At 36.4% G+C, this 62,903-nt stretch overlaps 1 protein-coding gene across 3 annotated transcripts; it reads right to left on the bottom strand.

Annotated features, from left to right (window-relative positions):
- Positions 1-2,420: 2,420 nt before the first annotated feature.
- Positions 2,421-26,729, bottom strand: Ttc19 (tetratricopeptide repeat domain 19). 3 transcript variants are annotated; one of them, XM_090414666.1, is made up of 2 exons: positions 26,556-26,729; positions 2,421-3,382 (listed from the first exon to the last, which is right to left on the bottom strand). In XM_090414666.1, exon 2 carries the CDS (start codon positions 3,373-3,375, stop codon positions 2,485-2,487), a length of 891 nt encoding a protein of 296 aa, XP_090270792.1. In that variant the 5' UTR covers positions 3,376-3,382; positions 26,556-26,729; the 3' UTR covers positions 2,421-2,484. The 3 variants fall into 3 exon arrangements, with proteins under 3 accessions (XP_090270792.1, XP_090270793.1, XP_090270791.1); XM_090414667.1 differs by lacking the exon at positions 26,556-26,729 and adding an exon at positions 26,450-26,491; XM_090414665.1 differs by lacking the exon at positions 26,556-26,729 and adding an exon at positions 26,262-26,443.
- Between the last annotated feature and the right edge of the window lie 36,174 nt (positions 26,730-62,903).

Genomic DNA, 62,903 nt, shown 5'->3' with positions numbered 1-62,903 from the left:
GGCCAAAATTTTGGAAACCTTTTGGAAACAGTGTATTTCTGAGGTTTGATGGTTCATAACACCACTTTCTTTTGGTGTAATACCATAAAATTATATATCAAAAAAAAAAATAAATAAATAAATAAAAAAAAAAAAAAATCAGCTAACGCCTTTTTATTCCCGTATACGGGGAGTAGGCGAGGCCATTTAGCCCTATCTAACTTTTGGAGACTGAGTGGGCAGTTCAATCTCCACTGGTAGCAATCAGAGATAGATGGCCCAAGGCTATCACTGATTAAGCGGTACTCAGTGAAGAGAGACGGCTCAAATGTGCCGCCATCTCGTGGTCCCTAACCCTAACACAATATATTTAATGTCTGAAATAATTTGGGTTCTACGGTCGATTTTCTTGAGTTTACAGGACGAAAAACCTGAGTTTCTGGGAGGAAAAATCTGGTTGCCCGTGCCAGAGATCGACTAACTCGGGAACCGGTCAAAAAAAGGCTTAGAAAAATTTCCTCTAGTCGCCGACTGGACTCAAAACCAAGTCTTCCTTCGTGCGGCCAAGCGCCGTGGTTGGCAAACGCCACATCCACCGAGCGTGGTGAGGTTGTCTGTAAGGATAGAAAAATCAGAACTCCATGGTGGACACATGAAGTTAAAGAGACAGTGAAAGAAAAGAAGAAAGCATATCAAAAGTGCCTGGCAAATCAATGGAACGATAATTTAATCAAGAATGTAATGCAACGAAGTTTGTTCAATTATGTGGTGAGGTTGTCTGTAAGGATAGAAAAATCAGAACTCCATGGTGGACACATGAAGTTAAAGAGGCAGTGAAAGAAAAGAAGAAAGCATATCAAAAGTGCCTGGCAAATCAATGGAACGATAATTTAATCAAGAATGTAATGCAACGAAGTTTGTTCAATTATCTGTATTCTATGAAAAGTTATAGCCAAATAACCAGAAAAAAGCACAACTTGCTTAGAGTGATATGAAGTAGCTTTCCTTCATTTAAATGTAGCCAATGAGCATGAGTGTTTAGAGAGCTTTTAGCTTAGAGAGTTTAGTTTAGATTAGAAATAATACTATTAAGTGAACAAGGCTACAGTTATGAAGAAATTAGAAGAAAAATTGGTGGAAACTTAACCAAAGGTGGCATTTCTAAATTTTTGAAGAGGTATAAGGAGACTCAGTCACTACAAAACCAGACTGTAAAAGGCAAGAAAAGGTGCACAACAGCAAGTGATGACAGAAGAATTGAAAGACTATGCCTACGTGATAGAAGAAAGGCATCTGGGTGTATACAAGATGAAATGGTGCAATACAATATGAAATTGAGTGCAAGGACTGTTTGACACAGACTACAGGAATTTGGTATAAATGCTAGAATTCCATGAAAAAAGCCATTTTTATCTCTCAAACAAAGGTTGAAAAGATTAAAATGGGCTAAAACTCATGTTAACTGGACAGCAGAACAATGGGACAGTGTTATTTGGAGTGATGAGACCAAAATCTCCGTTTGGTAGTGATGGCATAAAATACTTAAGGAGAAGAATCGGAGATTTGCATTACACCTATTGTGAAACACCCACTTAGCGTTATGATCTGGGGGTTGTATGACATCAAAAGATGTGGGCAGAATTTGCATGATTAATGGGAATATAAATGCCCCAAAATACATAAATGAAATACTTGAGCCCAAACTGAAGCCTTCCGCACGTGATCTTTTCCAAGATAATGAAGCATTTATATTTCAACAGGATTCAGCTCCATGTCATGTTGCTGCTGTGTGCAAAAAGTGGTTTCAAGATAATCATATTTCACTGCTGGAATGGCCTGGGAATAGCCCAGACCTTAACCCAATCGAAAATCTATATAGCTGACTAAAGAAACTTGTTTAGAATTTTAGAAAACAGAAGCAACCCACCAATAAAACCCAATTAATAGAAGCAATAATTCAATCTTGGTTTCACATTATAACAGCTACAGAACTAAGAAACTTGGTTCCCTCCATGGGAAGTCGTTGTAAGGCCATAATTAAAACTAAAGGTTAACCAACTAAGTTTTAACTCACATTGTGAGAATTTTTGTATCTCTCATTTTTTCTGTGTGTTTCACTTTTCTTCTTTATAACTGTTCTAATAAAAAATCCTTCATAAAAGTTACTGCATTAAATTATTACTTGATTAAATTATCTAAAATCTTCCATTGATATATAATTTTATGGTATTACTCCAAAAAAAAAAAAAAAAGTGGTGTTATGAGCCATCAAACCTCAGAAATGCACTTTTTCCAAAAGGTGTTTTTCACTAGTGGCCAAAATTTCCACAATTTTGGTCACTAGTGTAAATACAAAGATAGTGAATGAGTTTAAAATACAGTAAAATAGATGTGTTGCCAGTTAAGTGAAACTTTCTGTAATGAAGGTATTAGCTATGGAGGCCTATTGATAGTAATATTTAATAGATCATAGAAATCACAAATAAATATACACAATATACTTGATTAGTTTTTTGTTATATTTTTCAGTTCTTCTAAACATCCCTTTGCATCAGCTTCTGCATCTTTATTATTTTCTTCTTGAGCTAATTTAAGTGCTGTGCTACAAGCATCATGTGCCTCATTGAAATCACCTTTTTGAAGGTACGTAGCCCCAAGATTACAATAAAAAGCTGGAAGATCAGGTGTTTTACTTTGAATTCCTCTTTTTATTGCAGAGTGAAAAAATTGCAGAGCAACTGCAAACTCTTTCCTTAATGCTGCAACAGTACCAATGTCATTTAAAAGAACAAGTGTTTGTGAGTGACTTGGCCCATGTATCTTTTCAGAAACCGAAAGTGCTTTTTCAAAGTAATTCTGTGCAAGTTCAAATTTTCCTCTAGAGAGTAGGTACCTAGCATACCAATCGATACCCATAGCCCAGAGTGCAACTGTGTTCCTATCATCTTCACTAAGCAATGCAAAGTCATTCCACTTAACATTATTAAATTTATTCTCTTGGGTAGAAATGCAAAATTTAAACCCTTCTTCAGCTTTACTATTTTGATTCTGATGTCCATATATAGTCGCTAGCTTTAAAGAAATTTCCACAATGGCATTATCATGTTTTGGTGTGCCTGAAGCAATTAGTCTTTTTGTGACCTCAATAAACAACATTTCAGCTTTTGCATAATCACATGCTTGAAAAGCTGCATTAGCTAGCAAATCATAAATGTAAGTCTGTGCTTGTTGATCAGCTCTATCTTGTGCTAACTTCAAAGCTATATGAAGCTGCTGTTCAGCCATTTTGTAATCTTCTTTCTGAAGGGATAGTATTCCCAGCTTGATAATAGTAATCAAAGCATCTTCTTTTTCTTTTTCTTTGAATCCTAACCATCCCAAGAAACCAGCATACATGACATGCCTGAAAGAAAGACAGAAACAAAAACTGTAAAGGATATTTATAACAGATTATGTATTAATTAGAATACCAGAAGAAAAAAAAAATCTGCAAACTAATAACTTATATGTTGTTCATTATGTCAACCACCGTAATCTTAAACAACTATTCTGATTAAGACAGTACTAAAAGGTACTCCACAGTTGTTGGACTTCAGTTAAACTAGGATATATAAGAGGGGGTTCCATAATGCCAAATACCGGCCTGGCTGGCCAAGTGGTTAGTGTATCCGTTCTCCAGCCAAAAGGCTGTGGGTTTGAATCCTGCCATAGGCATGGATGTTTGTGATTGTCTGTAGGAAAACTAGTGGTGGTGATTGGCAATAGATGGCGTTGAGGTAGTTGCAGTCAGTTGGTGGATAATTAGTGAATGAGTGGTGGAGACAGTTGTAAAGCAGGTGCCCTGCCTCGATGAGTCTTTGGACTTCCTGGAGGTGTCGAATAATAATAATAAGTTCTGATTAACTTTTGGAGGTAATAGAAAGAAAACAACTGTGTCACTTTTCAACATAATCTCCGTTTACTTCAACACACTTTTCACATCTTTGAATTAATATTTCTATGCCTTAAAAAATGGTCTGTACTTTTGTCTGCAAAATGGTCTAAAACTGCATCTTTTGTTTCATTGTCATCTGCATATTTTCTTCCTCAAAGGTCTTTCTTCAGTTTTGAGAAGAGGTAGTAGTCACTGGGTGCTAAATTTGGGATGTAGGGTGGGTAGATGTTCAATCTCCTGGAAGCAACAGTCCTTCACTGCAGCCTTTGCAACAATAGCCATATGGAGTGGAGCATTGTTGTGAGGCAGGTGAACGCCATGACTCAGCATTCCTCGTCTCTTCTCCTTTAGGGTGTCGCACAGTTTGTGCAGGAGTGAAGCAAAATATTCTGCATTCATGATGGTATACCTTTCCTTGAAGGAAATCAAGAGAATTCCCTGGCAATCCTAAAAGATTGTTACCATGATTTTCTTGGTGAAATGAGTGGCCTTGGCTTTTCTCAGTAGTGCTCTGTCTGGTTTGCACCACTCCATGGATTCCCTTTTGGAAAGAGGATCATATAAAGGACCATGGTTTTTGTCCCCAGTGACAATGGATTCCAGCACTTCTCTCTGATTCCCTTGGCAAAGCTCTAAAAACTTGCAGGAACAGGTCACACAATGCTCCTCCAAAATTGAAGAGAGAAGTAGGGGCACCCACCTTGCACTGACCTGCATCATGTGAAGCTTCTCATGAATGATTCAAAAGACAGTTGTTACAGAAAGCTGCAACCTTGCTGAGATTTCTTTGAGCTTCAGCCATCTCTCATTGAGTAGTTCCTCCTCAACAAGAGAGAGAGAGAGAGACATTTACCTCAGTCATCACTTCCACAGGCTGACCATCATGATGATCATCTTCGATGCTCACTCTCTTCTTAGGTGAAATGCTTAGTCCACTCCTTCACAGTGGAATATGAAGGAGAAGCTTTGCCATAAACACCACCCAACTGATGTTTGATAGCACTTGGAGAAAGCCTTTCTTTGGTGAAAAACTTTATCACAGCGTGGTACTCAATTTTTAATATTACAGCCACTTAGAATGCTAAGTGTTAGTCAAATAAGTGCATCCAACTGAATAATGCAGGTAGAGAGTTGAAACTGGTACACTAACCCTCAATAGATGGTGCTATCTGTTATGCATGGCATTTCAAAATTGGCATGAATTTTGTGTCAAGCCAGAAACTTTTGGAACCTACCTCCTGGATGATAACTATTCACAGGCTTCACAAAAATGTTTTTTCTTTCTTGTTCAAGTTGAATAAGAAAGAAATAACAGTTGGAAATCCAACAAAAATATTAGTAAGTTAAATTTAGCATTGAAGACTGAATTATTTAATTATTCTGGTGTTGTTTACAATGCAAAGCACTGTTATGAACAGCAGCTTCCATAGTCCAGTTAAAAGAATTATGAGAACATTGCACCCTTCAAATGGAAAACATCCACATTCAATTCTCATCACAATGAGAGGAATCTTTACATGGGCATTTTCACTTTACTGTGAGTTGCCAGTCACATATCGAGGTAACCAGGATTTTTTCATCCAGAAACTCATTTTCTTCATCCCAAATAGAGACAAATCAGGTGAAAGAATGCATGCAATTTACAGTCAAAAATACTACTGGTGGAAGGTAGATGGTGGATAGTGCCATTTATATGTAGATGGAGAATTGAGTAGTGAAGACTGTGGGTTCATGTGAAGTGAAGTGCACATAAAAGTCTTTGGACTCCTTGGAGGTGTCACATAATAATAATAATATGATTCAGCGTCTACACCACATATGGGCAACTCCCAGCCCACAGGCCGGATCCGGCCCTAATCTGTTTCAGCAAAGTTTGTATGATTCATTGCAGGAGAAAACATGGTGTGTTCTACTAACTCACATGACTTGCACAAAACACACTATGTTTTCTCCAACCAAGGTCTCGTTCTCACTTTGACTAGCGGCATGTGTGAACATGTTACAACGTGTCAGTTCAGTACTTGCGTTGGCATTGTGCTTTGTTCAGTGCCTGCATTGATGTTATCTTCTGTTCAGTGCCTGCGGTGTAGAAGACAGTTTTGTTTGACAGTTCTGAATATCGCTTATAAATTTGAGACAAAGTCAGGGGTTATTGCAAAAAAAAAAAGAAAAGTAGATGCAGAGAATCGTCAATTTCAAGACAACTGGACGGAGGTTTATTATTTTATTCTGAATAAAGGTTTGCCTGTATGTTTGCTGTGCAACGAATCTGTATCCATCAACAAAGAATACAACTTGAAGCGACACTTTACTTCGAGACATGCGGATCACCCAAAAATTGATGGACAACTACGAAAAGATGAAATACAGAAGTTGAAGAACTTGGATACCCAGCAGCAAATGCTCAACAAGCAAAGAACGCAGCACCACAGCATTGTCAAAGCCAGCTTTGTGGTAAGCGAAAAAATCGCTAAGCATTCTAAGTCATTTGGTGAAGGAGAATTTATCAAAGAATGTCTGCTGAATGTTGCAAGTATAATATGTCCTGAAAAGAAAAAAGATTTCGAGAATATTCATTTGCCGAGACGTACTGTTGTCTGACAGATATAAATTATGGCTGATGATATCAAAAAAAGTTTAAAAGAGAAGACTGCTAGATTGGAAGCATTTTCAATTGCTTTGGATGACAGCACCGATGCCTCAGATACAGCACAACTAGCAATATTTATTCGAGGAATTGATGCGATTTCAACATCACAGAAGAATTATTGGCGCTTCGGTCGTTAAAAGGAACAACTACCGGTGACAGTCTTCGAGAGATCTGGGCTTAAATGGAGTTCACTATCTGGCATATGCACTGATGGAGCCCCTGCAATGATTGGTGCACTGAAGGGATTTATTGGAATAGTTCATGAAAGAGCAATAGAACTACAGATCCATCCGGAAAATTGAACAAATTTTCCGGATGGATCTGTATTATCCATCAACAAAATCTGGATGCAAAATCTATTAAATTCACAAATGTTATGGAAGTTGTGTAGCCAGTATTAACTTTATTAAGTCACATGCACTTAATCACCGCCAATTTAAGGAGTATTTGGCAGACCTATTTTCGGATTATGAAGATGTGTCTTATTATTGTGAAGTGAGGTGGTTGAGTAAAGGTAAAATGTTAAAATGTTGAAAGTTTATTTTTCACTTGGTCAGACTATAATAAATTTAGTTTAATCCTTTATCCAAGTGCGTGCAAACAAAGTTTGCACCTGAAAGTATCTTCGGGACTGGGGTAAAGTGGTACAACACCGGGCAACTCCTTGCAAAGGTGGAGCAAGCAACCAACACTCCTATCTCAGTATCTCCCATAATGCAAAACACATCTCCTTGCAGATATGTATAATATTATGCATTAAGGGAAGGGCCACTACCCCAGACTAGTTTCGACCTTTATTGAGGTCTCTTCAGTGGGAGCCAGGCCCAAGTGGAGATATCAGGCAGAAGCATTAGCAAGGTCATCTTCTCCTATAGGAGCTGCCAAACTTATATTCCAAAATTATAGTCTGACCAAGTGAAAAATAAACTTTCAACATCTTTCTCTAAATCCAGAGTAATTTAATAAAAAGGTGGCACACCGTTTGGCAACTCCTATAGGAGGAGATGACCTTGCTAATGCTTCTGCCTGGTATCTCCACTTGGGCCTGGCTCCCACTGAAGAGACCTCAATAAAGGTCGAAACTAGTCTGGGTAGTGGCCCTTCCCTTAATGCATAACATTATACATATCTGCAAGGAGATGTGTTTTGCATTATGGGAGATACTGAGATAGGAGTGTTGGTAGCTTGTTCCATCTTTGCAAGGAGTTGCCCAATGCTGTACCACTTTACCCCATTCCTGAAGATACTTTCAGGCACAAACTTTGTTTGTACACACTTGGATAAAGGATTAAAATAAATTTATTAAATGTTAAAATAATTTTATGATCTGAGACAAGATATTGCAGATTTTATGAACATAAAAGGAAACACAATTAACCAAGTAAAAGATGATGAGTGGGTGTGTGATTTAGCATTCCTTGTATGTGTCACCTAAACGAACTGAATCTTAAATTGCAAAAACAAGGACAATTGGTTCATGAACTGCATGGACATGTCAAAGCTTTTTGTAATAAACTAAGATTGTTGGAAAGTCAGATAAGAGCTAAAAATTGTTATCATTTTCCTACTCTAGCAACTCATAAAAATATCCATTATAATTGTTATGGAGATGAACTGAAGGCACTAATAGAGCAATTTGATACAAGGTTTGCCGATTTCAAAAACAAAGACTCCACATTCGCTATATTTGCTCGTCCGATGGATGCTGATGTAAATAATGTGCCAGAAAATTTACAGATGGAACTTATTGAGCTTCAGGCTGATTTAGTACTAAAATCACAAATTAACAACATTGCTTTGACAGATTTTTATAAATTTTATTTGGTGGAAGAAAAATATACAAATTTACGCCCCTTTTCAAGAAAAATCATTTGTCTTTTCGGCAGCACATATATGTGTGAACAGTTTTTTTCGAGGATGAAATACAATATATCAAAAATTCGGACAAGAATAACGGACGAAAATCTCGAAAATTCTGTGCGATTATCCTTAAGTAATATTAACGTCAATATTGATAGTCTCATAGTTGAAGTACAAGGCCAATCTTCACATTAAATTATGTCGTTCGTTATATTTTAAAATTTATGTAGAGCTTCATACCAAAGCATTATATTATAAATAAATGAAATATGAAGTAGCAACTTGTTTTAATTCATTTAATAATAATTTATTTTATTTAATAATTTGGTCTGGCCCTTGAGTTGGAGACAGAATGATAATTTGGCCCCTGAACTAGGAAAGGTCGCCCATGCTTGGTCTACACAGAGAAGATACTCTCCATAGAGCATGTCAGTTAGGTAACTGAATACTAAAATTTGTATGACAGCTCAAATAAGCTTGTGGTCCTTAAAATATGCTGGGACATTAATACTATACCCAACTGATTAAAATTCAAACATAAATTTCATTTTGCTAAAGCTAAATATACAATATGCTGGTGACTTTAATATTAATTTGGGATATCAGATCAACAGCATCTGAGTTGAGCTTGTCAAAATAAATGTCACTATCACTTAAGAATAAAGAGCTAATAAGCTTCATTTCGGCAATGAAAACATTACTTAAATTAAGGGGATATTAAATCCCGCATAGTTTTAAAACCGAATAAGAAGATCAGAATCAGAGAGTTTCTTGCCGAATATAGTAAACTATAAAGTATCGGCGACACTAGCGTTAGCCAATGCAAGTGATCCTAGTACGTAGTACAATACCGGGCAGCTCGTTGCAAAGGTGCTAAGGTCTAGCATTAGGTCTAGCTACTCACTGATGAAGCCTCAAAAAAGGCTGAAACCGGTCTGGGTAGTGACCTCCCTCCATAATGTAATAACAGCATACATTTCCTATGAAATGTGTTTTTACATTATGGAAAATACCTAAGAATAGCGATCAGAACTTTACCACCTTTGCAACGAGCTGCCCAGTATTGTACTACGTACTAGGATCACTTGCATTGGCTAACGTTAGTGTCGCCGATACTTTATAGTTTACTATATTCGGCAAGAAACTCTCTGATTCTGATCTTTGAGTTTCTTATTCGGTTTTAAAACTATGCGGGATTTAATATCCCCTTAATTTAAGTAATGTCACTATCACTTTATTACAGGAAGAATGAACTATCTGGAATACTAAATTCAGAACTATGGTTGATCCTCTACCAATGAATTCATATTGCAGAACTCTCTGGAATTTTATTTGTCTCAATGCTTAATTAATTACTTATACTGCACTATTGCTATCCTCAACACTTTCCTGCTTGTTCTCTGTAATCTCCTCACACAACTGATTATTACAATTCATCTTATGCTGCTTCCATTAATGTCTTCGTTATCCAGATTGCATGCTTAATATCGTTATTCATTCATACCACTGGAATACATGCTAGTATTGCGCTGTTAAATAATTCTGGACTAGTATTAGCATCACCACTGATTTCCTTATCAGTGTGCTGGCCTGGTGGTTGAGTGGTTAGTGTATCTAGTCAAGAGGCTGTGGGTTTGAATCCTGCCAGGGGCATAGATGTTTATGATTGTCCTGCTAACCATTTACCATATGTACTGATATATCCTCTGTCCTGATGCATTATGACCTTTGATATCTTTCAGCCATAAAAATCAAAAATAACTAACCTTATCAATACTTATAAGGAGATCTGGGCTGGTGGCATTGTTGTGTTTCATTTGATATAATATTCATTTTTATTCTGCTCAAGAGTAATGTTGACCAGTTCCTATTTCACTTCATTTGCATATTCTTGTATCTTGAAGCAGCATGAAGATATAACTATCAATAACAAATGTTCAATATCAAGATTGTTGGCCAACAAGATTTTCTTGTAGAAAGTGTTTCAAAAATCACTAGAAATTAAATTAAACTTACCAATAAACTATATTCTTGTTTAATTCTTTATCCAAGTATAAGCAAACAAAGTGGCTAATGACTTTACATGAATTGCCTCAGTAATACAAAGTAATACATAATACAAAGCACCATTGGTGCACCCAGGGAGGGGGGCCAAGGGGCCCTGTCCCCCTCCAAAAGAAAAAGGAATAACACTAGAAAAATCTTTTCCTAATTAAAATTCTTTTTTTTTTTTTTAAGTTTATGTTGTGTCATGTCTTCTATTTCTCTGCTACTTATGAATTAGCGGTCACATAAGGTAGGAATACCTTATAGCTCTTGGGAATCCTGGCCGCTGTGAACGCAAGGCGAATGAAGTAGTGCTCGGGAGCTGCTTCGTTTGCCCAAGCAGGGCCAGAGGAGATAACTGGTATTATGTATTGGCGATCAGTGCAGATGCTCAGCCATAGCTCGTATGCAATGCACAGTGCGTATTCTCAAATCGTCTACTCAACTCCCCCCCCCCCCAACATTAAATTAAATCTTGACTGATCGGCCCCCTCCAAGATTAAATCCTGAGTGTGCCACTGCAAAGCACACTTCCTTCCAGAAGTGTTTTGTGTGTGTGCGTGTTGTTCCCATGAAAGGTTATTTGCTGCAGGTTGTTTTTTTTTTTATGTTGCACCTACGAAAGAATAATTGCAAACCTATAGTTACATTTTGTACCACTGGTGGGCTAGGGATTTTTTTTTTTATTATTTTTTTTTTTTATCAATTTTATATATATATTTGCATTTTTAATTTATTTTTACATAGGTCTGGAAACCCTGGTCTAAAGACTAAACATGGAACTTTTTCAAGCCACTTCAGCCTCCAATAAGCAGGGCAGTGGTCTGACACTGGGCTATGAAATTCATTTCCCACCTAAAGACAATCACAAACATCCATGCTGCCCATGGCAAGATTTGAAACACCAGCCTGTTGGTTGGAGAGCAAGTAAGTTAACCACTTGGCCAACCAGGCCAGCAATACATAACGCACAGCAACCAGGTTACTATGCATTATGGAAAGGGACACAACCAGACTAGTTTCAACCTTTATTGAGGTGCTCTGAGTGATCTACAAGATCACTCTAAAGCTCACTGAGTGACCTAAAAGGATCACTACTAAATTCATCTGATCTAATCTGAATTAGTCCAGGGCAGGAAACTCAGCATTGGTTCTGCCTAGTAGCAGGCAAAACCTTACCACTGAGGCAAAGCCACTCTACTATTCAGGAAGCAAGCCTGCCATCAATGAAAGCAAGATCCAGAAGAAATACCGAGGTTGAATTACTGCAGAAGATTAATGCAGAGTATTATTAAAATACTCAGGATCATAGGTAATTGTAATGCTGGAAGAACGTTTTCCGACATTAAAACGCAAAAAGTTTTTTCATTTGGTTAGAAATTAAATTAAACTTATCAAGAAATTATGTTCTTGGATTTGTAATGGGAAGGTCCTGTTTTAGTAATTTACTTGCATTTTATGATAAGGTTACAAGTGTGTTAGTGAATCATATACAGCGATATTCTTAGACTTTGCAAAAGCATTTGATAGATTACCAAATGATAAGTTGGTGTACAAGCTGCAGGGGATGGGAATAGATAGTATATTGGTTAGATGGATAGAAGTTGGCTCTCTGAACAATACAAGCAAGTTGTGTATGATGGAACAAAAAAGGAGGGTAACCAGTGGCATGCCCCAGGGTTCTGTTCTTGGCCCCTGCAGTTTAACTTGATTGTAAACGATATATGTGGACTGACTATGTAGCATCAGTTATTTGCTTATGATGCAAAGTTAGGAAGAATTATAAGTAGCACTGCTGATGTTAATTCCCTTCAGTAAGATTTGAATAGGCTTTTTACTTGGACAAAAGAGTGGGATTGTAGTTTTAATATCAATAAGTGCAAGATGTTGCATTTTAGAATGAAATAAGACTGTGCACTATATCGATCGTGCCATACTGCAGGAAGTGGATGAGATTAGTGATCTGGGAGTGATGATTGACAGTAGACTGAAGTTTAGAGGGCATATTGCTAGTGTTGCAAAGGCTGCACATTGTAGTGCTGCTATGATAAGAAGTACTCAAGCATGTAAGGCAGGGGTCTTCAACATGTGGCCTGCGGAGCTCTTTGCCGTGGCCCGCCGGCTATTTTGAAAAAATAACTACTTGACATTAAAACGCAATTAAATAAAAAATAATTTCGATGAAGCCGCAGGCCACTAAGCTATATTGCGGTATTTAGAATTGTAAGATGCTGTCTAGATTCACAAGGAACGCTGTGCATTTGATACTTTGCATAAAATCCAATAAAAATAAATATTAAATAGACATGCTTCTTCACCCATCTACTAGCCAAGCGATACTTAAGCACTAGTACTAACGTCGCAGGTAGATGGCTGAAGCAGTAGTTTGTCTGAGTGTACTGTCTAGTGCCTTCCAGATCTCAAAGGTTCTCAATACTTCATTATTTTCATACGTCATTTTCACATTGATGCCAACATTGAGCTGGTCAAGGAAAACCATTGCCATGTTTCCCATTGACATTGTAAAAAACGAATGTTTTCTTCATTAAATTATCTTTTTTCAAGTACTGATTGTATTGACTTATCATGAACCTGACTCCTTCCTATGTTCTTAAAGATGAGTTTGTTTATTTTTATAGGATTTTATGTCAAGTATCAAATGAACAAATTCCTTGCGAATCTGGAAAGCATCTTACAATTCTAAATACTGCAGTATAGCTTAGTGGCCTGCAGGATTCATTGAAATTTTTAATGTGGCCCGCACTGTCTGAAAGGTTGAAGACCCCTGATGTAAGGATAAGGAAGTGGTTGTGCCAATGTAGGCACTGGTCAGACCACACTTGGATTATTGTGCTCAGATCTGGTTACCTGGTTTTCAATATGGTGTGGAGACATTAAAGAAGGTCCAGAGATGAGGGACTAAGACAATATCAGGACTTTGGAATGCTGGCTATGGAGAGAAGTTGAAGAAATGTGGATTGCATAGTTTGGTAGATAGGAGGAAGAGAGGTGATATAATAGAGATATTTAAGTTAGCAAGAGGATTTTATCAGTTTAATCTAGAGGGGATTATAAAACAAGTAGAAGGTGAGAGGGGAAGAACCAGAGGTTCTTCCCCTCTCACCTTCGAAGTTGTGTAAAAGTGTGGCGAGGAGGGGTGAGCAGATTTTTTACATGGAGAATTGTCAGTGAATGGAATGCATTACCCGAATGTGATGTTAATTCAAGAAGTGTTAAGGATTTTAAGATTCTATATGATGAGTCTGCCGACTCCATGGAGGGTGTAATAATAATAATCCAAATGTAAGCAAACAAAGTTTGCACGTTAAGTAAAAAGGTTGGACAAAATAACGGAAACACCAAGAATTTAGGAATTGAATTTGCTTGTGTGGTTACATTGAAAAATCTTGTAGTAGCAGCACTGAATGTTCTTGTTTTGTTTACATGCTGTAGTTTTCATGCAAGTGCATCATAGATTGTACTGAGTGATAATTTATGTTAAAAAAATTGAAAAATGGAAGACTTGTCTGACTTTGAAAGAGAACTAATCGTTGGTATGCATATAGCTGGAGCATTAGTGACAAAAACTGCCACGTTATTAGGTATATCGAGGTCAACAGTTTCTAAGATTATGTTGGCATTCACAGATCATGGGAAGACAATATCATCAAAGAGAAACAGTGGACAAAAATAAAAAATTAGGGCAAGAGATTGTTAGACATTGAGAAGGACTGTTTTGAAAAATCACAGAACTACTGCAGCACACACACACAGGTAACAGTAAAACTAAATATTCATCTTACAGAACTATCCACAAAAACTATCTGACATGAGCTTCATAAATCCAATATTCACGATAGAACTGCAATTACTAAATCCTTGATTACTGAAAAGAATGATCAGATGCATAAACGATGGTGTTATCCTGCTGTGTCCTACATCAGGATGAGTTTATGTTTGAAGAACAACCAAGAAGCCTACAATCCAGAATACATGGTTCCAACAGTAAAGCATGGAGGTAGTCCTGTGATGGTCTGGACAGCAATATCACGACATTCTGTTGGTCTCATTATTACTATTTATGGCAGAATTACTGCAAATGACTATTTGAACATTTTGGGCAATCAAGTCATTCAATGATTCAAACATTATGTCCAAACTCCTGTGTAGTATTCCAAGACAACAATGCCCCTTTCACACAACTTGGACTGTACAGTAGTGGTTTGAAGAGTAATGCAAAGATACTGAAGGTGAAATTCAACATCTTCCCTGGCAGCATTATCACCAGATTTGGACATTATTGAACTAGTCAGTTTTAGAGACTAGAATAAAAAAAAGATTCCTACCTCAACCTCTTTAAAAGAAGGTTGTTTTCTTGATCATAAATTAGTAAATAATAATATTTGGTTAACCGATCAAGTGTTGATCAATTTTATTAATTAACTGAACCAACTAGTTTCGCCACACTTATCTGTTGGCTTCTTCAGGGCACTTACATATAGGTTAAAACACTCTCACAATTATGCGTAACTGCAAACTGACAAGAATAAAAACTGACTAGAATAATTACAAATAAAATAGTATCGAACGTGAGTGAAACACGTATCGCATGTACAAGATCAGCTAGCTGTTGCTGAGGAACCTTCTGTAGTTTGTATTAAAGTTCATTTCTTCTGTTTTTAAGGCTCTGATTAGGGTTTTCCATATCTCTGGCAGTATTAGGCCTTGATTTCTGTTAAGGTTCACATAGAACGGGCGACTGTGGCTATGTCGAAATCAGGCAAAAGGAGCACATTGGCTATGTCAAAAACAACAGACAGGACATTTCTGGCCTATCATCTCATTTCTCCACAACTAACCATGTCATCGAGTGGGATAAAAGCTGTTCCCCTTACTTAGAGGAAGATTACCATTCAAGAATGTTCAAAGAAGCAGCCACAGTCGCCCGTTCTACTGTGAACCTTAACAGAAATCAAGGCCTAATACTGCCAGAGATATGGAAAACCCTAATCAGAGCCTTAAAAATGGAAGAAATGAACTTTAATACAAACTACAGAAGGTTCCTCAGCAACAGCTAGCTGATCTTGTACACGCGATACGTGTTTCACTCACGTTCGATACTATTTTATTTGTAATTATTCTAGTCAGCTTTTATTCTTGTCAGTTTGCAGTTACGCATAATTGTGAGAGTGTTTTAACCTATATGTAAGTGCCCTGAAGAAGCCAACAGATAAGTGTGGCAAAACTAGTTGGTTCAGTTAATTAATAAAATTGATCAACACTTGATCGGTTAACCAAATATTATTATTTACTCTTTAAAAGAACTTGAAGATGCAACAGGAAGAATGGTACAAAATTCCACCAGAAACTATTCAAAACTCATTTAAGTTCATTCCTAGAAGAATTTAGACTGTACTGAAGGCAAAAGGTGGTTGAATACCATATTAATAAAGAAATATGTATGTATAAAAAGTCTTTGCATTATTTTATCCAACCCCTGTATCTTCAACAAGTAGACTACTTTCATTTGGGATGCTTTACTATCGTTATTATTATTATTATTACATGACCCCTCCAAAGAGTCCAAAGACTCATTGAGTGAGGGCACCTACTCTACAACTCTCCGTCTCTAACACTTGCAATCCACCAATTACAGCAAACCACATCATCTACACCAATGCCATCTACTGCCCACCATCACTAGTATTTTCAGAAACAATCACAAACATCCATGAAGGCAGGATTCAAATAAGCAGCCTTTTGGCTGGAAAGTAGATTTGCTAACCACTCGTCCAACCAGGCCGGCTATTTTACATTTTAGGTACTGAAGCAATTGATGTGAAGTCTCTATATACAAGTAGCCTAGTCATGAAGATACTTCACATACAAACTTTGTTTGCTTTCACTTGGATAAAGGATTAAACAAAACAATGATTTCTTTATTATTATTATTTTCCTGACCCCAATGGAATAGAAAGACTTATTGTGGGAGGTCAACACTAGTGAACCTAAAATTTATCATATCATTCCTTAAAAATCATCTACAGTCTGCACATTTACCACCCTCTCAGGCAATGCATTCCATGCACCTACCACTCACCATGCAAAAAAACTTACTTCTTATCCTTTTAGTCACCACCACCTTTTGCAACTTCCAGGAATGGCCTCTTATCCTTTGTTATAATAACCTTTCACCAGCTTGTGGCTCAATCGTATCCCCTTTGCCTTCTATCCAAAAAACTCTGCAGTCTACATGCCCTCAGTCTATCCTCATAATCAACATTGTACAGTCCTAACATCATTTTTGTTATCCATCTCTGTACCCTCTCCAAGGTTACTTCATCCCTTTCAAATCTCAGTAACCAGATCTGAGCAATGAAATTCAGATGTGGTCTGATCAAAGCTTTATGCAATGGGACCAGCACACTTTTAACTCTCATGGTCAATGTTCTCCTCAACATTCCTGAAATTCTCTGAGATGTCTTCACAACCTTTGAAATATATCCCCAGAATTTTAAATCTCTATCCACAATCACCCCCAAGATGAGTTGCTTTCCCCACTTCTTCCAGTATAACTCGACCAAGCGAGTATGAAGTATCCCTTCTGTGAATCCCAAATTTTAAAAAACCTTGCAGAATCAAGAAATATGAATACCCTCATTAACTACTCTTGTTACATTGTTATAAAGGGAAACATGATTAGTGAAACAAGAGTGCCTCTTTATAAATCCATGCTGACTTCCATAAATTAGAAGCCTTAAGTGGTTAGAAAAAGTTCTGTTTGGTCTCCAGAGCAGGGTCCTTGAATATGTCAACCTTCACATATCCATAGCAGCATATATAAAATAAATTTATACTCTCTGAGGATGTGGTAAACACCTCATAATAATTAGTGAAATAATATTTGGTTTACAGATCAAGTATTGATAAAATTTATTAACTTTACTAACTAGTTTTGCCACACTTTAACTGTTGGCATCTTCAGGGCACTGACATATAGGCTTAAAACAATCTCACAATTATGAGTAACTGTAAAACTGACAAGAATAATTACAAATAAAATAGCATCGAACTTGAGTGAGAGAGATATGGAAAACCCTAATTAGATCTCTAAAAATACAAGAAATGAACTTTAACACAAACTACAGGAAGTTCCTTAGCAACAGCTAGCTAACCTTGTACACGTGATACGTATTTCACTCACGTTCGATGCTATTTTATTTGTAATTATTCTTGTCACTTTTAAAGTTACTCATAATTGTGAGATTGTTTTAAACCTATATGTCAGTGCCCTGAAGATGCCAACAGTTAAAGTGTGGCGAAACTAGTTGGTAGAGTTAATAAATTTTATCAATACTTGATCTGTAAACCAAATATTATTTCACTAATTCATATGATCAAGAAAATAAACCTTCATTATGAAGAATCAATGGTGACACGAAAATCAAGGTACACTGTTTTGAAATCCTAAAATGTAGAAAGGCGAGGTTACTAAATCATCTCACTTTTTTGAAACGTCACCGAGATAACTGTATAATTCCTAAGTTTTTACTTCTTAAACCTCTTTTCAATTCTAGATGAGCTAAAAATATTTATTTCAAGACATCAACGTTACTTGTTCGTGAAAGGTTACATCACACAAGATTCTTGCTTAGTCAAATTGACTCACAATGTTATGAACTGTACATGGATCTCTCCAGCTCTTTAGATGAGGAAATTTGGCAAGTCTTAGATAGAATGATTAACACCAGTTACGCCAAAGTTTTCAATAAAAGCAGACAGACCCAGATTAAGAAATTCAACTACCTTTATACAACCCACAATAAGTCTAAACCTTCTCTACCGGACAACCAAGTTATTCTTAATTTCTCAAACCACATCTTAAAGAAACCTGAAATCAATATTCTCAAGAAATGTTTCAGCTATGCAATAGCTCCTCAAAAGATACCTAAAGTGGATTTCATCTGTAGTCTAGACAAAGGAATCTCATTATTACTGCCTCACACAGCAAATGATCTAAGACTAAAAAGTTGCATAATACTTTCCCTATTCCATAAAACAAAACTTCTCCTCACTACATAGAACTATTCTTGAATTAAAAAACAACAAAGACATCATAATACTTAAAACAGATAAAGGAAACAGTACTGTAATATTGAACTCAAAGGACTATGAAGACAAAGTTAACCATCTATTATCAGACTTATCTGTTTACCGTATTTTAACGAAAGATCCAACATTAAAAAACCACCATGATACCAATGAATTACTATGCAATTTATCAAACTGGCCAACAGATCTGATTAAAGAACTAAAATCCATGCATCCTTTAACTCCAAAACTCTATGGCATCCCAAAAGTGCACAAAGATGATATTCCTTTACACCCCATCGTTGATGCAATCAACTCTGCAACCTACTTATTGTCCAAACATCTCTCGAAACTCTTAAAACAACACATCCACAACTCGGAGAGTTACATCAAGAACTCAGGACATTTTGTGGAAAAGCTAAAAAACATCAACATATCGGTTAATGACCTTCTAGCTAGCCTAGATGTTACCTCTCTCTTTACAAACGTTCCTGTAGTGGAGGTCATTGACATCTTAAGTACCTTGTTCCCACAAGACAAAACCTCATTGTTTGCTCACTGCCTAAATTCTAACTATTTTTCTTGGAAAAATAAGATCTACCAACAATTAACAGGCTTGGCGATGGGGAGCCCACTTTCACCTTCATGTGCCGACCTCTTTATGGAAGACCTCGAAAACAAAATCCTATCCCAAATTATTCCCAAACCTAAAATTTGGTACAGATATGTGGACGATATCTTCATCATTTGGAACAACAACAAAGATGACCTATATGACTTTTTCAAAAAGATCAACTCCTTCCATCATTCAATTAAATTTACTCTGGAACTTGAAAGAGACAAACAACTACCGTTTTTAGACATCTTAATCAAAAAACAAATTGATGGCAGCATAAATCTATCAGTTTACAGGAAACCCACCAATACAGGATGCTACCTACATCACGACAGACAATGAGACCCTTCAAGATGAGTTAACATTAATTTCTAACAATCTGTACTTGAATGGCTATCCAAGAAGACTAGTAAAAAAAAATCCTTTTCTCTGAACCACCACAAAGAGAACAAGAAGATATTCAATATATAACTATTGCAATTCCATATGTAAATGGCATCTCCAACAAACTCGCCAGCCTCCTCAAACCGCACAAAATAAGAGTAACATTCAAACCAAATCTCCAAAAGATAACCATCCCTTCTATAAATATGCTGGCGTTTATAATATTCCATGCTTATGTGGCTCAAGTTACATCGGACAGACTTCAAGAAGCCTAGAAACCAGGCAAAAAGAGCACATTGGCTACGTAAAAAACAACAGACCGGACATTTCTGGCCTATCGTCTCATTTCTCTACAACTATGTCATTGAGTGGAACAAAAGCTGTTCCCCTTACATAGAGGAAAACTACCATTCAAGAATTTTCAAAGAAGCAGCCACAGTCGCTCGTTCTACTGTTAACCTTAACAGAAATCAAGGTTTTATACTCCCAGAGATATGAAAAACCCTAATTAGATCTCTAAAAATACAAGAAATGAACTTTAACACAAACTACAGAAAGTTCCTTAGCAACAGCTAGCTAACCTTGTACACGCCATACGTGTTTCACTCACATTCGATGCTATTTATTTGTAATTATTCTTGTCAGTTTTACAGTTACTCATAATTGCGAGATTGTTTTAAGCCTATAAAACTTATTTGTCAGTGTCCTGAAGATGCCAACAATTAAAGTGTGGCAAAACTAGTTGGTAGAGTTAAGAAATTTTATCAATACTTGATCTGTAAACCAAATATTATTTCACTAATTCATATGATCAAGAAAATAAACCTTCATTACCTCATAATATAACCCTTATTTTATATATATGACATATTACCACATACTGTTAGTAATGTGCAAGAGAGTTAGCTATGTCTTTAACCTAGATGGTTAATGAGAGATTTGCAGTGGTAAGGATCCTATGGAGAGGGGGGGGGTGAGAGACAGGAAGAGAAAAAGAGAATTGAATAGAAAGGTCTCCAAGTATAGACCAATCTGCAACTGCAGTTAAAATAGAGTTGGTTAAAGTGCATTTGCTTAGGAACAGAATATAGAATTAGGTTGATAGTCATCAAATTCTCTGTGGTCAATATGAGTTTGTGATGCACAGGTCAAAGTATTTTATCAACTACCACATAACAGGTTGGTGTACATGCTGGGGAAGATGGTGATGAATAGAAGATTGGTTTGATGAATGGGAGATTGGATCTTTAAACAACAGTAAGTTAGGCATGTATGAAATGTATCAAAAAAGAAAGTAACCAGGTGCACTACAGGTTCTGTTCTTGGGCACTTGCTGTCTAACTTATTTGTTAATGATATTTCATGTGAATTGATTAAGGTTCTTCAGTTATTTGCTTATGATGCAAATTGAGAAAAGTTATAATGGATGTTGCTGATATAAATGCCCTTTGGGATGATTTGAATAGACTTTCAGCTTGAACAGATGAGTGTGGTTGCAGTTTTAACATTAATAAGTGCAAGACATGTTGTATACTTCGAAGTATGGAGATATTGTGTACTGTATTGGTGGCGGTGTGTTTCAGGAAGTGGATGACATTCAAGACCTGGGAGTAAAGGTTAATAGTGGTCTGAAAGTCAGCAAACACACTGCAAGTGTTGCAAACACTATGCAATGATAAGGACACTAACAAATAGGGATAAGGAATTGACTGTGCCACTATGTAAAGCACTACTCAGCCCAGTGCTTTATAGAGTAACTTAGTGACCACTTTAAACATAATATGCAATACAGTGCTCAAATTTCCACATCACAGTGAAAACTTGGTCACCAAGTTTTCACTGTGATGTGGAAATACTGGAAGGGATCCAGAGAAGAGTGACTAAGGTAATATCAGGACAAATGTTATTTTTGGAAAGAGGTGAAGGAATGTAAATTGCAGAGTTTGGTGGATAAGTAAAAAAGAAGAGATATGATAGACATATGTAAGTCAGTGAGGGGATTTCATCATCATCAATTTCCTAATATGAACCCTCAAGAGGTGTTCAGGCTACTATGACAGCACTACATGATAAGTTTACATTATTATTAATTTCCTATCAACAATTTTCCTCCAAATTAGTTTATTATTTGTTATCATTCCAATATTGTCATATGTAACATTCCATTCTTCTAAGTCACTTCTGACTGAATCAATCCGCTTAGACCCTGGTCTTCTTCCTCTTTTTCCTGCTATCTTGGGACCAAACAACTGTTTTGCTAATCTTTATTCTCCCATTCTTTGTAAGTAAACATACCACCTTATATTAACCTTGCTCACACATTCTTCAATGCAAACAATGTCAAGTTTTCCTACCTAATGCTTTTGTTTTTAATATATTATTACCTGATAAGCCTGTGTAGCTCAGTGGATGTGGCATTTGCACACCACAGCGCTTGGCCGCACAAAGGAAGACTTGGTTTCGAGTCTAGTCAGCGACTAAAGGAAATTTTTCTAAGCCTTTTTTCGACCAGTTCCCGAGTTAGTCGATCTCTGGCATGGGCAAGCGGGTTTTTCCTCCCGGAAACTCAGGTTTTTCGTCCCGTAAACTCAAGAAAATCGACCGTAGAACCCACATTATTTTCAGACATTAAATATATTGTGTTAGGGTTAGGGACCACGAGATGGCGGCACATTTTGGCCGTCTCTCTTCACTGTGTACCGCTTAATTAGTGATAGCCTTGGGCCATCTATCTCTGATTGGTACCAGTGGAGATTGAACTGCCCACTCAGTCTCCAAAAGTTAGATAGGGCTAAATGGCCTCACCTACTCCTGTATACGGGAATAAAAAGGTGTTAGCTGATTTTTTTTTTTTTTTACTTATCACTTCCAGGGAGTCCAAGGACTCATCGAGGGAGGGCCAATACACCACAATTCTCCATCACCATCACTCAACTACGTTCATCACCTACACCAATGCCATCTACCGCCGACCACCACTAGTATTTTTTACAAACATCCATGCCTACGGCAGAATTTGAACCCGCAGCCTTTTAAGGATACACTAACCACTCGGCCAGCCAGGCTGACAATTACGTATATTAAAGTTTAATATATGGGGAGGAATATAAAAGGATATGCATTACAGCTGTGTTTGTGGACTGGAGTGAATATGATAGATATGCTATAGTTCAATATGATAGATATATTGCTTGTTAAGTGCTTCTATAATCAGACTCCATGGAGAGTGCTGTAGTAATAATAATATAATAATATATATCAATTTACATGCAAGAGGTTACAAAACATGCCAATTCTGTATGTAGGCTGTTACCACTACAGAAAAAGAAACTTATCAGATTATATAAAAAAAAAAAGAAACCAAAAGCAGGAACAATAAATGGGAGAAAAATACTGGGTTCAGTGTTTTAGATGTTATACTGAGATAAGGCAAGCATTGAGTTAGAAAGATACATTTTTCTTTTCAGAACTCATATGATAAGATTTTAAAAAAGATAATGGAAGAAAAGAAACTGGAATAAATGAAATAGTATTGTATGAGGATTGAATGAAAAGAGGTATATTTAATGAGAAAGTGACGATAGCTTGTTAGTGATGCTTTAAGTTTGCAGAAGAAAGAAGTGAATGAATTAATTGTTTTGGCAGGCACAAATAGTTTGAAAGGTGAGAAATGTGCAACAAGAGAAGATATGAAAGAGTTATTAGAAGCAAAAATGAAGAATAAGAACATTACAGGTGATACTTTTCGACAACTATTTTTTAAATGCTTATATTCATGATTCTTTAAGATTCTTTAATGAGAACGTGACAATAGCTTGTTAGTAACACTTCAAGTTTGCAGAAGAAAGAAGTGAATGAATTAATTGTTTTGGCAGGCACAAATGGTTTGAAAGGTGAGAAATATGCAGCAAGAGAAGATATGAAAGAGTTATTAGAAGAAGCAAAAATGAAGAGTAAGTACATTACTGGCGATGCTTTTTGACAACTATTTTTAAAATGTTTACATTCATGATTCTTTAAGCTTACACCATTAAGGTTTCATATAAGGCCTTGATACATCCACATCTGGATTACCGTGCTCAAGTTTAGTCCCCTCGGTTTCTTGGAGATGTAGAAGTGGTGGAGAGGATTCAGAGGTGAGTGACCTGTGGAATATGCCCTATGACGATAGATTGAAGGTGTGTGGATTGAAGAAGTTGCTTGATAGAAGAAAAAGAGGGGATATGATAGAAATCTTTAAGTTGCTTAAAGGATTTTAAGCAACTTAAAATCTTTTTAAAATCCAGGGGAAATGTTTCAGCATTTGGCTAGAGGGACCAGTACAAGGGATCATCCCTGGAAGTTGAATAAAGGGGTGGCGAGTAGGGGTGTGAGGACTAGATTTTTTTGCTTGGAGAGTGGTGAATGAGTGTAATGGGTTGCCAGATTCAGTTGTAAGTGCTTTTTCAATTAATGGGTTCAAGGAGAAGTATGATAAATTGTGTGGATAGATTGGGTCTCCTGCAATAAGTCTTCGGACTCCATGGAGGTGCCTGTATAATAATAATAATAATATAATTTGCATTTTTCATGATGTTGGGATTCGAATTTTCCAGCTGTAGAAAAACTAAATTCTTTAGATGTGAATAAAGATGTCAGCACATAGGGATTACTGACTATCCTCCAAAAACCTATATTAGCCTGTTATATATGATGGATGGGGATGCGAGTTCAATGTTGCAAAATGTAAGGTTTTAAAATTTGGAAAACAAAGATGGGATGCAGAATTTATGCTTGGTAAGAATATATTGTTGGAGGTAGAGGAAATAAGAGATCTGGGGGTGATAATGGGTAAGGATCTAAAATTTAGGGGAAACATCGCCAAAATTGTGAAGACAACACAAAGACTTCTGGGAATGATGCGGAGGACACTGACGTGTAGAAGTAGGGAGATTCTTGTTCCATTGTATAAGGCTTTGATTAGGCCATACATGCACTATTGTGCCCAGATTTGGTCACCGGGTTTTCAGAAGGATGAAGAGATATTGGAAAGGGTCCAAAGGCGACTGACTAAAGTAATTTCTGACCTCTGGAATGTTGAGTATGAGGAAAGATTGAGAAGATGTAATTTGCAGAGTCTGGTGGAGAGAAGGAAGAGGGGAGATATGATAGAGACCTACAAGTTGGTAAGGGGTTGTTATAAGATAAATGGTGGAGAAGTTCTACAGAGAATAGTAGGAGATCAGAGGAGAACCAGAGGTCATCCCTGGAAACTGTATAAAGAGGGTCTAAGTAGGGGAGTGAGAGGCAGGTTTTTTTCGTGCAGAGTTGTGAATGATTGGAATGCCTTGCCTGAGAGTGTGGTGTCTGCAAGGAGTTTCAGTGTGTTTAAGACAAGGTATGATGAGATGTGCGTGATAAAAGGACCTCCCACATGAGTCTTTGACTCCATGAGGTCTTGAGAAATAATAATAATATACATTACATGGTAGGCAATGAATTTCATCACTTAGCGTACGGCCATTACCCTATTTATTGTGGCCTGAAGTGGTTTGAAAAAAAATGCATGTTTTGTCTCTAGAGGAGGATTTATGGATTATTAGAAAATAAATAAATTAATTAATTTTAAAAAATTGATAAAAAATTTGTCAGTCCATAATACTAATGCAGTATAAGTTTAGATTCAATTTGTCTTTCCAGTTATATAAACTCTCAGCACAAGTTTTACCACATTTTGACTAAGTGTGTGTGTGGGGGGGGGATGTCAATAACTAAGGCACTATCTGGATTCTGGTGTGTTGGTTATGGAGAGATGTTGAGGAAATGTAAATTGCAAAGTTTAGCGGATAATCAAAGAGTAGGTTGAAAAGTTGTGCCTGTTGTCCTATAAAATGGTAAATTCCTGGTACTCTGTGTTCTCAATACTCGGTATGATGAGATGTGTGTGATAAAAGGACCTCCCACATGAGTCTTTGACTCCATGAGGTCTTGAGAAATAATAATAATATACATTACATGGTAGGCAATGAATTTCATCACTTAGCATATGGCCATTACCCTATTTATTGTGGCCTGAAGTGGTTTGAAAAAAAATGCATGTTTTGTCTCTAGAGGAGGATTTATGGATTATTAGAAAATAAATAAATTAATTAATTTTAAAAAATTGATAAAAAATTTGTCAGTCCATAATACTAATGCAGTATCAGTTTAGATTCAATTTGTCTTTCCAGTTATATAAACTCTCAGCACAAGTTTTACCACATTTTGACTAAGTGTGTGTGGGGGGGGGGGATGTCAATAACTAAGGCACTATCTGGATTCTGGTGTGTTGGTTATGGAGAGATGTTGAGGAAATGTAAATTGCAAAGTTTAGCGGATAATCAAAAAAATAGATGATGTAAAAGGCACACGTCAACGGATTACATTTTATGGGGTTGAGTGGATGTCAAGCATGTAAAGTTTGGATGGAGAAAAGTGAACAAATTTTTGTCATGGAGCGCTGTGGGTGGAACGTGTTGGCAATGTGAATGAGTTTTAAGTTCAATAAGATAAATAATACATTGCCTGATTGAGCTTCGGCGATGAGTCTGCTGGCTTCGAAGAAGTTATTAATAATAATAATATCGATTGTTACTTGTCAAGTACCTCTTTCAAGGTAGGCGTATCATTTTCAAAGTATTGGTACGATTTACTTAACAGAAACACGTTTTATTTACTCATACCTCAAACGTTGCAAAGTCATCTTTCTTATAGTACAGTTAGCATACTGTTGTTGAACAAAATAATTAATAGAATAGTTTTTTTGAGAAGGATAAAATTTCAATTTCAGTACAACAGACCGAATAGATCTATTAACAAACAAACGACCAATAAATAACCATAACGCCATTTCCAGAATTAGAATACTAACACACAATTGTAGCTCTAATACTGATGGTTAAATAAGGAGAGAGTTTGCTTAGAGCACTTGGCGAGAGCCAATATTGGGAAAAGAATTGAGAAATACTTTCACTTACAATATTTCTTTATATACACAAGAGTAGGTTGAAAAGTCGTGCCTGTTGTCCTATAAAATGGTAAATTCCTGGTACTCGGTGTTCTCAATTTTTACCACAAAATATTTGAATTTAAAATAATAATAATGATGATAAATCCGTTAATGCCTTTTATGTGGGAAAGTGGGAGTGGGCAAGCACGTTTAGTCCTAACTATTTGGAGATGGGGGGAGGGGATAAAACATTTTATTTTATTTATTTGTTGTTGCTGTAGGTTTTTAATAATGACCAGTCGAAGTGATAGTTACATACGCCAACTGGTTGCTGTAGAATTCCTAGTTAAAGTAGTTATTATTATTATTATTATTATTATTATTATTATTATTATTATTATTATTATTATTATTATCACACCTCCAGGGAGTCAACGATTAATCACAGGAGATTCTCCGTCTTACACACACACAGCTCATCATACCGTAACATGAATGCATTTACTGTCTTCATACCAATCAGGTTTCCAGGCAATGTTCCAACAATCCACAACTCTGCGCAAAAAAAACTACTTTCCATCCCCTTGCTCACACACCTTGCTTGTACAGCTTCCAGGAATGGCCTCTTGTTTGTTCTTCCCTTTGTTGGCAGCAACAATGAAGCAAATAAAAATTTTAAAAAAATCAGATAACGCCTTTTATTCCCATATAGGGAATAGGTTAGGCTGTTTTAGCCCTATCTAACTTTTGAAACTGAGGGGAGGAGTTCAATCTACACTGGTAGCCATTCAGAGATAGCTGGCCCAAGACTATCACCAATTATACATAGCATCCAGTGAAGGGAGGGAGCTGGAAGCGCCGCCAATGTTTGAAAATAGTGTGGATTCTGCGGTCGATTTTCTTGAGTTTATCGGACGAAAACCCTCGGGAGGAAATTTGGGAGAAAAACAAGGGTGTTTTTCTCCAGTACTCAATGGTGGACAGATATGTGATTTGTACTTGGTTATTAGTTGTTTGTGGGAAAGAGTACTGCCTTGAAGGAAAGAAATCTTAATTTTTTGGATGCCGAGGAGGTAATGGGAGTAATGTGTTTATACTAAGAGAGTCTTGATGTGAAGGTAATCACACCAAGGAGAGAGATCTCATCTTGCCTAGAGATTTGGGTGTTGGCAAAGTGAAAGCTGGGATAATATCGTTTTTTTTTGTGGGAAATAAAGCATAAGTTAGTTTTTTTTTAAGACATTGAAATGGACCACGTTATCCGAGTCTATTCAAAGAAAGGTTTGGAGATCAGAATTTTGGCTTGCATAGGTTATTGCTCTGTGAGTTGTGGTGGTTTTTCTGGTGCAAGATTTGTCAAAAGAGAAGGAGGAAGGTGGTGTACTGTCATCAGCAAAATTCTGTATTGGATTAGTGGTCAACTGAAGCAAGTCATTGATGTGTAGAAAAAAAGATGGGTAAGAGGACAGAACGTTGTGGGACACCAGCATTAGCTGCATAGTTAGTAGATAGGAAAGATAGGAAAAATACATCAACCATCACATAGAATGTGCTTCCCATAAGAAAACTGGAGATAATTAGTGCAAACATTTGGAATTTGCCAAAGATTTCCATGGTTGTTATCCACAGGTGTATGAGATAGTGAGCAGATCCCTTGTTGAACAGCAATAGCTGAATTAATAATGGCAGTTGCTTATTAGTTGAGTACTTTCATGATAACATATAAGTTGGCTGTTGGTGGTTCTTTCCATTACTCTTTGGAGGGGATTGAGGTCAGAGAAACTGGATGATGCTCTGATGGCAACCATATGTCACCCTTCTTGAGAATACATTGGACATGGGCTAATTTCCAGATTGTGGGGTAGATGCATGTGGAGTAAGAGCACATAAAGAGACAACATGGAATAGGAAACACCTCTGGTGTCAAAAACTTCAGGAAAATTAGAGGAATGCCGTCAGGATCAGTGGACGTTTTGGTATCTAATTTGAACTGGATTTATTTGATCTCTTCCAAGTGAAGATCACAGAAGGCTTTGAGCATTGGCTATTTTTAATGGTTGAGGGACATTTATCAAATTCATTTATGCAGGCATTTGATGGAAAGTACGATGACAGGAGATTGACTTAATCTGCAAAAGACTCTTGTGGGTTCAAGAGCTGTGGGAGCAGTGTTGGACAAAAATTGTGGTGAATTGCTTTAAACAACGACCATAACGGAAAGCTGCCATTTGAGTTGCAGTATGATTCGTTCTTCATTTGCACAGCCATGACACAGCTTATGTAAACTTGGACTTACTTAAGGGATGGAAATTTAGCATGGAGTAGGGAATATGTGCACGGGTAAGACAAAAAACGTGACATTTCAAAAACGTTTCAAATTTCGACTTATCTTTTTATAAGTATAGAATAGAAAGAGATATATATATATTTATCAAAAATATCAGCAAACACCTTTTATTCCCGTATATGGAGTAGGCGAGGCTTTTTTCACCCTATCTAGCTTTTGGAGGCTGAGTGGTCAGTTCAATCTTCACTAGTGGCCAATCTGAAATAGCTGGCCCATAAATAATCACCAACTTTAAGCAGCCACCGATGAAGAGACTAGCAAACAAGTTCTGCCATCGCTTAGTACCTAACCCTAATAGGATATGTTACTATCTGAACTAATGTGGGTTCTACGTTCAATTTTGTTGAGTGCGCGGGACGAAAAACTCGCTTACCCGTGCAAGAGTTTGACTAACTAGGGAACCAGTGGAAGATAGGATTAAAAAAGTTCCTTCAGTCGGCGGCTTCACTTGAATCTAAGTCTAACTTCGAGCGACTTAGCGAAGAAGCTCCACTTCCACTTACCCTGTGTAGCTCAGTGGAAGTGGCGCTTGCATATATATATATATATATATTAAAGATACTAAGAAATTTTTTATACTTGGTTTTAATCTCTTCCCAAATAAGCAAAACAAAGTTTTGCACTTGAAATATATTCACATCTAAGCTACTTGTATATAGAGTAGGCTGATCATACGTACCGTTTTGGACAGGATAATACCGTTTTTTTTTTTTTTTATCATATTTTCCGGCCGTCCCGTCGTTTTAATGAAAATATCAATTTTGTCCCATTTTAATAAAAACTATAAATATACTTTAATATTGGTCAATCATAAATTATTATTCAAAACCTATAATCGTATATCAATATCATGGATACTAGTAATTTGTATTACCATTGTGCATTGTTCAATACTAAATATCGATATCTACAGTGATTCATTCAGAGAAAATAAAAAACATGGTGCGCGTCTCAGACGCGGCGTCTGTTCTGCTGTAGCGTTAGTTTTTGTTTTGCTTGTGTGCTAACCGGTGGATTTGTTATTCAATGCCGGTGGTTTAAATTTCATATTTTTTAAAACTATTAAGTCTTATTTTTTATGCAATGTCAAAGAGGGGAAATTGCAGTTTTAATGACGATCTCCAGAAAGAATTCAAAGTTATTAAACTGGACAAGCAGTGTAGTGATGGAACAAAAGTGTTATGCTAAAATTGTAATATCCATTTTTCCGTTGATCATGGAAGCAGACGCGACATCAACCAGCATTTACGTAACCAGGAACATAAGGATTGTGAAAAGTTAAAAACTCTGGCTTCAGTTAAAAACATCAGCTCGTTTATGGTGAGACGTGATGGTCATAGCGAAAGTGATAGAATTGCAGCAAGTGGAGCTCCTGTTGCTTATCATACTGTGGGTCACGGCCAAAATTTCGCACAAATTACAGCTTGTCGACATTAATCAATAAAATTTATGAACCAAAATTTTCTTCAGCACGTACCAAATCAGATGCAATAATTACCAACGTTTTATCACCATACATATTATTCACGAATAGGATACTCTTCGACGCGTAGACATTGCAACACATTCGCGTTAGCGCGGGTGTGCATTCAAAATACATACACCTTTGAAAAGATGTACAGATGGTGCAGCAGGTCATATACTTAGCGTTCCATTACTTTTAAACTGCTCCGAAGGCGAAGCAGGGTGAGCTCTGAGACAACAGTACCTACAGGCTGTGATTGGTTGTTATGTCAACCAATCCAATTGAACGTTGTAATTTGTCATGAGTGCGGTTTTTCTTTTCTGAGTTTCATCTGTTTTTCTTGCATGATGTGTGAACTGACCTGGTAGACAAGTTTTTAATATATGATTTTCAATAAATTTATAACTTTTTTGCTATTGCTAACAAGGGAAACAGTATTACAAGTGAAGGAGGTAAGATCTGTCCTCTTCCAAATTTTACACCTTTGAGTAATTCAATACCAACCAAATATAGTATTCTCTTTCATTATTGTTTTCTAATATACAGTATCTTAAAACAAACATATTGTTCCCACTCTGCGCAGATTTGGTTACAATTAATTGATGAATTAAAGTATTAAAGTTATCCTACAATTAATTGTATTACACCAATTAATATGAGCAGTAATGGGCTATACATTCTTAAAACTTCCATATATTGATAAAAATGCCGGTTGCATAAACTACGACAGCACACCCGACTGTTGGGCACGCGACGCCACAGATATATATATATATATAACGCCACTGATATATGCATATAACTGGTAATAATATGATGATTATCACCGTAAGACCTCATCACCAGAGTCAAAAGGCTCATCGAAGAGGTTCCGCTCTCATATGCCTAGCTCATCATACGAAATGCATTCTATACACCCACCACTCTCCATGCAAAAAAAGTCTGTTCCTCACCAATGCTCACACCCTCCTTATACATCTTCCAGGGATGGCCTCTTTTTTCCCCCATGTCTCCAGGCATTGTATGAAAAATGTCATCCACATTAATCTGGTAATGATCCCTTATGATGTGTCTCGATCATATCCCTTCCTTCTTCCTTCTATCGACTAGGCTTTGCAATTTGCATTCTTTCTGTCCTCATACTCTACATTCCAAAACTAGAAGCCAACTTAGTGAATCGTCTCAGAAACCTTTGAAACAATTCATCATCATCGTTTTGAAAGCTAGGAGATCAAATCTGTGCGCAGTAAACCATATGCATTCTGATTAAAGCTTTGTACAATGGAATCGTATAATTCATACTTCTATATCTCGATGTCATCCGCTTCACTGCTGTCATCCACTATGTTTTCAACACAATTTTGCCAAAGTATTCTCGAAATTCCAAATCGTATCTAATATCAGTCCCATCGCTTTCATCTTCTCTACCTTTTGTAAGAATTCCCGACCAATCTTATACTCTGCATTCTATCTTTCTTTTCCAAATTTTAAATCCTTGCACTTTACTACATTGACGTGATATTCTCACACACTTTTTCAATCACTCACTTAGTCTCTTGAAGTCCGCTCGCTTGCAGGGCTACAATATCTTCTGTACTTCTCATTGCTCTCCCCACCTTTGCATAATCTACAAATAACTATATATCACAATTTATGCGCCTTCCAATGTCTTCTTCTTCAAGTGTCATCCCCTAGAAGGAGGTTGGCAACCATGTCACGGAACATTTTTCTTTCTTTTGCTGCTCTGGAACATTTATGGTAATTCAAGCCAGTCCAGTCCTTAATGTCTTCAAACCACATTCTCCTGGGTCTACCTCTCCCTCTTTTTCCATCCAGTTTCCCTTCTAATATTAATTTCTGAATGCCTTCTTGTCTAGTTAGATGTCCAAAATATTAAGTTTTCATTCTTTAATTATTTTCATTAATGTTCTTTTCATTTTTGCTTTCTTTAAAACATCTTTGTTTTTCGTTTTCTCTGTCCATGGTATTTTCAACATTCTTCTGATGGTCCACATTTCGAAAGATTCTATTTTTTTTCCTCTTCTTCTTTATTTAGAGTCCAAGTTTCACTGTTGTAGAGGCTTGACCAGATATAGCAATTTATTAATCCTTTTTCTTGTGTCTATATTAATGTCTCTGGATGTTAGAACAGTTTGCATATCAATAAAACCTTTTCTTGTTCTCTCTATTCTTCTTTTTATTTCTTTAAGGGAATTTCCTCTGTCTGTAAACATTTGTCCCAAATATATAAAAGACTGAACCTGTTCAATTTTCTCTTTGTTAACAGTTATGTTTAGTTTCTTATTTATTAGTTCTTTGATATAATCATGCATTTTGTTTTCTTTAGGTTAATAATTAATCCCACGTGTAAGCTTCTGTTGTAAATTTCTGTAACTAAGTTTTGAAGTTCATTTTCAGATTCAGCTATAAGGAATGTGTCATCTGCATACATGAAGTTGTTGAAGTTCCTACCTCCGACGTTTACACTCTTCAGTTCTGAAATATTTTTAACAACTTGTTCACTATATGTATTGTACAGTAAGGGTGATAAGACACAATCTTGTCTTACTCCTTTTTTGATTTCAAAGTTGTCATAATTTGCATTTTTATATCTTATTGTGGCCATTTGATTCCAGTATATATATATATGTAATTATACGTAGATTTTTTTCCTTCTAACCCGTTATTCTGTAGGATGTGTATTAATTTCTTATGATCTATTGAATGCTTTGGTGTAATCAATAAAACAAAGATATATGCTTTTCTGGTTATCAAGGCTTCTTTCACATAATGTTTCCAAATTGAAATTCAATTTGTCTTTTTGAAAACCTGATTGAGAGTCTTCTATTTCTACTAACAAAATCATTAAAATATAAATTAAAGAATATTGGGCCTTAAGGAGACCTTTGGGCTGCATTAATAGTGACACTAGCGAATTTCCTCTTCTTGGATATCGCTCCCAATACGCAACCTGCTGATACCTATCAGACAGTCAATCTCCAATCCAACACACTAACATACCATTGTCATTAACATACAGACCTCTGTGCTATACCACTAGAGACTTTCCTCTTCTGGGATATCGCTCCCCCTTACACAACCTGCTGATACCTATCAGACAGGCAATCTCAAATCCAACACACTAATCCCCCCTCCAACATCATCTGTCATATTCAATTACCACCTTGAATACAACTTCAAACAAGCAGATTGGCCTATGAAGCAGAAAAAATGTTGCCCTCTTTTCACTTCTTTGAAACTTGGGCTAATCTAAGACTAATACTAAAAAGGTAGGTTAAAGATGTTAACTCCTTGTAACATTCCCTCAAGTCACGCGCCGATATATCAAGTCCCATGACCTTATTCATATTAAGTTTAGTCATTTTGTCATTGCTTCTGTCAGATAGTTCCTGATTTGGGACCAAGAAACAGAACTGATATTGAATGGGCATAGTATTTTTTAAGAAGATAGAAATTATAAAAAAAAACCTGTACGGAATGTATAAGTGATGATTGCAAATGTGTTGTGTAAATTTAAGTTTGAGGAACTACTGGATAATAGTGAAAGTGTTTGGTGTGAAATTAACGTAATTGGAGAGAGAGAGAGAGAGAGAGAGAGAGAGAGAGAGAGAGAGAGAGAGAGATTTAGTTGGAGTTTGCTACAGATCTGGAAATAATGAATGAGATGAGAAAGAAATTATTCAGGCAAATTAGTTTAGTTAGTTAAAACAGGGTTATAATAATGGGGGATTTTAATTTTAGAAATATGAACTGGAAAGAAGAAAGAGCATCTGGGAGAAAGGAGACTTTCTTGACTTCTTAATGGATCACCATCTCACACTCTTGGTGATGGTAGGAACTCGCAAGTAAAATATATGAGATGTTGTAGTACCGTCCGTGCAACTGTTAGATAGACAGAATATTAACATTACATTAAGTTGTTGGCAATGATCATATAATCTCCACCTTGCAGTGCAAAGGAATGCAGAAGTATCCAGATAAAAAAATGATACTATTTTTTGGGAAACGGACCTTGAAAGAAAATATATTAATATGGCCTGGGATATTAAGAAGTATTTGATGATGGCAATAACAGACTATGTGCCTAAATCAAAAAGGATTAACGGTATAGCTGTTTGATGGATGAATAGGGAAATTAAGCAGGAATTACAAAAGTATAAAATATTATGACGAAAAAATATAGAATCGGAAGAAGTGTTCAGTTACGTGAAATCTATAAATTGCAGACTAGAAGGGCGCCAAGTATAATAAGAAAGTGAAATTAAGTTATGAGAGGAGTCTACCGAAACAGGCTAGAAAAAATCCTAGGAGTTTTCCGTGATGCAGCTTCTCAGTTAACTCTATTGGACCAAGATGATGTAAGAGTGACTAAGAAAGAATTTTTTTATAGAATTGTTTAGCGATTATTTTAATTAAGGTTTTTCATACTGATGGTAAAGAGTCTGTTCTAGGAAAGCAGGAAATTCAGGAATCATTACCTCTGCTCAGTTCCTTGAATATTAATGAGATGGAAGTCTTTAATTGTTCAAGTCATCTTGATGACTTGAACAATTAAAGACTTCCATCTCATTACTATTGAACTTGATGGAATACTATTGATGTACTATTGAACTGGATGGATTTTTCACCACGTGTTGTGAATGTATGTGCTGAGGAATTGACATTTCCAATTTTTCTGGATTCTACAGTCGATTTTCTTGAGTTTACGGGACGAAAAATCGGGGTCGAGTTTCCGAGAGATAAAACCTCTTGCCTCGTCAGGGATCGACTAACTAGAGGATCTGTTGAAGTTGAATCATCAGCTCAATTCGAACTTAAATCAATCTTCCGGTGGCTTAGCACAGGGGATAATATTTTGGCTTCATAAAATCCATCTGGCATTATGAAAAAGTAATTCAATATCATCTGGCATCATGAAATCATAATTAAATATCTAAGATTGCTTTGCGTGAGGTAAGCATAGATTATATTCTATGCTTATCTCAATTCGAACAATCAACTCTTGGACTACACTATTGACTGGTTGTGTCTACCAAGAAGAATAGGTGGACAGGTTTAGCTATAGCAAAGTTTTCTGTTAATGCTAAAGCAGTAGGAAATAAATCTGTTTAAAAAAAGGAATAGCAAAATTACTGATATTTGCGCTGGAAAAATAAATCCTTACATGGCCAGTTTCTTCGAGATACTGAGGAAAAAACTGACATGAACAAGACGTGACAATGGCTACAGTATGAATATATTAAAAAAAGAAACATGATGTATTCTAGCCGCCCAAGAACAGACGTTACAAACTTATGGAATCGTAGCAAAAATTTTGTACGTAAGTAATAACAGCAAATTCAAATTATGTGATCAAAAAGATGGGATAGGATGCACTTAGTGCAATTTCAAAGAAGTTATCCAACTTTTTACAAGAATTAAATGTCAACGAATTGACCACATCTGATTTATAAAAAAAAACGCATTACTCGGAACAGTTCATATTTTACGACGCTACTTGACAGACTATTATTAGATTCTTACGTAGAAACTGAATTGTTCTGTATCACCAATCAAGTTGTTATTTGAATGATATCTAGTTTTAAGAGAAACTTGTGTCATTATTCTATACAATATATACACGAAAACATAAAGTAAAAGTATTATTTATTAAATATACTGCCATATATTTCAGTCTGAAATTAACAGACCATCGTCAGTGGCTTTGAAAACAGCTTTTACAAGGTAGAATGCAAACAATTGATTTATTCGATTTAACCTCTTTTTTTTTTTAATTCAGTGAAAGCATAACATTATTGGCGATTTAAAAAAAAAACGAAGCTCGATCTATTTTTAATAAATCAATTGTTTGCATTCTACCTTGTAAAAACTGTTTTTTAAGCCACTAACGGTCTGTTGATTTCAAACTAAAATATATGAGGTTTTTTTTTTTTTTTTTTTTTTTTTTTTTAATGTTGGGCCCATACACAGGAGGTTGATTGGTCAACCTATAGTACATTAGTACCATGTATGGGTGGTGGGTTGGGAAAGGAGGAATTTGTTTACATTTGATTTGAATGACTTTAAATGGTATTCGTTGGGAAACACAGCAGGTGGGAGACTGTTCCACAGTGCAGCAGTTGTAGGAATGAAGGAAGAGGAAAAGAAATTTGTTCTGTTTGTTTCTAGGTGTACTGTGAAGAGATGTTGTGCAACAGCTGCACGTGTTCCAATGAGCTTAGTACTGAGCGGGGGTTTAATTGATGTTATTTCGGATGAGCATTTCCCATGGAAATATTTGTAGAATATACTTACTGCAGAGACCAAACGTCTGTGTGAAAGTGGGGGAGAGAATTGGTAAGGGATGGATCATTGATAAGTCTAATTGCCGTCTTCTGTATTGAGTCGTGCATTTTGAGAGAGCTTTTAAGGGCCCTACCCCATATATGGGAGCAGTATTCAATAGTTGGGCGGATTTGTGACGTATAATATTAGTACCTATTCAGGGGTGAAGTAACGTCTTGAGCGGAAGAGAAATCCTAGTTTTTTTGAGGCTGAGAATGCAATGCTTGAGATATGTTTGTGCCAGGAGAGGTTTGATGTGAGGGTGATTCCGAGGAGCGAGATCTCCGGCTGTCTGGAAATTTGGGTATCGTCGAAAAGGATACTGCGAAAAGTTGTTGTTTTTTTATGGGAAATAATAGTACAGAACTGGGTTTTGTTGGCGTTGAAATTTATAACGTTATCCGATCCCCCATTGTAGGATGGCTTGGAGATCTGAGTTGAGGGTGGTGGTGGTTGATGTTCTGTAGGACGAGGTGAATTGTGTAGGGTAAGGCTTATCAAATGCAAGCGAGGAGTGTAGTGTGCTGGCATCTGCAAAACTGTATATTGGGTTGGAGGTCAATTGCAGTAGGTCGTTGATGTACAGTAGGAACAGGGTTGGTGAGAGGACAGAACCTTGTGGGACCCCAGCATTAATTGAGTGGTGCGAGGATAGGGAGCCATCCACCATCACACACAGTGTGCGTCCAGACAGAAAACTGGCAATCCGCTTACAGAAGTCCTGGGTCAGACCGAATGATGGTAGTTTGCCTAGTAGGCCTTTGTGCCAAACCCGGTCAAAGGCTTTGGAGATATCTAGTGCACCCACTTAAGATTCGCCATCTCACGTGGGTGCACTGGCGGTCATTTATTTGGTGAGTGTCTTCGAGATAGTGTAGGAGGTGGGAATCGATGATTTTTTCCATTACCTTTCACAGGACTGAGGTAAGCGAGATAGGGTGGTAATTGGATGGCAGTGACTTGTCACCCTTCTTGGGAATGGGCTGAATATAGGCTAATTTCCAGTTTGTGGAATAGATTCCAGTGGAGTAGGAGAGTATATATAGGTGACATAGGATAGGGATCAGTTCTGGAGCACAATTTTTCAGAACAATTGGGTGAATGCTATCGGGGCCAGGAGACTTTTTTGTGTCTCATTGGGACAGTATTTTTCTGATTTCATCCTGGCAAAAGGATATAGGGGCATTGTATATTGGGTGTCTAGAATGGTTGGCAGACATTTACCATCGTCAGTTATGCATGCATTTGAAGCAAAATATGAGGCCAGAAGATTAGCTTTTTCTGTGGGCGATGAGGCAGTAGAGCCATCATGGTGTGATAGGGGTAGGAATAGTGTTGGACAGAAGTCGCAGCCAATTGCTTTGGCAAGAGACCAAAAGGCTCGGCTGCCGTTTGGACAGGCTGCTAATTTCCTGCTTTTTGCTCTTTCGAACTATGTTTTGGAAGCGTTGATTGTTTTTTTGCATCTATTACGGGCCTCAATGTAAGCTGAGGGAGGATGAGGTTCTTGAGTCAGCCAGTTTTGGTATGTCTGGTGTTTCATCTCTACAGCCTTGGCACATCTTTTGGAGAACCGAACCCGGATTTCTTTAGGAAATGGCAGTTCAGAGTGTTGTGTGGAATGTACGTATTCATGCTGGTGAGGATTAGTTTGGTAATAAGCTCAGTGCATATGTTTAGACTGAAAGGCCGGAAGTGTCATAGAAGTTGTGGAAGCTGTCCCACTTGGCACTGTTATAGTGCCAAACTACTCTTGTATGGGAGTGTCTGTGTAAACGTTGTTGCATGGGGGGAGGAGATGAGTACTAGTTTGTGGTCAGAATTGCCCAGTGGGTTCACTACTTTCACTGTGTATTTGGAGGAGTCATTGGTGAGGAAGAGATCTAGAGAGGTTGGGGAGTGGTTTGGGTTATCTGGTATTCTGGTTGGCATCTGTCCAAGGTGTGTAAGGTCGTTCGCGATGGCAAATGTTTCTGCATCTCTGCCTGCAAGATCTGTACAACTGGAGGAAGAAAGCCAGCTAGTATTGTGGACGTTAAAATCTCCTAGAAGGATGATTTTGCTGTTGGGAAAGTGGGATTGGAGAAAGTCGACTTTTAGGGAGAAGAAATTAAAGAGCTCAGGGTGGTTGGCTGCGTTGGGGGAGCGATAGAGGCAACAGATGAATTGAACTGAGTGGAGAAGAGATATTTTCAACTAAAGAAGGTCAAAGTTGGGTGATTCTAGGTGAGGTGCTCTTTGGCAAGGTATGTCTGAGTGGATGTATGCGCAGACACCACCCTTGGGACGAAAGTTGTTAAAGAGTGAGTAGTTTGGGAGGATGAGATAAGTGGTGCTGGGGGGGAGATTTGGGTTTCTGCCAGGAAGAGTAGGCAGGGTTTGGTAGACTGTAGGTGGTAATGGACACTATTCAGGTTAGAGTTTAGGCCACGGATGTTGGTGAAGTGGATTTGTAGGGTTTTGTGGGACGTTTCTTGGACTGCATGGGTGTTGCACATTTCCTATGCGGTGCCTGCCTGCTGGTCTCCATGGTGGCTGCTAGTGGCATCAGCATCACTTGGTTTTTTCACCAGTTTATCTTGTCTGTAGTTGATGGTCCAACTGTTGTCACCATTTTGACGTTTTTCTTCGAGTTGTCTTCGAAGCTGGTGTCTTCGTTCTCTTTGAGCAAATGATAAGTCTGATTATGCACGTATGCGCGATTGGGGGCAGGAGTCTTTGAATTTGTTGTTGATCGCTGTTATTATTTTTTATGTGCTTGTCGGCGTGTCGCAAGTCACTTTTACTAGTATGATGGCAGTATATTTAATAAATAATATTTTTACATTGCGTTTTCGTGTGTGTGTGTGTGTGTGTGTGTGTGTGTGTGTGTGTGTGTGTGTGTGTGTGTGTGTGTGTGTGTGTGTGTGTGTGTGTGTGTGTGTGTGTGTGTGTATATATTGTTATTAGGATTGATTAGGGACGTATACATTTATAAAATTAATATTTAACTGACTAGAACTCTAGAAAGCATAACAAAAAACTTTAATTTAATAAATCACAACTTGTTTCATCGGTGTACCGACTTCTTCAGGTGAGTAAGAAATAACATAAAACTTATAAAACTAACATGGTAAAAAACATGGACTTTCCAGCTTAATAAAAAGAAGTGGTGCTGGCGGGAGGGAGGAAGAAATCGCTTTCTTTCTTATTTTGACCAGACAGATAAATCTATTTCACTACGTCTTGAGGAACATACACGTGACATCTCCTACAGTAGAACACAAGCGAGCGCCCTTTCCAGTCATGTTCTTTTCTCCGCCAACTCTAACCTCGAAGAACGTCAACACTAAGTTGATTGGGACCGCACAACCAATTTATATATATGCAAAGATGAATTTGAAAACCGAATTATAGAATCCAAAGAAATAGTTCTGGACCCTTCACACATGAACAATAATCTAAGCTACAATTTGCTTGATTCCCATAGCGCAGTAATCCATAACTGGCGCTCTAAAATTAGCTGTCACACACATTCAACTCATGCTAACAATTGCACGCGGTCACCTATTCAAATTTGACTATTACTGTTCTTCTTCTTTTTATTAAGCTGGAAAGTCCGTGTTTTGTACCTTGTTAGTTTTATAAGTTATATGTTATTTCTTACTATAAATAAAACAATATTAATGCTAATAATTTATTATTATTATTTTCGTGAGATAGTTTAAATCTGTCAACGATACACGTTTTTTAGAAGTGAATTCTTTTAAATAATTTGCTAATAAATTTTACTTATATTCTGAACTACATTTCCAGAACAGCTGCGAAATGCACACCAATAATAATAATAACAATAATAATAATAATATTTTTTTAAAAAACTGCATAATTTATTGATCTTTCAAATATTTACATATATACAATGATCATCTTGAGTTTATTTATTTATGCTTATGGCTACATGAAACTGGTAAGTGAAGAGTACAATCACAATTTCCAGCAACAAATAATGAAAATCTTAATATAGTTCATTACATAAAAGGCACAACCAGCTTTCTAATTTCTAAGTCTTTCCTTTTTTTTATTAATTTTTTTTTAATAAAGCAAAAGTAACTTGTCATAATCAAGCCAGAGCATTTATCATCCTACTGTAACAAGCATGACAAGGCTGCATGTTCCCACAACCCTTCACAACATAAATGTAGCTGTATCCTAGGTTTAATTAGAGAGCAGTTGTGTCTTGTGTGAGAAAAATTGATCCATTAGAGGGGGGGCCCATTTCACATTACATCTTCTTCTAACATGAGGAGGAGTTCTGTTGATACTATGACGAGGACTATGAGAGTGACTACGAGAATAACGTCTTCGTGGTGAGACGGGACTGCGATCTTCTGTTTCCTGAAGAGAGTTGGAAGACAGCTGAAGAGAGTTGGCCCATGGACCACAGAGGCTTTCTAGATTTGAGGCATAGACTAGGTGGGTTTATGAGGTGTGATGTAGGGGCAGGAGTGGGTTTCTCACTGCTTTATTAAATTCCTTATTCGAGGCTTGTCTTCTCCGTATGTGTAGTGAAGCAATGTTAGATGGAACAGGCAGCCAGGAGAGAGGGGTGCTTCGCACTGTCCCACTAATTGTGCACATGGTAGAGTTTAGCTGGGTGTCTATAATGTTAGTGAGTGTACTTCTTTCCCAGACAGGGACACAATATTCCGCTGAAGAGAATGCGAGGGCTAGTGCAGACGACCTTAGGACTTCTGCACCACAACCCCAGGTTGTTCCAGCAAGCCTTGAAATGATATTATTTCTGGTTTTAATTTTATTAGAGAAGTTGATGAGGTGCCTTTTTTAGGTTAAGCTTCTGTCTAGGCTCACCCCAAGGTATTTTGGGTGAGGCTCGTGTTCTAACATTTTTCTACAGAAAGAAATGTTGAGTTGTTGATTCGCCTCTGCATTGTACAGGTGGAATACTGTGGACACTATTTTCGTTGGATTTGGCTTCAAGTACCACTGCTTAAAGTACTCTTTCAGGGTGTTCAGGTCTGTATTCAAGGTTGATTCTAGGTTGGTAAAGGAGGTGGATTGATGTTAGATCGATAGGTCATTGGCATACATAACTTGCTTGATCTGGTATGAGGTAGATCATACACATGGATGTTAAAATGTATAGGGGATTACACAGAGCCCTGAGGAAGACCGTTGTGAAGGAATCTGGGGCTGCTTTTTTTTCTGCCAATATGGACCCGGATCTTTCTGTTGGAGAGAATAGAATCAAAAAGTTGGAAAGTTTTTTTACACTTTATAATATTTCCTAGTTTTAGGAGAAGGTCACTAATCCAGACAGTGTCATAAGCAGATGTTAGGTCAATGAACGTGACTCCAGATTTAAGTTTCTTCTGGAAGCCTGCTTCAATTTGAGTTGTCAGGGCCAGGACCTGGTCACAGCAACTTCTTCCTGGCCTGAAGTCAGCTTGTTCGGTCAGGAGTGCTCTTTCGATGAGTGGTGAAATTCTTTTCAGGAGAATTCTTTCAAAGAGTTTAAAGGTGGTGCAAAGCAAGGAGATAGGTCGCAGGTTTTTCACATCATTTGGATCTTTCCCTGGTTTGGGCACGGCAATTATTTTGGCTTCCCGCCACAGCTTTGGTAGTTTACCAGTAATGATGATTTCTGAGAAAAGGGCAGCCAGCCATATTTGGCCATGTTGACCAAGATGTTTTAGGAACTCAGGGAATATACCACCCACTCCTGCATCTGTGCCATTCTTGGTAAGTTTTAAGGCTATTTGTACCTCTTCCCGAGATACTGGGTGAACGAATTCAGGAAGCTCGGGTTTCATCTTCAGGATTTTTCTGGTGTACAGCAATTTTCCTGGTAGAGCAGGGAAGAATCTTGGAGGTTTTCAATAAATGATTAGCCATTTGATCAGGAGTTATCTCTGTTGTTTTGTGTATTGTTGGCTGTGATCCACCTAATTTTCTCAGAAGTGACCAGCTTCTCCGACTAGATGTGACGAAATCGAGTTCATTGATGGTTGAGATCCATCTTTCCTTTCTTTTTTTATCCAAGGTAGATATGAGCTTCTTAGCAAAAGTTGGATCTTCAGTTTTCTCATATTTGGCTATGAGTTCCTCACTTTCTCTACTCCAACATGGGATATATTGTTTTCTGTAGCCTCTAGGGATAGAGGCTTTTGCTGCAGATTTCAGTACTTTAACAAATCTAGGATAGCAATTAGGAGTAGGTGAAATTGCTGTAATGGTTTGCTCGATTTGTTTCTGAAATGCAGTCCAGTCGGACCTGCGGAGATTCCATCTAACGATTGGTGTTCCGCTGATGACTGCTAATCCCAGTCATCAGCGGAACACCAGTCATCAGCGGAGATTCCATCTAACGATTGGTGTTCCGCTGATGACTGGGATTGATGCTCCTATCTCTATTAATGTAGGACGATGTTGAGTATTAGGGAATCTGTTAAGGATGCTTCTGGTAGATGGTAGAGGATGGTCTTCAGAGTCTTTAGTGAGTGTGCATATATCTGGGGTATAGGTTCTGTTCCATCTAGCTGGGTAAAGAATGTCATCCTGCTTGTCATCATAATTCAAATACAAGTTATATGTATCCATCGAGTTAGCTAGATTATTACCATCCCGGTTGTTAGAGGAATAGCCCCAAATGGTGTGATGGGGAATTGAAGTCACCAACATAGATAGCAGGGTGAGGAGGAAGTCAGTCCATCTGATCAGGCCAGGATTGCGATGGAGGTTTGTAGACATTGTATATGGTGATATTTTGAACTTTAATACCTGGAGTATTCTGTATCAGGAACACTTTGGGTTATATCCTTGAGACCAGGCCGGATATAGATTGCTAGGCCATGCTTGAGGTGACAGTTATAAGACACGAGAATGAGTCCTGGGATTTTTAGTCTATTGAGGACTGTGTCAGGCACATGGGTTTCCTGGAGAGCCAAGATGTCAATTGCTTTATCTTTGGCTATTTTGCCGATGACTTCGGCTTTGGATTTAGATAGCCCTTCTATATTTAGGGAACATATCTTGAGGTAGTGTTGATTAGGGGACTGTAACATATTTTTCGAAGCTCGCCCTCCACCTAAACAAGCAACGCGATCTTTGTTATTCTGGGCGACGATCGAGCCGGCAATGAACTTTTTATGTTTTGTATTCATCATAATTGTGAGTAGTACAGGAGGCTTGGAAACCTTTGGACGCCTTGTTTGAGACATTAGCTTCATGTTGCCTGTGATTCATCTCTGGGGTTTCTTTTGTCTGAAGCACCAACAATGTACCACAAGGCAACACTACTGGCAGGTGGGGGCATAGCAAGGCTGTCTCAATACCCCCATCATCTTGAGTAACATTCAGTATATTATTTTACAAGGTTCAGACTTCAATCATAATGATGATAACATAGTTTTTTTGCTATTTTTTAAAATAACAATCACTGTAATAATTTACAATTATATAGTTCAGAGTTACACAAGTTATATAATATTACATGTTGTTTACTATTTTTTTTATTCAAAGTTTGAGAAAGAGTGATTATACAACAGTATTTACACGTATGCAATTAAAATATTGTATTTCCTATTTCTCACATACATACAATGTAAACTCATTATTCATAATTTTTTAATAATAAGAATAATTTATTACATTATTTTTTATGTTACATAGTAATATTATATTAATGATATTATCACATAATCAGTATCTCCAGTATCTTCTTTATTGTTACTTACTTTACTGACTGTTTTGTTACATTTCTGCATTTGATTGTAAGGATTATGTATAGATGAGTAATGCAAGTTAATCCCACCCGCTTCGAAGCTTGGGTTAGCTTTTATGAAGAGAGTGGGATTTAGCCTTCACTATTTATGTTATTGTTACTGTTTATGCATGGGATATATAATAATAATAATAATAATAATAATAATAATAATAATAATAATAATAATAATAATAATAGTAAAAATAATAATAATCCCCCGAAGGAACACGGCCTTGTCGTGGTGGTGGGGCTTGCATGTCTCAGTGATGTTGAGAGCTATTCTGGCGGCTGCATAGCTGCCAGCAGGGCTACCCTTGTCAGACAGGTCTCAACTGAGAAGCCAGGCTAACAGTGTTCCATCCCCCATTTTAATGGTGAAAAGGAAGAAGAGATCCATACCGGATCAGTCGACGCCCAGGTCATCAAGGACTGCGTCAGATGTTGAGGATCCTGGGCATCAGGCGACAAGTGGGCTACAGGACCCAGCTCTCCATGCTGGGCAATCAGGGCAGGAAGCTGAAAAGCGACTGGAAGAAACGAAACGTAAAAAAATGGACTGTAGAAGAAAACAGAGAAATTATTAAATGTTTTTACAAATCAACACCAGAAAAAAAAGGTTTTAGAAAGCGCATGCATTTAATTTGGAAACAAAAATTCCCAGAATCTGCAATAACAGAACAAAGACTTATGGACCAAAAGAATTTCATTTTCCATAACAAAATATTTACTGAACTTGAGCTGCAAGAGTTACGTAATAAATCAACAACTCCAGTAACAGAAAATCATCAGGAGGTAGCTATATCAAACTTTGGAATTCAAGTCAGTAAACATCAAGCTGACGACCTACCTCAGAATGTTTTGACAGAAGGGCAGTGTAAAATGAAGTCAGAGATATTGGAACATATGAACTCCATAAATGACCGTATAGGACTACCACCGTTAAAAGTTTTACAACAATCTAAGCTAAAACAGCTCCTCTTAGACGCAAATGCTGTAATTGAAACCATCACAACCAACAGTATAAAGGAAATAAATCAGCTCCTATACAGCACAGCTATATCATTTCAGTGAAGCTTGGTCGCAAGCCGAAAAAGCAAAAGCCGAGGAAGAAACAAACTGCACAATGGAAAATCCGCTTAGAACGAAAGGTCAACAGGCTTCGAGCTGATCTAAGCAACTTAAAGAGTTTTAAATGACGGGTGAAAAATAATAACATCAAAAACAAACTGATTAACACCTGTAATTTGACAACAAAACAATTGCTGGAGTTACCAAAGAGCTAAAACAAAGAATTACGGCGACTGCACAGAAAATTAAAAGATATGAAGCAAGAATAAACCAATATGTACAAAATATGAAATTTCGACAGAACCAACGTCAGTTCTTAGAGTCTCTCAAGTGAAATACAAATGCAAACCATCATTCACTCGGAAAAGTAGAAACACTCAAATTTTGGAAGTAAATCTGGGATAATCCTATTGAACTCAATAAAGATGCTTCATGGATTAAGGAAATAGAATCAGAAATGAAACAAAAACAAATGCAAAATGTCATTATTACTAAAGAAATGGTCAGTGCTCAAGCTAGAAAATTAAAAAACTGGAGTGCACCTGGCAAAGACGAACTACATGGATTTTGGTTAAAACATCTAACCAGTCTATGTGATCGAATGGCAGAGCAATTTAATTATTTGTTGCAGTCAGGCTTAGTGGAAGATTGGATTATATCTGGGTGCACTTTTCTCTTCATGAAAGATAAGAATAAGGGTGCAGACCCAAGTAACTATCGTTCAATAACATGCCTACCAACTATGCTTAAGCTGTTCACTGTAATCATAGCAAATTCCATATACCACTATCCAGCAGATAATCAGATTTATCCGATTGAACAAAAAGGCAATTTTCAAAAATCTAGAGGAACAAACGACCAGAACCTTATTGATAAAATGATTCTCAGAACTCAAAAAGAAGAAAAACTAATTTAAACATGGCATGGATAGACTACAAGAAAGCATTCGATTCCCTCCCATACTGCTGGATCCTATAATCACTAAAAATATTTGGAATTAGCAAAAACATATGTTCGTTTCTGACATCGTTTCTGAAATCGTGGAAAACAACATTAATAGTGAATAATGAACGATTTGGAGATATCAGCATTAAACGTGGAATTTTCAAAGGTGATTCCTTGTCAACATTGCTCTTCAACATTTCTTTGATACCTTTGTCTATGATTCTGAAGAAAACAAAACTTGGATATGAAATTCCTAAATGTAATATTAAAATTTCCCATTTCTATATGGATAACTTGAAGCTATATGGAAAATTGACCCAGCAAATAGTTTCTTTATTGAACATAGTTCGTATTTTCAGTTAGGACATCAAAATGGAATTTGGTTTAGATAAATGCGCAATTTTATCTATTAAACGAGGAAAAATTAATGACACAAGCTATTTAAATTTTGATCAAGAGAAATATATAAAAGCAATTTCAGCTGATGAACACTATAAATACCTAGGAATATTAGAAGCCAATGATATACTCCACTCGAAAGTTAAACAACAGGCAGCATAAGAATACATTAAAAGAGTTAGAAATATTCTGAAAACAAAACTAAATGGATTAAACACAATTAGGGCAATGAATTCTTGGGCTATACCAGTGATCCGATACACAGCTGGCATAATAAATTGGACAAAAGAAGACCTGGACAAACTAGACCGCAAAACTAGGAAACTGATGACTATGCATCATGCATTACATCCACGAAGTGATGTTGACTGGTTGTATCTACCGAGGAGAATAGGTGGTCGGAGTCTGCTGCAAGTGAGACAGACTGTGGAAGAAGAAGAAATTGGTTTAAGATATTACATCGACAATAGCTTTGAGCCAATGCTTCAAGCAATTACACAAGAGGGCCTTCTAAAAGCAACAGGAAACAAATCCGATTACAAAAAGGAACAACAAAATATCCGATATGTGCGCTGGAAAAATAAACCCTTGCATGGCCAATTTCTTCGAGATACTGAGGACAAAATTGACGTGAACAAGACATGGCAATCTCTTCAATACGGATACATTAAAAAAGAAACAAAAGGATTTATTCTAGCAGCTCAAGAACGAGCATTGCAAACTAATGCAATCAAAGCAAAAATTTTCAGCATCAATAATAATGCAAATGCAGATTATGCGATCAGAAAGATAAGACTGTAGACCATCTAATCAGTGCCTGCAGCAAAATAGCTCAAACTGGCTATAAATACGGCCATGATCAAGTGGCCAAAATAGTTCATTGGCATGTATGCAAATATGGCTTTCCTACTTCTGATAACTGGTGGCAGCATAAATAGAGACAGTATTGGAAAACGAAACAGCAAAAATTCTAATTATTATCATAATTAGAATTTTACATCATAATTATCGAACATCGACAGGTTTGAATTATCGATATTGCAGTACCCAGTGATAATAACATTAACAACAAAGAACTGGAAAAAATTACTAAATATCGAGATCTGGCAATGGAAGTTGACCGACTGTTGCTTAAACACACCAAAGTCATCCCAATAGTTATCGGTGCACTTGGTGCAACTTCATAGAAGCTGTCCAACTATTTACAGCAATTAAAAATCAATGAAGCGACCCCATGTGACCTACAAAAAACAGCATTACTTTGGACAGTCCATATTTTACGATGCTACCTGACGGACTATTCTTAGATTCTTGGGTAGAATCTGAATTGTTCTGAATCACCAGTCAAATGTTTATTTATGTGATATCTTGTTTTGACTGTGTATCAATTATGTGAATAAAATAATAATAATAATAATAATATTTTTTTATTTTTATTGATTTCTGAAATATTTACACAATTACAATAATCGTCTTTAGTGACATTCCAGCTTATAATTTTGTAATTTTTACAAAATTCAGCACTAAGTACCATATGTGATTCATTTTGTACATTTCATTTCAATTAAAATTTCAATAATAATACTTTTTTTTGCATCTATATTTACAACACGTGTTCTTCTAATATTAGGAATGAAGATTACATGGAGTTTTTGAATAATGGATAATAATAAATATTTTTTTAAAAACATTTTATTACTCAGATTAATTACATACATAGATAGAATAATAATAATTATATATATATAATACATTACAATCGTGAATAACAGATACTTGCGAGTGAATAATATTTTTTAAATAATAATAATAATGATAATAATGATAATTTTTTAATTAAAATTTATGATTACATATTTATATTACATGCGATACATACATTGCGAAGAGCCTGTGTAGCTCAGCGGATGTGACGTTTGAACACCACGGCGCTTGACCGCACGAAGGAAGACTTTGTTTCGAATCTAGTCGTCGACCAGAGGAAATTTTTCTAAGCCTTTTTTCGACCGGTTCCCGAGTTAGTCGAACTATGGCACGGGCAAGTGGGCTTTTTCTCCCAGAAACTCGGGTATTTCGTCGCGTAAACTCAAGAAAATCGACCGTAGAACCCACACTATTTCAGATTAGGGACTATGAGATGGCGGCACTTGTTGAGCCGTCTATCTTCACCGTGCGCAGCTTAATTAGTGATAGCCTTGGGCCAGCTATAACTAATTGTATGGTCCACTGCCAGCTATCTCTGATTGTATACCTGTGGAAACTGAACTGCCCACTCAGTCTCCAAAAAGTTAGATAGGGCTAAACGGCCTCGCCTACTCACTATACGGGAATAAAAAGTCGTTAACTGATTTCTGATTCTGACATACATTGCATACATGCATACATATGATACATACGTTATGTGTGTTTGATTCCATACGATTTGTACATTACATTACATGCATTTGATTACTTATTATACATACATTGATTACATTTTTTTAAAATTCAATCTTTTTTTATTATTAAAATTATGATTGCATATTTACAACAGGTTTAATTCTTTTCTTTTTTTTTGTAACAATGGAATTCTTGCTGGTTTTTTCTTTCTTTTTTTTCTGTATAATGTATTATATTCTTTCTTTGGGAGGCATTTCTGATTTCTTCCTCGAAGCTTCGCAGAGCTTATCTGAGAAAGATAATAGATGGCGGTAGTTTTGTGCTTATGTTTCTATACTGGTCGCAAGTCAGGTGTTGATTTTACTGTTTGTTGGTACATGCTTAGAATACTTCAACTGCTATTACACAGTTTAACTTTTTCTTTTTTTTTTTGCATGTAGGGTCGGATTTGGGCATGGTGTGTTTGTTTGTATCCTTGTAATGGTGTTTTTTGAGAGGGGTTTGTCATAGGTTGTGTGTGTGCGTGAGAGAGAGAGAGAAACAGGAATTGCTCTAATTTTCATTCTCGCTATAATATTTATATAGCACCTGTTTCAGCTCTCTGTATGTCCCTAGATTTCTGTCGTCGAATGGCAGTTTGTTTATCATGTCAGGTACGTAGAAGTTTCGGGAGGCTTTGCCGTAGTGATTGTTGTACTTATATGTTATGTAGTCTGTTGACTTGGTCTCGTTGTCTGATGTGTTGTTCCGGTTACTCTATAGGTTGGGCTGTAGTAATGTTTTAACATAGCTGTGTAATAGCATAAGTGTTTCACCTTAAATATTTTGTGTTCTGTCCATGCTGCTGCTTGCATAAGTGTGGGTTGTTCCCAGAATATCAGTTTTACCATTTTATCTTGCAACCATTGTAACCTGTTGTCTGTAGTCTGCGCAGAATGTGATTGCGTATCTTAAGATGTTTTCACATAATGCCTTATAGATTAGTATTTTTATCTGTGTTAGGGCAATGTCTTTTAATCGGTATATTTTGCTTGCTATTATCCTAAACTTTGTGTGTAATATAGTTTATATGGCTAATTCAACTTTGATCAGCATCGAAGTGAAGTCCGAGATAGCATGCTGTTTTCATCTGTGTGATGGCAGTGGTTTTAAGTTCAGTGCTTTGTGTATAGGAGGATGAATTCGGATAGTGCGGTATTTAGTTTCTATGGGCAGAATTTGGGGGGTTTTGAATATCATTAGCTTTGTTTTTCCAGGGTTTATATATATGCCGTTTTTCCGTTAACCAGTTAGTGAGTTCATTGATGTCGTGTTGCATATTTGTGTAAGCGATATTTGTATTGTTGTGAATGGATACTATGGCCATATCGTCTGTGTACTGAAAGATTTTACTTTTTAGGGGAAGGTGGCTTATGTCGTGTGTGTATATATTAAATAGAATGGGAGATAGGACAGCTCCTTGCGGTACTCCACAGCTTACCGGTACCTCTTTGCTTTATGCTGATCCTATATGTGTGATGTGCTTCCTGTGTTTCATGTATGCTTTAAACCATTGGAGTAGACGACCTCCGATTCCGATATGCGTTAGTTTCGTTAACAAGGTTTTGTATGTTAGTGTGTCAAATGCTTTTGTTATGTCAATGAATACGACTAATGCTATTCTTCTGTTTTTATCCAATGCAGCGTTTATTAGGTCAGAAATCTTCCAGGAGTGTTGCTGTTCGTTTATTCTTTTGAAAGCCATATTGTGTTTTGGGTATGATTTGAAAATTTTCAATATATGTGGAGAGTTTGCAGTGCATGATGCGCTCCGTGATTTGGTTGATTACAGATAACGTGGCAATGGGTCTGTAATTACTTATAATATTTATTTTTTCATGTTTGTGTATGGGTGTGATTACTACAGTCTTTAGTGTTTCAGGTATGTGTCCCGTTTGGAAGATTTTAGTTAACAGTTTTTGTATAACTGGACATAGGTTGGTTAAGTGTTTCTTGATGTCTTTTGGTCTGATACCGTCTCTTCCTGGTCCTTTGTATAGTATAATAATAATAATAATAATAATAATAATAATAATAATAATAATAATAATAATAATAATAATAATAATGTCTCTGATAAATTACATACATATGATTATTACAGACATTTTTTGCATGTTTACACATTACGTATAAAATAACAATTTTTCTATTTTCATCACACAGAGTATTTACATATTTACAATTAATACATATTACACTTGATGCTTCGCACATTATACTGTATGCAGTTTAAGGCACATTATTCAAAAAAAAAAAAAAAAAAATCAGCTAACGCCTATGTTCTTCCCGTATAGGGAGTAGGCGGGGCCGTTTACCCTATCTAACTTTAGGCATATTATTTCTTTCAATAAATTTTTATTTGGACACAAATTCATATACTTTTTTTAATATCAGTATCTTCATTATTATTCTACATCATACTGACTGTTTTGCTACATAATTTGCTGTCATTGATTATGAGGATTACATGTGGTTGAGTGAGGCGGATTAATCCCACCTACTTCGAAGCTTGGGTTAGCTTTTATGAAGAGAGTGGGATTAGCCTTCACTATTTATGTTGTTGTTACTGTTTATGGATGGGATATAGGCATTGGATGCTGCTGATTTGTGATATGTATATTAGTGTTAATGGTAGATTAACTTTGTTGGTATATTTTCCAGAGTTCGTGTTTTAATGTTCTGTAGTTGTCTGTGTGTTTTAAATTACTTGGTAGGTTGTTGAGTAGCGTGGGTATCCGATGTGATTTCACCAAAGAACCATATGAGTTGTTGAATTGTGTAGCGATGTAGAGAGTTGTTATGGGTCGTGTTATACGATATGTATTCCTGTTGTTTCGATAGGTGATGTTGAAGTAATTCCTTAGTAATATTATGTAGTGTTTCAAATTTTTAATGCTCCGGATTCTGTGTATCGCCATATATGCTGGTCAGATATTGGTTGTTGTGTATAAGGTGTCCAAATCACTGTTGACACAATTTTTCTATGTAATATTTCTAATTTTGTTACGTGACTGTTTGATGTGTTTGCATAGACTATTATACCGTATCTGAGTAGGGATTCGCAGATACCGTGATATAGGAGTTTTTATATGTAGATGGAATAATGTCTTTTGAAGAGTTTCGCTGCGATGATGCAGAGTTTGGTATGTAGGTATTCTATATGTTTTATCCATTTAAGGTGGCAATCTATGTTTTGTTACTTGTACCTATTTTTGTTACTTGCGTTCTGCTTGAAAGATAGTTCCTGAACCAGGTATTACAGGTTTGATTTCGGGACATTGGCAGGTTTATTTGTTGTTAATGCAGCGGTATGTGTGACAGTGTATGTAGTGGTGCGGGGTGCATGATTCTTGGGTTGTGTATTATCAACATCTGTGTTTTGGTGCCCTTGATTAGAATTGCGTTTTGGTGAAAGTATATTGTGATTTCATTTAGGTCTTGTTGTGCTTTGGAGAGAGCCCAGGGGTGTAGTCGGGCCAAGGCGACGCCCTAGTACTTTTTTAAAACTATCAAAAATTTTAAGTTCATTATAATAAATTATAATAATTATAATAATGAGACTTATAATGCATTTCCAGCTTTCGGTCAAAAAATACAGCTTGCTGCTCTTGTCATTTTCGTTTCAGAAAACAAGGCAATCTCTCTGCCATATAGCCATCGCAATAATAATAATAATAATAATTTTTTTTAACATTTTATTATTTCTCAGATAAATTACATACATTATATGAACACAATTATGCATAACAAATAATTTCTCGTACATAAAGTTTTTTTTAAATAATAATAATAATAACAATGACTGTTTACAATATATATTATTATAAGTATACATAATGATGATTATTACAGATTTTTCTTTGCAATTTTATATATTGATATTGTATATATATTTTATATATATACAATATCAATGGATATAATCACTCTATATTGCATATATTTGTTACATTTATTACATACATTACATACATTTGATTACATATGATACATTACTTACATTTGTTTACATATGATACTTACATTACATACATTTGTTTACATGTAATACATACATTACATACACTGGTTTACATGTAATGCGTACATTACATGCATTTGGTTGCATCTTGGATGAGAATTAATTTCTCTGCTTTCGTCCTCGAAGCTTATATGTAAGCTTATCTGAGGATGACACCAGTTGGTTATTATTTATTGTTTTTTTTTTTTTGCTGTATTGGGAAGCTACGAAATCTATGATTGAGAAATTCGCGAGCACGCACGCACGCACGCGCGCACGCACGCACGCACGCACGCACGCACGCACGCACGCACACACACACACACACACACACACACACACACACACACACACACACACACACACACACACACACACACACACACACACACACACACACACACACACACACACACACACACACACACACACAAACTTGGAATGTATTGATGCGTCGCTGGAAGCATGAACGAATATATTGTGTTTCATTAAGTTTGTATGGTATTTTGGGTGAGTGTTTCTTGTTCATACTATGTCCTTAGAGCTCTTTTCAGGCTATTGTAGTTTGTAAGGTTTCTGTGTTCAAAAGGTAATTTGTTTATCATGTCTGGGATGTAGAAGTTTCTTGTGGCCTTTCCGTAGTGGTTATTGTATTTATATGTGATATAATTAGTTGTCTGAGGTCTCGTTATACGGTATGTATTTCTGAATGTCCTGTAGTTGGCATCGAAATAATGTTTTAGCAAAGCTGCATATTGGCATAAATGTTTTGCTGTCAGTATTTTGTGTTCTGCCATTGCAATGTATATAATGTCGTTATTTTCTCTTTGTTCCCAAAAGATCAGTTTTATCATTTTGTACTGCAGCGACATTAATCTATTTAATTTGTAGGGTGCACAGAAAGCATGCGTTGTTATTGCGTATCTTAGTATATTTTGGCATAGTGCTTTGTATATTAGTGTTTTTAGGCGTATGGGAACTATGTATTTTAACCTGTAGAGTTTGCCACTTATTGTTCATAGTTTGTTGTGTAGATGGTTTATGTGCTATTCCAGTTCATATCTGCATCAAAGTAAATTCCAAGGTATCGTTTCAACCTGAGTGATTGTAGTGGTTTTGCTGTTCCGTGTGTTTTTTATGTTGGAAAGTGGATGTTGGATGGTTATACAGGGTGTTCGGGATAAATTTGACAGTTTCGTAAGGAAAAAGAAAATCTTCTTTGTATCTATTAAATTTAATGAATTGACAAAAAAACATTACAGGCAGAGTTAATTACAATACTATCAACAAGATTTACTCAAAATAACCACCATTAGCATCGATCACAGCTTCAATTCTGCTTCGGAACCTCGAACAAGCTGATGCTACAGTCTCCCTGGGAAGGGCCGCAAAAACTGTTTTAATTTTATCCATTAACTGGGCTTTTGTATTACTGGAAGTGCGATTGGTGTCTTTTTCAACTGCGCCCCATACAAAATAATCCATGGGGTTAAGGTCTGGGGAGTTTGGAGGCCAAACATTTGGACTGGTGAAGTCGTAGAAATTTTCAGACAACCATTTTTGACTTTTCCCAGAGGTGTGGCAAGGGGCCGAATCCTGCTGCCATACATACGGCCTACCATTGGCTACCCTTGTTATCCAGGGCTTGACTACAGTTAGCAACTCCACGAACAAAGCCCGAATTCCAATGCCAGGGTTCTTCAACACCTGTTCCTGCAGATTTGCGAGGAATTCTGCTGTACGAACGCAATCAGATCGTCTGCTAGGGATCTTTCTTCTTGCTACATCCTCGTAGTCACCATTGCAAGTCTCTAGTTCATGCCTGATTGTTTTTACTGTATTCAGGGAGCATTGGGCAGCAGTCGTAATATCCTTATTTTGATGGCGGGCACGAATCATCATGATACAAGTTATTCTCTTCCATGATTCAGGTGGGTTCCAGCTATCCATCCTTTCTGACATCTTGTATATGAATGAAGAAGGGTCCAAACTTTTAAATGAAGAGAAGTGTGTGTTAATACATGTAACTTACGGAAAAATATAATTAATTATAAATATGTCAAATTTATCCCGAACACCCTGTATATTTATTATCAACTGATCGAGTCAGTGGGTTTCTGAATATCATGAATTTTGTCTTTTCTGAGTTTAGGAGTTTATGGAGTTTTTCGTGAGCCAATCTATGATCAGATTTATGTCATGTTGCATATTTTTTGGGCAATGCTTGCGTTATTATGTATGGATATTATTGCTGTATCGTCTGCGTATTGGAATATCTTGCCTTTGAGTGATAGCTGATTAATATCGTGCGTGTAAATGTTGAATAGAGTTGGGGAGAGTACGGCTCCCTGTGGTACTCCACAGGTTACTGGTAACTCTCTGCTTCGGTTTGACCCGATACGTGTGATATGCTTTCTATTTTGAAGGTAGTTTGTAAAACACCTGTGAAGAGGCCCGTCTATTCCAACATGCCTCAGCTTTTCTAACAAGGTTTGATATGTGAGTGTATCGAATGCTTTAGTTAGATCAATGAAGACTACCATGGCAATTTTGTTTTTGTCTAAGGCGGTATTAATTACGTCTGTAAAGTCTTCTAAGAGAGATGTTGTTCCCTTATTTTTCTGAAAACCATATTGTGTTTTGGAGAAAGGTATCTGTGTATGCTGTGAGTTTCTTCAGTATGATCCGCTCCATAATTTGATTGATAATTGGTAATGTTGCTATGGATCTGTAATTGCTGATTAAATTTCTTTTTCTATGTTTGTATATGGGTGTGATTATGGCGGTCTTTAGCATACTTGGTATCTGTCCTGTTTTAAATATTTTATTTATTAATTTTAGTAGGATAGCACTTAAACTAGTTGCATGTTGCATTATATCTTTAGGTCTTATACCATCAATTCCTGGGCCTTTGTTTGGTTTGATTTGATGTATTGCAGAGAGAAGTTCTGCTTCTTTTATGGTTGGGAACCATAATGTCTGTTTTGATTGTGGTCCAAATGGACGGTCACGTTTTGTGATTGGGGGAATATTTCTGTGCAGGTTCTGGATGGAGTCCGCAAAGTATTGGTTAAAGTCATTTGCTAGTTGTTGGATAGGTTTTGCGTCTTTCATGAAGCTGTGTTTTATGGTTTCGTAGGCGGTGGTGTTGGGAACACAATCTAGCATCTCATTGATCAGATGCCAGGTTTGTTTCATGTTGTTTTGTGCAGAGGTTAGTTTGTCTCTGTAGTAGCTTCTTTTTGCATTTCTGATTTGTGTTGTAAGGCGATTCCTGGTTATCTTATATTCAGTTTTTAAAGCTGTGTTATTTGGATATCGTTTTAATTCTTTCCATAAAGCGTCCTTTCTGTGTATTTCTGGGATTAAATTTTGTGTTATCCAAGGATTTTGTTTATTAATTTTTTTAACGAATTCTGACTTTCTTTGTAGCTTTCTTATATATTTTCTCCAGTGTGAGTTTAATGTTGTTGTATAAGATATCTGCTGAATCTGATGCTAGGTATTCTCAGTCTGTTTTTCTTATTTCATGGTTGACTATTTCTTCGTCTATACTACTACTACTACTACTACTACTACTACTACTACTAATAATAATAATAATGCCACGCTTCGTGCACTGGATTTCTGTTTCCAAGGTTGAGCCCAGGCACTATTTCTTTTAGGATCACACCCCTGATGAGAGCCGTGTTGATGTCTGTGTGGATTGCTAATACTGCAGTGTCATCCGTGTATTAAAATATTTGACTTCTTATGGCCAGGTTATGAACATCGTTAATATATATGTTGAACAGAGTTGGTAATAATAAGGCGCCTTGAGGGACACCGTGTTTTATTTGTATACCCCGCTGTGACATGTACTTATTTTTGTTACTTGTGTTCTGCTTGAGAAATAGTTCCTGAACCATGTATGCAGTGTTCCTTTTATACCTATTGAGTATAGTTTGGTGAGTAGTATGTCATGTTCAAGTCTATCAAATGCTTTGGTTAAGTTAAGCAGTATAAGGACGGCGTACTTGTTTTTGACGAGAGCTTTGTTTATTGCGTTGGCGATGTCTTCTAATAAAGTGATGGTGCTTTTTGTTTTCTGAAAGTCGTATTGGTATTGTGATATGATATTGTACTTCTGTAGATAGTTCTGTAGTCTGGTGTGTGTTATTTTTTCTAGAATTTTTGAAATGAGTGGTAGGGTAGCTCTGTAGTTCTGAGTATTGTTTCTTTTACCATGTTTGTAAATTGGCGTAATTATTGCAGTTTTTAGTTGTTGTGGAATAATGCCAGTGTCGAATGTTCACGAGTTTCAAAACTCGTGAACACAATTAAAGGGTTTTGTGAGTCTTATTTTGTCTATTCCTGGAGTGGTCTTTGGTTTTAGCTGTAAGAGTGCTTCTTTCAGTTCCTGTATTGTTACAGTTGGAAAATACACAGCTTGTTGTTGACTTTGTGTCGGTAGTTTTTATGGTGATCGTTGGTAGGTTGTCTTTTTTGAATTGTGTGATATTGTTTGTGAAGGCATGGTTGAATGAGTCTGCTAATTCCTCTTGGTTTGTATCCGGAACGAAACTTTTTGCAATAAAATCTTGTGCTGAAGTTTTTTTTTTTTCCAGTTACTAATTCGTTGAGTGTAGCCCATGTTTGCTTCATGTTGTCGTTATATTCCATGAATTTTTGGAAATAATAGTGTCTTTTTGCCCTACGAATTTTTGCTGTTAGTTGATTTCTTGGTTTTTGTATAATGTTTGTAAATATAATACTATTTAGTATATCGCCATTTATCCATGGATTACTGTCTCTTTGTTGCCTTGTTTGTATAGACTTTGATACTTTTTTGTATATTTCTGTGAACTTTAGTTGGAAATTCTCATATAATGTTACAGGATCATTTATTTTAAGTAGGGAATTCCAGTCTGTATGTTTTACAAGGTTGCCGACCCGGGACGAATTCTCCATGCTTGCTGCGCAAACTCATTACTTGAGAAAGAAGTAATATTTATTTGTTAATAAATGCATGCATTTATAAGCAAAAGACGTCTTAAGCTTGCGCGGCAATAATTAAGCTTTGTTGTATCGAAGGTCAATGCTTGCTCGTCTAGTCAAAGCTACCTTGGCTTGCTCGGTTGTGGGAGCTTCCAAGTCCTCGCTACAGCACTGATTTCATGCGCACGCATATTCCGCTCCCCTCACGTCGTCTTAAACACAGGCCATATGCAGTGAAAGTAGCTCTAGCCAGTGAGCTTCAGTTAGCTTTTACAAGTGTGCGTGTTGCTTGGGAAAATTAAGTTACAATCAACTTTTTATGACGATGTTAATGACCAGTTCATAAAGAAGAACCGTAGGTAGAATTTGTATTCAAGTAGCTAAATTGAAAAAGATAGAATATCATTCGTAAAATAAATGTTGTATTTGTATAATTAAATGTACATAAATTTCTAAATATATAGTTTTAAGTGCTCAGTAATTCATTATTCCGCTAATCAGACTTCAGTCACACCTCTCACTCCCTGAATGATAACAAGAACAAGCGTGAATTTCAAGACCAGCATTCGCTCCTGTTGTCGACAATGCTCTTTAATATGATCGAGTTTGGTTGAGTTTTGTGGTGGTGGGAGGGGGGGGGGGATAACGTAATAAAACGAAGTTGAGACGAAGTAGTGATCGGCAATTTTGACATTAATTACTGATGATGTATAGATGGCATCCCGTATGTTGATATTATCAATACATGATTGTGTTAGTGAATTGTTGAATATTTCTTCTCTTGTTGGGGAGGTAATGGTAGGGTTTATGTTGTACTTTACTTAGTATATCGAGGTATCTGTTAGTGGTTGAAGAAGCGTGGTCAATAGTATTTATATTAATGTCTCCTATTAGGATTAGCCTATGTGTTGTACGGGGTTCGATGCCGCTTAGCCATGCTTCTAACTCATGCTGAAAGCTGAGTGGATTATTATCTGGGGGTTTATATATGCTTATTGTGTATTTGATGCTAGGTTTATCGCTATTTGTGATTTCCAAAATTAGTGTTTCCGCTTGTTCGAAGTGAGTTTGTTTTTCAGTCACATTGTATTTTTCTTTGATAAATGCCACGATACCACCCCCTCTTTTGTTTCGTCTACATAAGTTGTAGGTTTGGTAATTATTAATTTTGTATGCATAATTTCTATGTCGTTTATTGCAACTTCGGTCAGTATTAGTGCATCTATGCTTTTCAAGGTGTAGTTGAATAATGTTATCGGTGTTTTTTCATACTTCTTATTTTTGCGTGTATGATAGTGAAGTTGGTATTGGTGGAAATGTTGTCTGACCATTTCTTCAAACTGTCAAAGACCTTGACGTTTATATTTTCTGACTGGGTATGTTCGCACATATTTCAGATCTCCATTATATAGTTTTTAAGTGATTTCTAATCTTGTTCTTAAGGATGTGAAGAGTTAGTGTTTTATACTGGTAGGCTTCGTAGGTCGTATTCTTTTGCAGTTGTATAAACTCGAGTGTTTTCATTCTTTCTCATAAATATCTGTGAATCCTTAGTCCACAGGAACTTGTAGTTTTTTTCTGTTTTTGTCTTCCTTGCTTGGTATAAAAGATTTTTAAAGTATGGAGTCCAGTGTTCAGATATATAGATTGGTGTTGGGAATTTCTTGTCAGTTAGGATCGATGTTGTCCGTCTTGTTTTCTTGCTTGCTGTAAGAATGGAGTCTCTCAGACTTCTGCTGGTAAAACGAGTGATGATTGGTGGTGGTCTCTCTTTGTTTTTTGTGGGCCTCGGTTATATAATAAATAATATTTTTTTTAAAATAATAATAAAATATTCATTTCAAAATTAGTTATATTTCAACAAATGTTATTTGATATAATAATTTTTCCATTAAAATATATAAATTGTGATTATTTTCAAAGCAAGCTTTTTTTTTTAAATAGAGCGAAGAAAATAGTTTTCAATACTCTCCAGCACAGCGAAATGGATTCAAATAACGTTAGCCTTTTTCACTGCTGCAAAATATTATAACGAGTCTTATTTCCTTAATGAATAAAATTTTTGCTGAGATTTGATGTTACATTGTTAAAATCGAAATAATTGTAATTATACTTCATTTTTTCCTCCCATGCTTTCAAAACGTAATTCGCTTTTATATATCTCTTTTTAACAAACAAATACATAAAATATCCAACACAAAAATAAATATTCAATGACAACTCCTGATGCAAAAATTTCCGTGAAAGGCAGTTTCTCAAGGTCGCATCTCCTACACTGCACTTAAAGGATAAAAGACCCACCAGGAAGGCTATTCGCCTGATAAAAGACAGACAAACAGAAATTCATAAAATATTAGGGAAAAATCCTTGGAAAATCGTAAAATATTTGATGAGTTTCATCCTAAATGGATGAAAACCACACGCTGGGTGGAGGATTACAGAAATAGTTATTCTTGGGATTTTATTCCTTGTAATGTTTCCTGAATACACGCAAACATAAATTCTTTGAAAATAAGTGGTAAATTAAGTTCTGATAGCTATTCTTGGTATTATCCATAATGTAAAAACACATTTCCTAGGAAATGTATGCTGTTATTGCATTATGGTGGGAGGTCACTACCCAGACCGGTTTCAGCCTTTATTGAGGCTAGACCAGATAAAAGTGAGTAGCTAGACCAGATAAATACCAAAGGGTATAGCGAAAAGAACTTATATACTTTGCTATAAGAGTTGTCAAAAAAGGTGCACCCATTAAGTTACTTAAATATAAAGAGCCAAATAGGCTTCATTTCGGCGATATAATCATTATTTAAATTAAGGGATATTAAATCCCATGATTGCTTTAAAACCGAATAAGAAACTCAAAGTTTGGAATCAGAGAGTTTCATGCCGAATATAGTATAATAAACTATAAAAGTATCGGCGACTACTAGCGTGAGCTAATGCAAGTAGTCCTAGTACGTAGTACAATCTCGGGCAACACGCAGCAAAGGTGGTAAAGTTCTGATCGCTATTCTTGGTATTATCCATAATGTAAAAACACACTTCCTAGGAAATGTATGCTGTTATTACATTATGGTGGGAGGTCACTACCCAGATCGGTTTCAACCTTTTTTAAGGCTTTACATTATGGATAATACCAAGAATAGCGATCAGAACTTTACCACCTTTGCTGCGAGTTGCCCGCGATTGTACTACGTACCTAGAACTACTTGTATTAGCTCACGCTAGTAATAGCCGATACTTTCATAGTAATAGCCGATAGTTTCGATACTATATTCGGCATGAAACTCTCTGATTCCAAACTTTGAGTTTCTCTTATTCGGTTTTAAAACAATGTGGGATTTAATATCCTCTTAATTTAAATAATGATTATATTGACGAAATGAAGCCTGTTGGCTCTTTATATTTAAGCATCATTGTTAATATTATAACAGCATATGTTGTAAACAATTATTATTATTATTTAAAATATTCTGTACGTGCAAGTATGTTATGCACAATTGTGTTCATGTAATGTATTATAAATATTACATATAAATAATAAACTTCGATTGATTTGAAAAAAAAATTATTATTATTATTATTATCTCTTTCCCTCTCTCTCTCTCTCTCTCTCTCACACACACACACACACACACACAAAAAAAACCTATAACAAACCCCTCTCAAAAAACACTACAAGGACACAAACAAACACACCACGTCCAAATCCAACTCTACTTGCAAAAAAAAAAAAAAAAGTAAACTATGTAATAGCAGTTGAAGTCTTCCAAGCGCATACCAACAAACAGTAAAACCAACACCTGGCTTGCGACCAGTATAGAAACATAACCATGAAACCACCGTCATCTATTATCTTCATCAGATAAGCTCTGCAAAGCTTCGAGGAAGAAATTAGAAATGCCTCCCAAAGAAAGAATATAATACATTATAGAGAAAAAAAGAAAGAAAAGAAAAAATCCGTAAGAATTTTATTGTTAAAAAAAAAAAAAAAAAAAAAAAAAGAATTAAACCTTTGTAAATATATAATATTGTGTTGTATATATGAAATCAGAATATGCAATCATAATTTTAATAATAAAAAAAAGGATTGAATTTTTTTTCTCTTTTTAAATGTAATCAATGTAATCAATATATATATATATATATATATATATATATATATATATATATATATATATATATATATATATATATATATATATATATATATATATATATATATATATATATAAAATTATTATTGTATCTATGTATGATGTAATTTATTTGAAACATAATAAAAATTATTATTATTATTATTATTATTATTACCCCACCACACATACACACACACAAACCTATGACAACCCCCCCTCTCAAAAAACTATCACTACAAGAACACAAAGAAACAAACACACAATGTCTAAATCCAACCCTATTTGCACAAAAAAAAAAAAAAAGTTAAACTGTAATAGCAGTCGAAGTCTTTCAAGCACGTACCAACAAACAGTAATATCAACACCTGGCTTGTGACCACTATAGGAACACAACCATGAAACCACCACCCTCTGTCATCTATTATCTTCCTCAGATAAGCTCTGCTAAGCTTCGAGGAAGAAAATTACTAACTTGCAAGTATCTGTTATACACACTTGTAAT

The sequence above is a fragment of the Typopeltis vanoorti genome, chromosome 25 (assembly GCF_054136105.1).
Source record: "Typopeltis vanoorti isolate ZY-2024b chromosome 25, IOZ_Tvanoo_1.0, whole genome shotgun sequence".
Lineage (NCBI taxonomy): Eukaryota > Metazoa > Arthropoda > Arachnida > Uropygi > Thelyphonidae > Typopeltis > Typopeltis vanoorti.
The sequence above is the reverse complement of the archived record's forward strand: the minus strand, read 5'-3'. Positions and strand labels throughout refer to the sequence as shown.

Bases quoted from the DNA above. Each gene is read 5' to 3' on its own strand.
- Ttc19 (XM_090414665.1), bottom strand. From the start codon at position 26,428: ATGGCGTTATGGTTATTTATTGGTCGTTTGTTTGTTAATAGATCTATT. The intron at 3,383-26,261 runs GTATGAGTAAAT...TCTTTCTTTCAG, and splicing joins ATGACTTTGCAACGTTTGAG to GCATGTCATGTATGCTGGTT.